This window comes from Spinacia oleracea, chromosome 6 (assembly GCF_020520425.1).
Source record: "Spinacia oleracea cultivar Varoflay chromosome 6, BTI_SOV_V1, whole genome shotgun sequence".
NCBI lineage: Eukaryota > Viridiplantae > Streptophyta > Magnoliopsida > Caryophyllales > Amaranthaceae > Spinacia > Spinacia oleracea.
The window spans coordinates 32,757,362-32,829,450 of record NC_079492.1 but is presented as its reverse complement, the minus strand read 5'-3'; positions in this window follow the sequence as shown (position 1 = coordinate 32,829,450).

Below are 72,089 nucleotides of genomic sequence, written 5' to 3'. Positions count from 1 at the left end.
AATGCTTTCACAGAATTAACAACAAATCCATATCCAAAATCCACATCAAATGTCACTGCACCCATGATTCAGTAAAAGTGATCACACTATAATAGGTAAAAGTAAAAGAAGGATTACCTTGTGTAAAAGGTGGGGTAACAGATTTATTTACACTGTATAGTCCTCCAGGTTTGCGAAGAAAGCACAGCTTGAGTGTGAAGAAGAAAACTTGTCCCAACTAATAGTTATTACCAATCCCTAAAACAGTAGTGGAAAGTTCTGCAGGATCTGCATCATATGACAGAATTTATTGTCAGTTGGGAGTGAAATCATAATATGACATATAAATGACACCTACCATGTATCCATATGTGAGGGCAAAAGAAATAGCATACTAGATTTTGTTATCCAATGACAATGTTGTTTGTTTGTAATGTTTATCCTAATAACAGTTTTTATTTGCCAAAAAAAGACCAATTTACCAAAATAATATGAAATCAAAGAACAACTAGAGTTCAAATCAAATTCCAAGGCGCACAGGCTGTCAGCTATGAATAGAAAGAACAAAGTCGAAAACTTCAACAATGCATCAGAAGTGAAGCCCGAACTTACACATGTATGTTTCAATTACGATTTGTAACCCATATTCCTTCCGTATGATCTGTACGCATATGATTAGTATTATTTGCATCCTCCTCTTCTGGCAATGGTTGAACAACCATTGGTAACGGAGGTGTGTCATCATACTCATCATACGCATCTTCATCTACAACATCATCAATACCCAAAATATGTCTTTTTCCTTGGGCAACAACACGCCATCTAGGATCAATATTGTCAACCACATAAAAAACTTGCTTAGCTAGTGATGCTAGAATGAATGGCTCGTCACTGTCACTTAGTCGATCAAAGTTCACCAAGGTTAAACCCGGGAAAATTTCATCTTGCTTCACACCATTGTGGTTGTTAGCCCACTGACACCGAAAAACAGGGATCACAAAATAGGTATAATCAAGCTCCCATATTTCTTCGATAACACCATAATATGATTGTGTTGAATCAACCGGCCTTTTATCCTTAGCGCTTGCATAGACCCTAGATGATGCAACAACTTTTACTCCACTATTTTGCACTACACTCTTTTCATCTTGCCTTCTAGTGTAGAATGTGAACCCATTGATATCATATCCTTCAAAAGATCGAACACATAGTCGAGGACCTCGAGATAACCACTTGATCGTATCAGAAACAGCATGGTCTTGTTTCTTGCCAACTTCCTTCTTAAACCATTCAACAAATGTGCGATTATGTTCCCGCATCAACGCTCTTTCCTTCAACTTAGGATTACAATGTTGCAATTCAAGCAGATGTTTTTCTAAATAAGGGTGAACCTCTGTAAGATGCTGCAACACACAAAGATGTGCCTTCTTCTTCCTCTCCGATGGAGGAGATATCACATTTTTACCAATTACTCCCTCCCCTGCGAGCCTACCAATATGTCGAGATTTTGGAAGTCCTATTGGTTCAAGGCTTGACAAAAACTCAGCTAGATATCCAGAAATCTCTTCTTTAAGGACTCCCCGAATGATACTACCCTCTGGATTAGCCGGATTCCTTGCTTTGTCCTTTAAAGTCTTAAAAAATCTCTCAAAAGGATACATCCATCTTAAGAACACCAGACCACATAACTTGACTTCGCGAACTAAATGGACAATCAAATGCACCATTATATCAAAGAAAGAAGGCGGAAAATACATTTCAAATCGACATAGAGTTTCAACAACATCATTTTGCAAAGCATCCAAAGTCTCCGGATCAATCACCTTAGCACATATGGAATTGAAAAACAAACAAAGTTTTGTTATAACATGTCTCACGTGTTTCGGCAATATCCCACGAAGTGCAATCGGCAAAAATACATTAATCAGTGCATGACAATCATGAGACTTCATACCAATCAACCTAAGGTCCGAGAGAGACACTAGGCGCTTAACATTCGACGAATATCCCGAGGGAACCTTAATGCCATGTAAGCACTCACAAAACTTCTTCTTCTCCTTTCTCGACATTGTGTAACACGCTGGAGGCAGAAAGGTCTTTGTACCATCCTTTTTTTAACAGGCCACAAATCTGGTCGAATATTCTTCTTTTTCATATCTTTCCGCACATTCTCATTGTCCTTGGTCTTTCCTGGTATGTTTAGCAAAGTCCCGATGATAGCATCGCACACATTTTTCTCAATGTGCATTACATCGAGACAATGCCTAACCGACAAATCTTTCCAGTAGGGAAGATCCCATAATGGAGACACTTTCTTCCATAAAACACCCTTTATAGACTTGGAGTTGAAGCACTTACCGTATTTGGTTTCAACATTTTTGATACGTTCATAAACTTGTGATCCTGTCAAAGGTGTACGAGCTACTCCTTCCTCGGTGAACCCATTGAATTCCTTCTTCTTCTTACGATAAGGATGATATCGACTAAGGTGCTTCCTGAAATCTGGGTAGATATTTTTCCTGAAATGATCCAACCGTGTGGGCTTCATGTCCTCTTCACATATAGGGCATGCTTGTTGTCCTTTGGTTTTGTACCTAGACAAGTTTCCATAGGCCGGAAAATCATTTTTGGTACAGAAAACCATTGCCCGCAATGTAAAGTTTGAGTTGGTGTAAGCATCGAACATTGGAACACCTTCATTCCACAACAATTTCAAATAATCTATGAGTGGAGCGAGATACACATCTATGTCATGTCCTGGCTGCTTAGGCCCTGAGATGAGGAGTGACAACATGATATACTTGCGTTTCATACACAACCATGGAGGAAGATTGTAAATTGCAAGAAGAACCGGCCAAGTTCTATGCTGACTACTTAGAGAGCCGTATGGATTCATCCCATCTGTACATAGAGCAAGTCTCAGATTTCTAACCTCCTTGCCAAATTCAGGATACTTCTTATCAATAGTTCTCCATTGAGGAGAATCAGCCGGATGTCTAAGGAATTCATCTTTCTTCCTCTCTTCCGCATGCCACCTCAGATACTTAGCATTCTTCTTTATGGAGAACAAGCGCTCAAACCTAGGTATGATCGGAAGATACCACAATACCTTGGCGGGCGGTCCCTTCTTAGCTGAATTGGCCCCTTTACGCTTGTAATGCGACATAGAACACGTTGGACACTTATCCAAATTTTCATACTCTTTTCTGTAAAGAATACAATCATTTGGGCAAGCATCTATCTTGACAGCCTCTAAGCCTAAGGGATTCGTCAATTTGTTGGCATAATAGGCAGAGGTGGGAATGTCATTGCCATCGGGAAACCAAAGACCTAGTCGTTTCAATAATTTCGTGAAACTTTCTTAGGTCCAACCACTCTCCGCTTTCAAGTTGGAAAGTGATGCCACACATTCTAACAATTTGAATTTTGTACACCCAGGGTACAAAGGCGTCTCAGCAGCCTTTAATACCTGCTCGAGTATGTGAGGTCGTTCATTCAAGTGATCTTTCACCGCATCCATCATTTCATTTATTTCATTATCTTCTTGCTCATCATCATCCATCTCATTGTTCTCAGAAATATCAGAATCACTCTCATCACTCTCTGCCAGAACATCAAATTCATTCACACTAGAACTTGGACGATCAAGTATTTTGTCACCATGCCAAAACCAGACATGGTAATCTTGCTTAAACCCACGACGAAATAAGTGATCCTCAATTTCATCAATATCAGCTAACCGCCTTACATTGTTACAATCATGGCAAGGACAATAGATCTTTGCGGCTTTCGTACTCCGTTGGTGTGCTAAAGCACATCTAAGGAACTCCTCAACCCCACTCAAGTATTCCATCGTAGTATGGTCACCGTACATCCAACGACGACTCATTTCTAATAACACAAGGTTTTACACAAAATTAGATAAATTAAGCCACAAATTCTTAATTTTGACACAAGAACAATACATCAGAAAAATGGTAAGACCTCATCTCAATTTTAAAAACAGACAAAACAGGAATATGTGTCAACATTAACATTTATTAGCTTCACATAAGATTTCATAGGAATAAACTAAAATCGATTTAAGTATAAACTAGCTTGGCATAAGATCTTTGTTCTCTAATGATGCAATCTTATCCAAAGATAAAATATCTGTAAAAACCATCCTCCAGAACTCAATCAATAGATCCCAGCGATGCTCATGTTTAGGTTTTAAATTAGTTACGAAACCCACATTCAGTGTAAATAAACCCATTTGCACATTAGTGTAATGAAAGAAATAAAATCGGCCAGAGTATAGTCCCAACAGGCAGCATACCCACGAAAAAAATCTGCTCAATAACTTCAACAGCATAGGACCAAAAATAAAAGGCAAACAGATTAAAATATACATCGAAAATGATAACCCCAAATTAAAGAAATTAAAAGGAACAAAATCATACAAGTTAACAAGATTTAGGATAAAAATGGTGGTAGGTGGAAATTGAAATTACCTCAATAACAGCAATATTGTAGGAATGACGAAGATCGCAAATGGAATCAGGAAACCCTTCCTCACAGAATGCTGCTTAATGGAAAGGCAATCTTGTTTATGAGACTCAAAATGTCGCAATCATTTCTGTCATACACCATCAACCAAAAAAACTGAATAAACACTAAACTCGATTACAATGACCCGATAAATAATTCAATCCTCTTTTACAGTTTACAATTGAAAGACCTAATTTTAGCAATAAATAATATTGACAGATCGATGAACAAGGGAAATCAAACTAACCTAGCTTGACAGATCGATTGTGTGAAACAGAGTCGCGCGGAGGTAGGAAAGACGACGGTCGGGGGCAACTCGCCTTCAGATGGTGGTGGTGGAGCCGCGCGGTGAGGAAGGTGGTGGTGGTGATGGTGGAGCCGCGCGGTGAGGATAGGTGCGGACTCGCAGAGACGATGTGAAGGGATTGTCGGTGAGGATAGAGAGATCTTAATTGTTTGGCGGTGTTTTAATTGTTTTAAAATTTAATGTGCCTATTGAGGCGGGCAATTAAAAGCCCCCTTCAACAGCTATTGTCTATTGAGGCGGGCATTTAAAAGCCCCCTTCAACAGATTCAGCCTATTGAGGCGGGCAATAAAAGCCCCCTTCAACAGCTTCTGTAGAAGCGAACACCACAAAAGCCCGCCCCAACCTGTTAGTAAAATATTTGACCCGCGTTGACTAAGGGGATATTGAGGCGCGCTTATGTATGCCCCCCTCAACAAGGGGGCTACAACAGGGGTTTTTTCCACTAGTGGTACATATATTTGTACGCTGCAACAAGTCTGGAATATTGCCAAATTTTACACCCTTGTTACAGCGTACACATATACATGTACGCTGCAACAAAGTACTTTTGGCGGGAAAATTTTAATTTTGTTTAGGGATACCCCTTCTTGGTTTGATCATCTACCTTTGAATATAATGAGACGTTAATATTAATTCTAGTAGCACAACTCCCAACTTGCTTCCCGTATTCACCAGACCATTGTCCATCGGGGACATTATATACATTATACTCAAGGAACATAGGCTTAGCTACTTTAACACCTTTTGACGGACCACGGCCTTTAATGGTCTTTGTAGTCGTACTAACACCTTGTGATTCGTCACCCGTTGTGGGAGTCTTGCCACCTTCTGATTCATGTCAAACAACAATTTGGTTTTCATTCATCGTACCTATGTTGTTCCTGCATCAAGTAAAACATACTGAAGGGTGGTTACAAAATGTGCAGTAGCCAACAACAAAAAATACAAAAAATGCAGCAGCAGATTAATGCACTAGCATACAGAAAGATAACAGATCAGTGCAGATATCACTGATCAATGCAGATCAGATCAGCACAGATCAGTGTGTAGACACCTACTTTTGTCCCCATTCCCGAAAGGGAAGGTTCGATGATGAAAACGTAAATCTCCACTTGACAACGCATCTCCTATAAAATAACGGATCTCAATTCCCCTTTTCATTTCACCTGAAACTTGCTATTTATAGAAACCTGCTATTTATGGAAACCTGCTAAAAATAGTAACTGCCGTAATGGGTAGTTGTTAAAAGTGGCAAGTCATAAAAGATAGAGACCTGTCAGAATTAGGTGTTGCACTCCAACATAAATCGTAAATGAGATAGAAATTGCGAGAGAATCCTATTCCTAATATGATTCGAAAATACGAGTCACGTATTAATTAAAATCCTAACGAGCCTAGAGTTCGTAACGGGCCTAGACGCATCCCGTCACAAGGTTAATACGCACTAAAAGACTCAATTAAATCTCAAATACTCCGGATTCTAGGAATCCGAATCTGACTAAGAAAAACAGCCCAGATTCTATTTTCAACGCCTGGCTCTAGGCGCCGAAATCTTCGGCGCCCAGGCCTGGGCGCTGAAAATACCTGGTACGTGTTTTTTCCTAATTCCTCGTGGATTAGAGTTCTGCAATTCTATCTTTCCACGAACTCTTTTCTATAAATAGGGCCTTAAGTTCGACGTGAAAAGAACACAACAACACACAATTATATTTCTGAGTATTGACTCTAAACCCCTAAGCCTAAGCCTCACGCTGCGAAACTGATCACGCGTTCTGTCGCAATCGATCCATAAATCGAACAGAACGTATCCTGTCCCATAATTTGAGATTCGTTAAATAACAGGAGAAATAGCAAAGTCAAAGTGGTTAGTTTTCTGAGAACCGTGACGCACCTGTCAAGGGTGCGTCGTAATGTGTCCCTTTTCTATGATTTAATTGCTTTCCTCGTCCTTTTATGAACTGTTAAACTAACTAAAATCTGATTGTTCGATCACGCTTAATAAATATGATATTTTTGGGAAATTGGATTATCATGCTAGGTCCCTTAAAACAATCTAAATCAGATAATCGCGCTCGATCTAGTACTATATGTTGCATATTGTTAAAATCAACTCAGATTAGTTTAATAGTTAACGCATGTCCCTTCAATTATTTATGCTGAGCTAGTAAGGATATCCTGCCTCTGGAGTTATCGAAGAGCGAGTACTCCTCTCGGTAGTTACAGTCCCCCGAACCCTCAATCTCTACCCTGCGGGTGTGCGTTGAGCGATCCCCACCACCAGGGATCACAAGGGAACCTACGGCCATCGTGGTCAAACATAATTGCACTCCCTTTATGTCACGATAACCGGGTTTTGTCAGTTTTTCTCATTGTCGTTAAAAACTAAATGGCGACTCCTATATTACTAGTCAATTGGGTGTAAACTCACAGGAAATCCAATTACACTTGATTTGACAAAAAGAAGCGTCACACCCACGAGGGACGAGGTCACGCATTAGCCTCGTGCTTTTTCTCACCCCCTCACAGTGGCGACTCCACTGGGGATAGTGAAGGAAATACTCGTTCATGTAGGTAATCAAAATAGCCGAAGGGTGAAACGATCCTACCCCGCGTTTATTTCCCCATCAAGTTGGGACGACCTGAAAATCAGCATATTAATGTGAACGGGCAGAACCGCATAACGAATCTCGGCTCCCTCGGGAGTTGGGACTAAGGATACCTTTTTTCGCCAATAGGGGGGTGCACACGCCGCGCATGTTCCCCACTCGGTACTTGTGCAGGTAGTACACCTATCCCGAACCCAATCGCTCGCCAATTAGGTCCCTCTCGCCTGCATGCCCCCTTGGCTTGCACTTGCGGGTTGGCCTCTTGAGCGAAATTCGTCTGTTGAAGACACTACCTCGACCGGGGCATGTGTTGGATTGATAGAAGAGGTACCAAGCCAGGCGCAAATAACTACCCATAGAAGCCTATCATAAACTACATGACATGTTATTATTGCCTCATGATGGAATGTTAGTTATATGTAGCGAAATATATGATTGTGTGTGACAAACTATCCTAGAAAAATCAACGACCTTAAAAACTGCCCAAACATTCATAAACCAATTTGCCAAAGAGTTATACCGAAATACGTGTTCCGCAAACCCGAACGATCGCCACAAAAATAAGCGACGCTCGGGATGGCCTGTAACGAATCCCACAAACGCTGCACAACGCGTAAAGGACGTTATTAGGCAAGCACGCAAATCGAAGTCGCATAAACAAAAGTAGACGCAAACAGAAAACGAGAACCAGCCAGGGACGCATTTTCAACGCCCCTGGCTGGGCGCCAGAATTTCTCACGCCCGAAGCTGGGCGTTGATGTTGCTGTTTGACCTTCTGGTCAGGCACAACAGCCTCGGTGCCCGCGCAAAAGGAAAATACGTAGCACAAAAACAAAAACCGTTCGTAAAAAGAATTGCTACGAGGGCGTAAGAAAAGCACTCGATTCTAAAAGCGACTCATAAAAAAGAATAACTCTTTGCGTCGTTGTTAGGCCTCCTACGACGACAATGTTCGTCACCAAAACCGAACATGCTAATAATTATGAATGTCACATGGGCAAGTGTTTCGAAAATCCAAAGAATGACCAAAAGAAAAACTAAAAAGTGTACCAACAAAAGAAAGAGTGAAAAACCAATAGAGAGAGTCGAAGTCTAGACTAAGTTATATTTGACACTTTGGGACCTAAACTTTAGTTGATCTTATGCATAGGACTGGTCCTGCCACTTGGTGCCGATCAGGAAATCAACGGTTAGTGCGCCTCGAAGATACATCGCCAACACCAGGTTTAGTGACTCCAAGCTCCGTCCGTCATCCCTCATTTCAAGGATCTCCGCTTCCCCAACCTCGATTCGCACCCTCAAACATGTCCATCGAAGAATTGCAAGAGCAGATGGCTCAAATGACCCGACTCATGGGCCAACTGAAAATGGAAAACGAAGCCTTAGCGGCTGCACAAGCCAAAAATGACTTCGATAACGAGAAGAGGATTGAAAAAATGGTCCTACAGCAAACCATGGGGAGCAAGTACTTATCCCTCGATCCCGAACCTTTTCCTGGCAAACTACCAGAAAAGTTTAGTTCATCTGACTTGCCAAAGTTTAAAGCCACGGACAATCCCCGTGATCATCTATTAAGCTTTGTGAATGCCATGTATTTACCTGCCTTTCCTTTGTCCTTGGAACCTGTGCCGCTCAAATGGTACTATCACCAGGACCCTAAGCTCTTCCCCACTTGGGAAGACTTTGTCAATGTCTTCATCAAGCAATACTCGTCGAACATGGATAGTCACCATGCGCGAGCTGGAAGTTCTCTTCCAAAAGAAAAATGAGGGTTTCACAACCTACTTTGCTAGATGGAGGGATCAGGCGGCCCAGCTAATCAATAGGCCTCCCGAAACAGAATTGGTCCAAAAATTCATTGACAACCTGGACCCGGCCTACAGACAGCACCTTAGGTACCTGGGACTTGACACTTTCAAAAGAGTTTATGATGTGGGAATAATGATCGAGGATGATCTCGCAAAAACAATACAAATTAAACTCACATACAAAAACAATACCCACAACAGGGGCAACACGTCCCAAGCCCAAGAAGTCCATGCCATAGAGTAGACTCCCGCCCGAAGAAGCCCTGGAAGATGGGTCCGAGACCGAAAGTTCGCCCCACTCGGGTCAACTTTGGTACAAGCCTTCGAAAGACTAACCAATCAAGGAAAATTAAGACCTATAGGCCCCACCCGTGACCCTCCTGTCAAGGGCAAATATTGGGTCGAAGGTACCTACTGCGAATTCCATCAAGGAAATGGGCATGACACTGAAAACTGCTGGAATCTAAAACATACGATCCAGGACATGATAGAGGATGAAGTGATACCTCTCCCTAACGTTGGCAAACCCAACAACAACAAGAGCCCACTCGGCTCTTGTCACATCTCTCTCGACCAACCAGAGAACTTCGACCCCACGGTGTATATTACACCTCAAGGTGCACCACTCGTTGTGGTCCCTATGGATCGAATCGAGAGGGAAGTGTGCGGTGTGTGGGGTGATGATGCTGAAGATATTTACCTATCTCAAGTGTCGGTGCAGGACCTCTTTACTGAAACTTGGCCCGGGTATGCTCTCATTGACACCACCCCTCAGGAGCCCGAGGTCGACAACCTCACCCGATCCGGAAGAATATACCAACCGGATATTCACCCACCTCCTATGGACGATATCCCAGTTAGGCAAACTCCTAAGAATGGATGGCACACCACCGTCGCGGAAGTCATTGAAAATCCTCTCTTGAAACAACTAAAAAGAACTAAAGCCGAAATTACCATCTGGGATCTAATGTGTACTTCAAGAACATCGCGAAAAGCTTATTCGCTCACTCGACCTCATCTCAGTACCTACAGATATCACACCTAGCTCATTGGTTAGCCATGTCACGAGAGATGCCGGAGAAAAGGCCATAGTTTTCACTGACAAAGACTTGCCCAAAGAGGGGGGTGCTCACAATAAAGCCCTTTATCTAGTGGTTGGATGCAAAGGACAAAACATCCCCCTAGCGCTCGTAGATAACGGTTCGGCGGTTAATGTTTGCCCATTACGAACCGCCCATTGCTTGGGGCTAGGAAACGATGACTTCCAAACCTCCACGCAAGGGGTACGAGCTTATGATAACTCCCGAAGGCCTGTGTTGGGAAAAATCAACCTTACCATACAAACCGGGCCGGTGGCACCCACCACAGAGTTTCAAATAATCGACATCAAGCCCACTTTCAACCTCCTCTTGGGGCGACCTTGGCTCCATGACTTAGGAGGTGTAGCTTCTACCTTGCACCAAATGGTTAAACTTAACCATAACGGGGTAATACTAGAAATCCGCGCCCCTCCTCTCGACGTCAGTTGTACTATGGTTGGAACGGCCGAAACTGCAGACGACCTTTACGGGTTTCAAATGGAAGAAACAATCCAGTTCATCGAAGATTATGATCCAGCATTCCTAGACCCGCACGCATCCCGAGTCATCCCTAGAATCCTGTTAGCTCAAGGTTATTTCCCTGGAACCCCATTGGGCATAAGGAAGAAGGAATGCACATTCCATCCTTTACCCAACAAATCTACTCCCTTTGGCTTAGGCTATGAACCAACGGAGGAAGATATTGCTGACCGCCTGTCTGGGCTACGCCTTAACAAGGCCAAACAAACCACCCTCCTTCTCCCATATCAAAGAACCCTTAACGGGATGTTCGTTCGGGAAGGCGAAGGACACCCATGCTGTGATTTTCCTGAACCCTTCGTTCAGGATGGCTTGCTAAAACCAGGATTTGAAATCTTCCACGACTGCCACACCTTGGATGAGGCACCCCACCTTATCAAGACTAAAACAACTGAAATATTGGACGACCAGGCTCTGTGGACATTGTTTAACGAATCGAGGCCTATGGAGGACGAGACTGTGACGACTACCCTAGCTTTACGTACAAGATGAAGGTTTCGATCCAACCCGGTTAATCGCTCCTGCATCAACACTAGAAGATATCGAGAACGGATGGGTGAAGACATATCAGTGGGTCAATGCAAAAGGAATAGAATTCAAGATGAGTACCGGTGAAGGACCAAAGTTTTACGAGACTAAACCCAAGGCTTGAGCCACATAGAGCACCGTAGTAAAAAGCGCCTAGTAGTTCTTTAGATTGGTAGAAAAATAATAAAGACTTTAGATGGTCCTAAGACCCCTTAGAATATAGGTCAAGTTTGTTTCAGTGTGTTTTCCTTACTTTCCAAATTAATAAAGGCGTAATATTTCTCCTAAAAATTTATTCTAACACTAAGCAAACACCAAATGTACTTGCAAAATACAAAAATAAAGAGGCGGCCCACTCTAGGCCCAACAAACGAGGCCCATTCGGTCTTAAAATAGTGCCATGGGAACCAGTTCCCGAAACCCACAAAATAAACCGCACCATCCCATTCATATCCCCAAAACCTAAAAAGTCAACCAGTGTCATCATAAAAAGTCTATCCATGCAACCCAAAGAAATCAAAGGAAATCAAAATCCAAAACAAATGCAAAAGTTGCTTAAAAAGGGAATTAATAAAATGTAACCCCATCAAATCCTTCAAAAACGACACGCACTTCAACCCACCTCAAAAGCCTACACAAAGATCTTCATATCTTCCACACCCTAACTCCATTTTCAAAGCCGTTTCGTGTCACGGATAGAAAAAATTAATCCGCACAAAAATGCATCTCGCGCTAACAGTCAAAAAAGCCTCCGAAATAGCCTCAAAATTGATTTTAAATACGAGCAAAAAATCAAAGCACTAAAACAAAAAAAAAGAGAGAAAAAAAAGGGAAATGCAAGAACACGTGAAGCAAAGCGTCAAAAAGGACCGCCCAAGTAATTTTCAGCGCCCAGGGCTGGGCGCCGAACTCTTTGACGCCCCAACCTGGGCGCTGAAACTCTCTGCCTGCCTAAAATTTTTTTAGAAGTGCTCGTCATTTTATCCGCACATAACGGAAAAATAACGAACACTTGGGGGGTACAGCACATATCCAAATAGGCTCACCAAAAAATATAGCCATACAAAACGTAGTCGAATTTCATTTTTTACGCGACTTACGGCAAACAAAAAAACGGCAAACAAAAAACGGCAGACGAAAATAATGATAATACTTCACTCATTTGACCGGTTAAGTAATATGCTACCACCTCAGGGCATATCTATTAAAATCTGGCATCCTAGAACTTATTCTAGCTAGAACTACGCGCGACCTGATTCTGACAAGATACGTAGGCAATCCTTACCAAGGATTCGGTCCAAACAAAAAAAACAAACATACATAAATTGTGCAAAAGGTGTTAGACATGTAAAAATATAAAAAAGGAGGAGAAACAAAAAATGAAAATGAAAAAATAAAATACGCCTTTATTGAAAAATAATAAGAAGGAAAACAAAGTGCTAAGAAATGAAAAAACAAACACAACTGAAATAAATAAAGGGCACCTACACCCTAGCAAGAACTACACTACTCTAGTTCTTCCGGATCATCAAATAAAGTCTTGTAGAGGGCAATGTTCGCAGGATCCACCCCCACAGTCTTCTGCGCTACCCCAATATCAATCTCCATAAGAACCGGCTCCTGGACACTAACTTCCAAAGATGCCAAGGCTTCAGAAACATTCTCAGTTATAGCCCGCTCAGCCTCAAGGGCACTGACAATGGTGGGAGAAGGATTATTATCATCAACTAGACTAGCCACTGTTTCTACAGGCGGCTGAGCCTTCCTAACCCATACATTGTTCCGGCGACGATCTCCGCGAGAGCTTGCATTTCTTTTAACAACAGCAGTCCCCTTCATGTTAGGCATCTTTTTAGGCCTGAAACTGGAACGGGGAGGAACTTCCTTTCGCTTTCGATCAGGACGAGCTTTCACAGTCTTAATACCATAGGTACGAGGTTTGGCAGAATCAGGACCCTCATACTTAACACGAATACGAGGTATCAAAAGCTCAGCCGGCTCCCCATTTCGAGCCTCGGTCCTCACAGCTTTATCATCGGAGCTCATCCACAACTTGTAGTTTTCAGAAAGACCCACAAATCCATTTGTAGCTACGGCCCAAGGCGGGAGACCATCATAATACTTAGCCCACGCTTGAACCCGTGCTTGTGAAAAGTCCGCTACTTTAGGTGGTACCGTATCAGAAAAGGGGATAGTCTACCTTAAACCGTATTGACGCATGGCTCGGTAAGGGAAAATATGAATGGGCCGAGATAGCCCCAACAAAGAAACATAAACCGATACATCAGAACCCCCCGTCATAGTAGTCAAACCCCACCATGGTACCACCCACTTAATAGAACAGATGCCATAAGTAAAAAAGGAGGCCCATTCGGCCTCGTCCTGGCCTTGGTGCAAATATTTTCGGTTACCCAAGGCTATAGGGCGATAATGTTTAGGATCGGCAGGAGCTTCCAAGAGCCTAAGCCGTTCCACGAGCCAAATCTGCAAAAAACGGGTACGATTAAAAAAATAATAATAAAAAGAAAACGGTTCCGGGGGCGCAGTTTCAACGCCCAGGACCAGGCGCCGAAAATTCCAGCGCCCAGCCCTGGGCGCTGAAACTCAGCCCCAAGGCAGGACGAATAAAAAATATATATGCAAAAAAATGTGTACGTGCGCAAAGAAAAAAAATCAATTACCTGCAGTAATAGGGGTCTTCCCTTAAAATATTCAGATTTGGCATCCTTCTTCAGCTCATCCGCACTCAGCAAAGTCTCGGCAACAACCAACAGCATAATAGAATAACAACTTTCCATCTGGCTAATCAAGGGGATCAACCTTATGTCACCGAACTCACCATTGTTATTCGACAGCAAATAATGATTCTACAAGCAAAATACAAGGGCTCGAATATTCAATTTCTGTTCGGTCATATTCTTACTAGGCCTAAAGTGGTGTTTCACAAGTTTTGCCAAATTAACCTCATCACCTACAACAACTTCAGCAAGCACGTTAGCATCTAGTCCTAGAAAGGCCCCTATGGTTGTTTTACTCTCTTCAATAATGCCAGGAGTGGCAGGGGTAGCATTAGTAGGATAACTAAGGATCGCAGCAAATTCATCTGGCAAAGGACATATTCCGTTGCTCCGAAAGACAAAAACATGATGATCGGAATCCCAAAAGCTTAGGGTTGCGTGCAAAAAATTATAGTCAATGTTAATTTGTTGTAAGCCAAAAAGTGCCTCTAAGTGGTATTCTTTCAACAAAGCCTTTTCTGTAGGATTAAGGGCCCGTAGCCAACGCCTAACAGCCCGTTGGAGTGAGAAAGTGGGAATCGACATGACGAAAGCAAGGAGGAATTAAAACACAGCAAAGAAAGAAGGAAATTGACAGTGATGGAAAATAGGGACGTATCTAGCCCCTAAATATAGCTGAACTCATCAAGTGACATCCTGATCCCATTCGGAAACGCGTTAAGAAATCCGAAAGTCAAAATTCGCAAGGAAAGGACTTTCAGCGCCCGAAGCTGGGCGCCGAAATATTTAACGCCCAGCCTTGGGCGCCGAAAATACAGCCCAAGGCCCATATTTCACATAACGCGGAACAGGAACAGAATTAAAACCGTGTTGCTAGACACGAGGCCCTATGTACAATTAAGATCAAGCCCAAAAGCACCTTTAAGCTCCCAAATAGCAAAAATGAATGGTAAAACTTGGTCGAAACTTAGAAACATATATGTACACTTTTCAAAACAAATATGAAATATCAAGGTCATTCTTCGAAGCACCAAAAAATGTTGTTAAGTCGTTGGTTTCTCAAATAAAAAATGTTTGTCTGTCAAAGGATTAATCGGGCCGAGCTAGACCGAATGATATTAAACCTTGTCGCCCGAAGACTGAAGTCGCACCCCATGACTTAGCCAAAGTAGCACATCACTATGAAAGGTCGCTCGCACATACGAGCTCGACCCCAAACATGATTAAAAGACGTTATGAAGTATGCGAAAAATGACCACCAAAGCCCGAGTGCTTGGGGGCTCGCGAAAAGTATACTCCAACAGAGAGTGCGCAATCAAAATCACATTCCCGGGCTGCGCTATACGCCATCCCATGTTTGGATGATCTCAAAAGAACAGGTTCGACCTCAGAAAAGGGTCGTCATTGACATTTGTACATGGTCCTCTGATCAAAGACCAAGTAGTGGCAAAAATCAAGCCATAAAGACTAGCTCAAAACCACGAAAGCAGACGGTCACAAGACAAAGGTCCGTCTGAACACGTTGTCAGCCCACGTTCAGGTTACAACTAAATTCGAGCATCCCTCGGAAGAATTCGCTCTTGCAAGAATGAATAAAATGAAATTCTCAAAAGAAATCACAAAGAAGAAAGGAAATAGGAACTTGCCCATCTTCAGTTGGCAAGATCGCGTCACAAACCATGCGAGTTCCCAAATCGAAAAAACGAATTCAGGGATGTCCACCCTTAGCGGACAGGGCTCGCCCACCTTCAGCGGGCGGGGTCTGCGTCACTAGCCGCGCAGGTCCTCAGTTTTCCAAAAATGAAATTTTCAAAATTCAAAAATGAAACAGGCTCGCCATCTTCATCCGGCGGGGTCTACGGCGCAAACCACGTAGGTCCTTATTTTCAAAAAATAAACACAAAACAAATTTCAAAATAGATTCGTCCACTTCTATCGGACGGGGTGTCCACCCTTAGCGGACAGGTTCGCCATCTTTAGCCGGCGGGGTCTACGTCACAAGCCGCGTAGGTCCTTATTTTCAAAATTCAAAAACAAGATTCGTCCACTTTTTCGGACGGGGCGTCCACCCTTAGCGGACAGGCTCGCCATCTTTAGCCGGCGGGGTTTACGTCACAAGCCGCGTAGGTCCTTAGTCGCTGCAGCGATAACTTTTTCTGGTTTTCCCTTTTCCAAAAATTAAAAGGATTGGTTTTCCGTTTTTTACAAAAAAGAGAGATGTGCTGGATTTTCCTTCGTTTTACGTCCCATAAAAACAAGGGGGTTTTCTCGTTTAAGTAGCCCTGAAAATGAGAATCTTTAAAAACATTTTTACCTCGTGGTTGCGCTTGGCCAGGCCCAATTACACTTTATAGCTTTGATTTCGAAAACATCTGTAGCTACTCCCAATGACAAAGTGAGGGAGTTTCTGGGCACCTTTCGATCCATCCAATGACAAACTGAGGAAGTTTCTATACTATCCGTTGACAAATCCCAATGACACGTGAGGGATATGTCGACACTTCAAGTGATGACCCTTAAGTCAAATGTTATCACTCGGGGGCTCGTGAGACCCTCGCAAAAGCAGGCCACCATGACTTGTGTGGCGCACTCCGTCTAATACTTTGACCATCGTTTTACTCCAAGACTCAGTCAAAGTAGGGGCTAACTGTAGAAACCTACTTTGTCCCCATTCCCGAAAGGGAAGGTTCGATGATGAAAACGTAAATCTCCACTTGACAACGCATCTCCTATAAAATAACGGATCTCAATTCCCCTTTTCATTTCACCCGAAACCTGCTATTTATAGAAACCTGCTATTTATGGAAACCTGCTAAAAATAGTAACTGCCGTAATGGGTAGTTGTTAAAAGTGGCAAGTCATAAAAGATAGAGACCTGTCAGAATTAGGTGTTGCACTCCAACATAAATCCTAAATGAGATAGAAATTGCGAGAGAATCCTATTCCTAATATGATTTGAAAATAAGAGTCACGTACTAATTAAAATCCTAACGAGCCTAGAGTTCGTAACGGGCCCAGACGCATCCCGTCATAAGGTTAATACGCACTAAAAGACTCAATTAAATCTCAAATACTCCGAATTCTAGGAATCCGAATCTGACTAAGAAAAACAGCCCAGATCCTATTTTCAACGCCTCCCTCTGGGCGCCGAAATCTTCGCCGCCCAGGCCTGGGCGCTGAAAATACCTGGTACGTGTTTTTTTCTAATTCCTCGTGGATTAGAGTTCTGCAATTCTATCTTTCCACGAACTCTTTTCTATAAATAGGGCCTTAAGTTCGACGTGAAAAGAACACAACAACACACAATTATATTTCTGAGTATTGGCTCTAAACCCCTAAGCCTAAGCCTCACGCTGCGAAACTGATCACGCGTTCTGTCGCAATCGATCCATAAATCGAACAGAACGTATCCTATCCCATAATTTGAGATTCGTTAAATAAAAGGAGAAATAGCAAAGTCAAAGTGGTTAGTTTTCTGAGAACTGTGACGCACCTCTCAAGGGTGCGTCGTAATGTGTCCCTTTTCTATGATTTAATTGCTTTCCTCGCCCTTTTATGAACTGTTAAACTAACTAAAATCTGATTGTTCGATCACGCTTAATAAATATGATATTTTTGGGAAATTGGATTATCATGCTAGGTCCCTTAAAACAATCTAAATCAGATAATCGCGCTCGATCTAGAACTATATGTTGCATATTGTTAAAATCAACTCAGATTAGTTTAATAGGTAACGCATGTCCCTTCAATTATTTATGCTGAGCTAGTAAGGATATCCTGCCTCTAGAGTTATCGAAGAGCGAGTACTCCTCTCGGTAGTTACAGTCCTCCGAACCCTCAATCTCTACCCTGCGGGTGTACGTTGAGCGATCCCCACCACCAGGGATCACAAGGGAACCTACGGCCGTCGTGGTCCAACATAATTGCACTCCCTTTATGTCACGATAACCGGGTTTTGTCAGTTTTTCTCATTGTCGTTAAAAACTGAATGGCGACTCCTATATTACTAGTCAATTGGGTGTAAACTCACAGGAAATCCAATTACACTTGATTTGACAAAAAGAAGCGTCACACCCACGAGGGACGAGGTCACGCATTAGCCTCGTGCTTTTTTGACCCCTTCACACAGTGCAGATAAGATCAACACAGGTCAGTGCAGATCAGATCAGCACAGATGACAATGTATGTGTTCGGCAAACTACATTATATCTCAACAAAGTATATCAGTGCAGATCAGATCAGCACAAATCAGATTAGCACAGATCAGTGCATATCAGATCATCACAGATCAGTGCAGATCAGATCAGCACATATCACAATGCCTCTCTCTCTTTCTAAAACAAAAACATAATTTTCTGGTTCATTTGTAATACAATGCAAAGCCTTTTGAATTTCGAAGAACATTAAGTAGAATCTTCTGAACTAAGTAAGTCTAGTTCACATAACAATGCACCGAAGTGGTGTTTTGCTACCTCGGCTTCAAGTGTGCATGAAGAAGCTTTCTGACATGCATATTAGAGGCATGGGAATTGGGAAGTCAGTTCCCTGTTTTCTATTTTCTATCTGACAATATATATGGTCGGCAAACTCCTGTATATCTCAACAAAGTACGGAAAAAAATCACTGCAAACATCAAGACAAGTGCACTAAATAGGAAATATGTTCTCTTATTTCTCATTAATGGTTAGGCCTTTATCGCATTCTTGAAACATGTGAACATTGAAACCCAAATTCGAACATTGAAACATGTGAACATGTGTTCCCATGTTGATGTTTGCACTAAACAGGAAGACAAGTGCACTAAACAGGAAACATGTGAACATATGTCTACATTTCGAACATTGAAACATGTGAACTAAACACAAATTTGATGTCCTCCCCAGTCGTCCCCCCACCCCACTAACTATTGAACTCACTGCAGCAGCAGCAGCAGCAGATCAGTGTAGCGGCAGCAACACAAATCAGTACACAGATCAACACAGATCAGTACTGTGATCAAATAATCAATGCAGCAGCAGCACATATCAGTGCAGCGGCAGCAACACAGATCAGTTTAAAGTTTACCAAATACGTGAAACAACCACTAATCTTTCTTCCTACATGTCTATTCAATCGAACCCAGTTTGCTTCAAGCGAAAAATGGAAAAAACAACTAAATAAAAGCTATGACAGGATTCTAAATGAGAAGAGCGAATGTTAAACAGACATGACAGGATTTAATTAAAATAAGCAAATTAAGCCTTCAAGTTTAAATATGATATGCCAACAAGTATTATCTTTCAAATGAACTAAAGAGGCATTTTCGCTCCCAACTATGAACTAAAGAACCTAAGGACTCATTTTAAACCTTTTAAATGATTAATACGATTAGTTTAAAGTTTCCAAGACTAATTCCAATATATTTATGCGCATTGGAGGCTCATTGTCCCGTTATATGTCATATTTAGGCTAATATTGAAGGAAATAATGCCCTTGGTCCAAGTATGCATTCAATGTTAAGTCTAATAAATGCGGTTCAGTATTAATTAACAAGTTAATAATTCAGTGAGATCAAGTGAGCTGAATGCCTAGCTATAGGCCGCTTCAGTTCAAGTGGAATTAATGATATTAATCCACAGCTTACTCTTGACTGAACCCGTAGGGTCACACAAATAGTACGTAAATGGATCAAGTATTTAATGGCATTAAATACTCCATCTATGGATATTCGGAATCGACGGATCTTGGTTTCAGTGGGAGCTGAGATCGTCACAGGCAAGAAATGAATACTCCGGAAACGATGATATTGCCGGAAACGGGAATATGGATCGTATCGGAAATATAAATATTATCCAAGTCGTAGATGTTGCCGGAAACGGAAACATGGTACGTATCGGAAAATATTATCGGAAATGGAAATATTGCCGGAATCGGAAATATTGCCGGAAAAGGAAATATTGTCAGAAACGGAAATATTATCGGAATCGGAAAATAATTCCGGAAACGGAAATATTAAATATTTGTTCGAAACGGAAATTAATTCCGGAATCGGAAATATTAAATATTGTTCGTATCGGAAATAAATTCCGGAATCGGGAATTTAATCGAAAGCGTATCGTACGAATTAGCATCGGACAAGGCTCGCTAGACGAAGGCCCAGCACGAAGCCAGGCCATCGCCCAGCAAGCCACACGCATCACCAACACACGCAAAAGCCTCGACCAGGCCCAGCGCAAGCCAGGCCCAACCGAAGCCATGGGCGCGCGCGGACAGTAGCATGGGCCGAGCGCTGTGCGCTCAGCGTGGGCCGCAATGCCTGCGCGGGTGTACGGTGCTCGTGCGATGCTCGTGTGCGAATCCTAAAGCTATCGGGATTCGATAAAAGATTAAATCCTAAACCTATTAGATAAAGTTTATTTAAATAGAGTCCTAGCAGGATTCTAATTAAATAAATTAGTATCCTAATAGGATTCCAATTCCTTTTCCATACCTCTATAAATAAGGGCCTAGGGTCATTATTTATACACAACTTTTCAAGTATTCAAAGCTAGGATTTTTAAGCAGAAAAATAAGCCATATCTCTTGCCCATTTAGCCGAAAATAAGTAGTACCTTAAGGGCGATTCTAGTTGGTCAATCTTAAGGCGGATCCGGACGTGCTGTGGACTATCTACGGAGGGACGACGCTTGGAATCCTAAAGACTTGTTTCGGTTCGGTTCGGGCGCAGCTAGGGAAGGCACGCAACAAAGTGTATGCATCTAAACTATGCTAAATGATTATGTGTAAATAATATGTTTTCCTGGCTTTATGGTTTTTCCGCATGATTTATGAATTGTCATATGTATCATAACCTAACAGTGGTATCACGAGCCTCTTATTATTTTCATAATCTAAATTGCATGAACATGGTTAAATATTACAAATTTGCAAGAATTAAAAGGGGTGATTAATTTTCGTAATTGTTAATTAATTGCAAATTGCGTTTATTTATTTATACGTACGCAGTTTTTCGGCAGTTTCTTCGTTACTCATCCAAATCGAGTGATTTTTGTGTCAATTCCGCATGTAAAAGGCATTCTAAAATTTTGACAAAAAAAGTATTTATAATTTAATTTAGAATTAATTTGATTTTCATAATTAGTTATAATTTAATTAGATACCTATGATTAAAAACCACCATAAAAATTGTAAATTTATGTTAAATTTTAAATTTTTATGACCTAGACTTGAATTCATGTTAATCGAAAATCAATTGAATAATAAATTTTCGATTTTTCGCCCTAAAATTATGAAATTAATATTATTTATTAATTTGTCATTAATTTTGAATATAAATTTTAAATTTTTATGCCATTCGCTCATATAACTTGCACGCACAAAGCAATGGACGCTACGTGTTACCCTTAAGGGGTGTTGTATAGTGCGGACATGTGACGACGAGCAAGGGAGCTCGTCGCCCATGCGGTACGAACGCAATGAGCAAGGCCATGGTGCACGAGGACAAGGCAGCAGCCCTGCCTTGTGTCGTGGGCTGTGTGCAATGGGCGGATGGGCGAGGGCGAGAGCAAGGCACGAGCAGTCGCGTGTGGGCAGCAAGCGAGCTGCACCACAGCGCGCACTGCCTCGCGCAAGCGAGCGGAGCCTCGCGCGCAGCGAGCGGGAAGCTCGCGTGCCACGAGTGCTACGCCCAGCATCGATCGCTCGCGCGCAGCGAGGGCAAGCTCGCGTGCCACGAGTGCTACGCCCAGCATCGATCTCTCGCGCGCAGCGAGCGCTATTGTGCGTGCGACAAGCGCTGCGCCCAGCGATGGCGTGCAGCGTGCTTGTTGTGCGTGCGACGAGCGCTGCGCCCAGCGATGGCGTGCGAGTGCTTGTTGCGACATGCGACGAGCGCTGCGCCCAGCGATGGCAAGCAGCTCGCTATTGCGACGTGCGACGAGCGCTGCGCCCAGCGATGGACTGCGGCAACATGCTCGTGCGACGAGCGCTGCGCCCAGCGATGCCGTGCGATGGTGAGCAGCAGCGATGCGAGGCAGCGCATGGGCTGCGCGCACATGGGCAGCGATGGTTGTGTGCGTGTGGCCCATGGGCGTGCGTTGCGTGGGATTGTTGCGTTGCGATTAGATCATTTTGAAATTTTAATTTGAAATTTTCAGTTTACGTAATTTTAATTAATTTTAAAATTAATAATTTAAATTATTTTCTTGGATTTTAATTTTGAATATTGTAATTATAATAAATTTTATTTATTCTAATTATTTTACTAAAATTAAAATCATGAATTAATTTAAATACGACTGAAATTAAATTAAACTTTGTGGATTCAATTATAAATTTATATGAGCTTTAAATTTTAATTAAATTTGTATGTTTCCGGTTAGACTAGAAATACATTTTTATGTTTAAAATTAGTAAAGCATATGAATTTATTGGTTTAAGTGGGAGCCCCTTTTAGTCATAAACTCTTGATTAGGTCTACAAAACCTTAAGGTTAAAACAACTTGATTAGAATTAATAAGGATTGAATAATTTGTAGATTATTGGTGCCCTTGATTAATTGATGCAAATGTTTATGTGATGCATAATGTGTTTAACTAACCAGCTATGTGGGCCATTCATGATAATGAATGGGTGAATGGTATATATTGTATATGTACTGTTTTGCAGGTTATGAAGTGACTAGTATGGCCCAAATAGGATAGAAAATATGGTCTGCGTACCATTAATTTGAATGTAATTGGTCTAAAGGACCAAAGTTGTTTTTCAATTCAAATATGGTCTGCGTACCATCAAATAGTTGTAATTAGTTTTAATTATAGCTTATTCTATTTGAAGAAAATGGTGCCTCCCACGGAAATTTTCAAGACGGACTTTGAAGTTAAAGCTTCAAGATGAAGTCGGGCTATACTAGATCACATTTATCTTATGCATGTTTTAAGTTATTTATTGCTTTTAAATATGTCTTAAAATGCATGAGATCAAAAGCTTTATTATGTTGCATGATTAAGGATTTTAGTTCACTTAAAATCTAACCAACATAGTAAGAGCCTTAAGTTCCAAACTTAAAAATTGAGTTAAAAGGTGCCATGCCAAAATATACACTTGCTTGGATATCCTTTACATCAATCTAGTAATAGTTTTCGCTCAGCGAGGTGTTACTTATTGGTCCTAAAGGGGCAAGGTACACAAATAATTGTTAGTACATGTTAGTTTTGGTGAAACTCAACGATATAAGTAAGGAGTCCTTTTATGTCGTGGCAAAATCGATAGGTTTACCTAATAAGTTCTTAGACGTACCTATCAACCAAGAATAGTTTCTAGACTATTAGCAAAAGGCTTTTGCTTACCTAAGATGTTTTAGGATTAAGTCGACAAACTGTGCTTAGTTCTTCAATGATTTTAGGATCTTGGAATCATTTTATTCACACCTGCCGGAACACATAACTTGAATAAAATGCTTAATGAACATTGAATTATGCATGAATGCTAGAATTTAAGTTTATTAAGAGAAACTGTGAATGGTTATTTATTTGTTTATTCTTTTCAATTGTAGTTTTAAATATGGCAAACAACAATCAAAACATCATCATAGGTTCTGAGCTTATGGTCAAGCTGAACCTGGCAAATTTTCTTGAATGGGAAGCTAAGCTAGTTGAAATAGTCAAACTCAATGGACTTGAGTATGTACTGTCACATCCCATGCCAAGCTACTATGCCAGAGACATGACCCCTGAGAGATTTTACGCCTGGGATGCGGATCTCAAAAAGGTTATGAGTCTCATGCTGAACAATATCCCTGATGATTGGGCTAGAAGGTTTGTAGCCTATGAACCTTTTACGCTCATCAAGAATCTGAGGGATATCTGTCGTGGAAGCACGGAGGACAGGGACCTGAACGTCCATGAGTTGATTGAATCAATGTCTGGTCTAAAGGTTAGTTCTCCCAACAGGTGTTATAGGATGGAAGTCCAAGAAACACATGTTCAGCTCCTTCGCACTAAACAGAGCGTAGGCGTCCCACTGAGGTTCCATGTGGATCTTATGCGTTCATACTTTGATCGCCTAAGTCTACTAGGAACACCAATAAGCGAAAGGATGGCAGTCTCTATCTTGCTTAATTCACTACACAGTGGGTTTGGTCGCTTCAAGCAACTATACCTAAGTGAACCAAGAGAAGAAACAGTTGCAGAATTTGTTCACCTTGTCAGAAAGGCTGAAATAATACTGGACTGTGAAGCCAAAGATTTACTCAAGGCTAGAAGGAGACCGTTCAAGAAAAGTGGAAAGTCCAAGGGCGATGCTAAATCAAAGCAGGACAAGTCCACATCAAGCTGTCTTTATTGTGATGGAATAGGCCATTACAAAAGAGAATGTCCAAATCTAAAGGAAGATCAGAAGAACGAAACAGTCGTTCCATCTTCAGGTATTTTCGTTATAGACTGTATACTTGCTAATTCAACTTCTTAGGTATTAGATACAGGTTGTGGCTCACACTTATGTTCCAATCCACAGGGACTAAGAAGAAGTAGAAAGTTAAGCAAGGGTGAAGTCGACCTACGAGTAGGAAATGGAGCACGGATTGCTGCATTAGCTGTAGGAACTTATTATTTGTCGTTGCCCTCCGGGCTAGTTTTGGAACTGGAAGAGTGTTTCCATGTTCCAAGTCTTACTAAAAACATTATTTCAGTTTCTTGCTTATATGCTAAGGGATTTTCCTTTTTAATAAAAAACAATAGTTGTTCGTTTTATTTTAAAGAGATGTTTTATGGATCTGCTAGATTAGTCAATGGACTTTATTTATTAGATCACGACAAACAAGTATATAACATAAATACCAAAAAGGCCAAAAAGGATGATTCAGATCTCACCTATCTGTGGCATTGTCGATTAGGCCATATAAACTTGAAACGCTTAGAAAGACTTCAAAAGGAAGGAATTCTAGAACCATTTGACTTAGAGGATTATGGTAAATGCGAATCATGTGTACTTGGCAAAATGACAAAGCAACCTTTCTCTAAAGTTGGAGAAAGAGCAAATGAACTATTGGGTTTAATCCATACAGATGTATGTGGACCAATGAGTACAAATGCTAGAGGTGGTTTCAGCTACTTTATCACTTTCACTGATGACTTCAGTAGATATGGTTATGTCTACGTAATGAAGCATAAGTCTGAATCCTTTGACAAATTCAAGGAATTTCAGAGTGAAGTAGAGAATCAATTAGGCAAGAAGATTAAGGCACTGCGGTCTGATAGAGGCGGTGAATATCTGAGCTATGAATTTGATGACCATCTGAAAGAATGTGGAATTCTATCTGAATTGACTCCTCCTGGAACACCACAATGGAACGGTGTGTCGGAACGGAGGAACAGAATCTTGCTAGACATGGTCAGGTCAATGATGGGTCAGGCCAAACTTCCATTAGAATTTTGGGGACATGCACTAAATACAGCTGCACTCACTATAAATAGAGCTCCGTCTAAAGCTGTCGAAAAGACTCCATACGAATTATGGTTTGGAAAGCTTCCAAATGTGTCTTTTCTTAAGATTTGGGGATGTGAAGTATACGTCAAACGATTAATTTCAGACAAACTTCATCCAAAATCTGACAAATGTATCCTTGTGGGCTATCCAAAGGAAACAAAGGGGTATTACTTCTACAATACATCTGAGAACAAGGTGTTTGTTGCTCGAGATGGTGTCTTTTTGGAGAAAGATCACATTTCCAAAATGACAAGTGGGAGAAAAGTAGACCTCGAAGAAATTCGAGTCGAACAACAAACTCTAGAGAATGCTCAAGATGACATTCAGGATGAAACTCAGAGATCTTTAGAAGAATCTGGTGAGAATCATGGTCAATCTAGAAATGTTACCCCGCGTAGATCGCAAAGATATAGATCTCAACCGGAAAGGTACTTAGGTATTTTGACGAACGAGAGCTATGACGTTCTATTACTTGAAAGTGATGAACCTGCGACTTACAAACAAGCTATGACGAGCCCTAGCTCCAAGCAATGGCAAGAAGCCATGCAATCTGAATTAGACTCCATGTCTGAAAACCAAGTATGGGATTTGGTCGATTTGCCAGATGGCTACCAAGCCATTGGAAGCAAATGGGTTTTCAAACTGAAAAAGGACAAGGATGGGAAACTTGAAGTTTTCAAAGCTAGATTGGTTGCAAAAGCTTACAGGCAAGTCCACGGTGTGGATTACGATGAAACCTTTTTCACCTGTTGCAATGCTAAAGTCTATTCGGATAATGTTAGCAATCGCTGCATATTATGATTACGAAATATGGCAGATGGATGTCAAAACTGCTTTCTTAAACGGTGTTTTAACAGAAACTGTGTTTATGACACAGCCTGAAGGTTTTGAGGATCCAAAGAATGCTAAAAAGGTATGCAAGCTAAAGAAGTCATTCTACGGATTGAAGCAGGAATCCAGGAGCTGGAATATACGTTTTGATGAAGCAGTCAGTGACTTTGGTTTCATCAAGAACGCAGACGAATCTTGTGTATACAAGAAGGTCAGTGGGAGCAAAATAACTTTCCTAGTATTATATGTCGATGACATATTACTTATCGGAAATGACATTCCTATGTTGAACTCTGTCAAGATTTGTCTTGGGAAATGTTTTTCGATGAAAGATCTAGGAGAAGCACAGTACATATTGGGCATCAAGATTTACAGAGATAGATCAAAAAAGATGATTGGACTTAGTCAAAGCACTTATATCAATAAGGTGCTTGATAGGTTCAAGATGGCAGACTCCAAGCGAGGCTACCTACCCATGTCTCATGGAATAACTCTAAGCAAGACTCAGTGCCCAAAAACACTTGATGAGCGTAGACGAATGAATGGGATTCCATATGCATCATTGATTGGTTCAATAATGTATGCTATGATATGTACACGCCCGGATGTTGCGTACGCACTCAGTGCTACGAGCAGATACCAGTCAGACCCAGGAAAGGCACATTGGACTGCTGCCAAGAATATTCTAAAGTACCTGAAAAGGCACAAAGATGACTTCCTGGTCTATGGTGGAGATGATGAATTAATTGTTAAAGGCTATACGGACGCAAGTTTCCAAACCGACAAAGATGATTTCAGATCACAGTCTGGGTTTGTCTTCTGCCTCAACGGGGGTGCAGTAAGCTGGAAAAGTGCTAAGCAAAGCACCATTGCGGATTCTACAACTGAAGCGGAGTACATTGCTGCACATGAAGCAGCAAAGGAAGCTATATGGCTAAGGAAGTTCATAAGTGAACTTGGTGTAGTCCCCTCCATTAAAGGACCAATAGCCCTGTATTGTGATAATAACGGAGCTATTGCACAGGCAAAGGAGCCTAGACACCACCAGAGAGTCAAGCATGTACTTCGTAGATTTCACCTTCTACGAGAGTTCGTTGAAAGAAAAGAAGTCGAGATAAACAAGATTGGAACTGATGACAACATATCAGATCCATTGACTAAACCTCTGCCGCAGGCGAAGCACAACTTGCACACTGCAGCTATGGGAATCAAGCATATTGGAGAATGGCTTTGATATCCCTGTTTAATGTTTTAAAGTTTTAGAGTTTAAATCTTTGTAAAACATTATTGGTTAATCATTCACAATAAATGAAAAGAATTCATTTTTCCATTTAATTAGTGGTTTATTAAATGATGAGTACCTTCAATTTAACGATATATTCAAGATAGACTGTCAGGACCAGTCCTGTGACTAAGAAATGTCTATCAAGTGAACTTGAATGTCAAAGGTTGAAAATGGTCCCTAGTCGGAGTTTTCTATAAAATTGGACGCATAGAAAACGTTAGACGATTAGAATGCAAGATGACTAGTAGTTCTGTTTCTTGAACTATGTGGACATGGCAATGTCATAATCATTTGCATAGATACTTACTTTGGGAAGACTAGTATCGGACAAGACCTATGAAACTTTACTGTAAGAGATGAGAATCTGTCATAAGTAAATTTCATTAAAATTATTAGACACTAAATCCTCAATACCCGAGTGATTTGAGATTACTTGTTTGAGAACTGGTTGCTTTGACGTTGACCAACCGTCGCACCGTAAAAGGAGGCTATAAAGGCAACGCTCAGGTAATCACCTATCAAACGAAGTCTAATCTCAAGATCGCAACATTGGGATTGTCCTCCCATAAATCGGGATGAGATGCTTAAAAGTTGTACAAGGCCACTCGGAGAGCTAGAAACTGTGAAATGCATGGTCGTGCTCGGATGAATCATAGGCTATGATTATCTGTTTATTTGATCAGTTGAACTCTGAAACCGAGGAACACCTCTGGACATAATAAGGATGACAACTCTTACCTTATGTTCAAGAGCAAGCATCGAGCGACAAAGGAATTAGGAAACGCACACTTGTCCCTAAGGACAAGTGGGAGACTGAAGGAAATAATGCCCTTGGTCCAAGTATGCCTTCAATGTTAAGTCTAATAAATGCGGTTCAGTATTAATTAACAAGTTAATAATTCAGTGAGATCAAGTGAGCTGAATGCCTAGGTAGAGGTCGCTTCAGTTCGAGTGGAATTAATGATATTAATCCACAGCTTACTCTTGACTGAACCCGTAGGGTCACACAAATAGTACGTAAACGGATCAAGTATTTAATGGCATTAAATACTCCATCTATGGATATTCGGAATCGACGGATCTTGGTTTCAGTGGGAGCTGAGATCGTCACAGGCAAGAAATGAATACTCCGGAAACGATGATATTGCCGGAAACGGAAATATGGATCGTATCGGAAATATAAATATTATCCAAGTCGTAGATGTTGCCGGAAACGGAAACATGGTACGTATCGGAAAATATTATCGGAAATATTGCCGGAAATGGAAATATTGTCAGAAACGGAAGTATTATCGGAATCGGAAAATAATTCCGGAAACGGAAATATTAAATATTTGTTCGAAACGGAAATTAATTCCGGAATCGGAAATATTAAATATTGTTCGTATCGGAAATAAATTCCGGAATCGGGAATTTAATCGAAAGCGTATCGTACGAATTAGCATCGGACGAGGCTCGCTAGACGAAGGCCCAGCACGAAGCCAGGCCATCGCCCAGCAAGCCACACGCATCACCAACACACGCCAAAGCCTCGACCAGGCCCAGCGCAAGCCAGGCCCAACCGAAGCCATGGGCGCGCGCGGACAGTAGCATGGGCCGAGCGCTGTGCGCTCAGCGTGGGCCGCAAGGCCTGCGCGGGTGTACGGTGCTCGTGCGATGCTCGTGTGCGAATCCTAAAGCTATCGGGATTCGATAAAAGATTAAATCCTAAACCTATTAGATAAAGTTTATTTAAATAGAGTCCTAGCAGGATTCTAATTAAATAAATTAGTAACCTAATAGGATTCCAATTCCTTTTCCATACCTCTATAAATAAGGGCCTAGGGTCATTATTTATACACAACTTTTCAAGTATTCAAAGCTAGGATTTTTAAGTAGAAAAATCAGCCATATCTCTTGCCCATTTAGCCGAAAATAAGTAGTACCTTAAGGGCGATTCTAGTTGGTCAATCTTAAGGCGGATCCGGACGTGCTGTGGACTATCTACGGAGGGACGACACTTGGAGTCCTAAAGACTTGTTCTTGTTCGGTTCGGGCGCAGCTAGGGAAGGCACGCAACAAAGTCTATGCATATAAACTATGCTAAATGATTATGTGTAAATAATATGTTTCCTGGCTTTATGGTTTTTCTGCATGATTTATGAATTGTCATATGTATCATAACCTAACAAATATGACACTTTCGCTCCCAACTTTGAACTAACAAACCCAAGCACTCATTTTAATCCTTTTAAATGATTAATATGATTAATTTTAACTTTCCTAGACTCAATCCAATCAATTTATTCCATTTGAGACTTTTTTGGTCGTTATGGTTCACGTTTATGCTAAAAGGAGACATTTTCGCTCCCAACTTTGAACTAACGAACCTAAGAACTCATTTCAAACTAGTTACATGGTCCATATGATTGGTTTTAACTTTCCTAGACTCAATCCAATCAATTTATGCACATTTGAGACTTGTTTGGTCGTTATGGTTCATATTTATGCTAATTTATTCAACTAAGGTCAATTTAGGTCAATTTATTCAACTAAGGTCAATTTAAGCCCGCTCGTTTTGATTTAGGTCATTCTAGCTCAAGATTAGGAGACATGTTAATTAGCGCAACACTAGGAGAAAACGCACAACTCACCAAAAGTAAATACTTGCGCTATTTTCCGATTCGAAGAGCTTCTGAAAAGACACAAATCACAAAAAGCTTCTGAAAATTTATGACTCGGAGATCTCAAGTCATCTGCACAGAAAGTTAGAAAAGTTCAGTCAGGAACAAAAATAAGATGTGGAAGTACAGTAAGAATTAAAAGAAAGTTAGAAAAGTATAGTCATGAACACAATGGAAGTATAAAATAAGAATTAAAGATGTGGAAGTACAAACTACACCTTCCTAAATGCTAGAAAAGATACATTTAATCTGATATTCAGTTAGCTAGAATTACCTATTCCCAGAAGCCAACTCATCTTATTCATTTACGGTTTGTAACCCATATTCCTTCCATATGATCTGTACGCATATGATTAGTATTATTTGAATCTTCCTCCTCCGGTAACGGTTGAACAGCCGTTGATAACAGGGGTGTATCATCGTACTTGTCATACTCATCTTCATCCACAACATCATGAATACCCAGAATATTTCTCTTGCCTTGGGTAACTGCATGCCATCTAGGATCAACATTGTCTACCACATAGAAAATTTGCTTAGCTTGTGATGCTAGAATGAATGTCTCGTCACTATCACTTAATCGATCAAAGTTAACCAATGTTAAACCCGGAAAAATTTCATCTTGTTTCACCCCATTATGGTTGTTGGCCCACTTGCACCGGAATACAGGGATCGTAAATTTGTTGTAATCAAGCTCCCATATTTCTTCGATAACATCATTATATGATTGTGTCTCATCAACCGGTCTTCTATCCTTGGAGCTTGCATAGACCCTACATGATGCAACTTGCTTCACTCCACTATTCTGCACCACACTCTTTTCATCTTGTCTTCTAGTGTAGAATGTGAACCCATTGATATCGTACCCTTCATAAGACAGAACACATAGTCGAGGACCTCGAGCTAACCACTGGACCATTTCAGAAACATCATGATTTTTTTTCATTTCCTCGGCTACTTCCTTCTTAAACCAATCAACAAATGTGCGATTATGTTCTTGCATCAACGCTCTTTCCTTCAACTTAGGATTTTTTTGTTGCAATTCTAGCAAATGCTTATCTATGTAAGGATTGACCTCGGTAAGATGCTGCAACACACAAAGATGTGCCTTATTCTTCCTTTTAGATGGAGGCGAGATCACATTTTTACCAATTACCCCATGCCCTTCAAGCCTCCCTGCATGACGAGATTTTGGAAGACCTATTTGCTCAAGCCTTGATAAGAATTCAGCTACATATTGAGATATCTCTTCCTCAAGGACTCCCCGAATGATATACTACCCTCCGGCCTTGCACGATTCTTTGTTTTGTCCTTTAAATGCCCAAAAAATCTCTCAAAAGGATACATCCATCTTAAGAACACCGGACCACATAACTTGATTTCTCGAATTAAATGGACAATTAAGTGCACCATAATATCAAAGAAAGATGGTGGAAAGTACATTTCAAATCGACACAAAGTTTCAACAATATCATTGTGCAAAGAATCTAATTCTCCGGATCAATCAGTGGGAGCTTAGTGTTTGTTATTCAACAAACTAAGGCCCAAGTATAGATATATGTTTCATTGTGATTTATTCAAATGAGACACAAGGATATTGTTTCTACCACAAATTTTTGAGAACATAATGTTTGTTTGCTCGAAATAATGTCCTTTTGGAGATTCGTTTCCAAAATGACAAGTGGGAGAAAATAGACCTCGAAAGTTTTCGAGGCGAACAACAAACATAAATGGACATTCCGGAGGCTTTTCGAAGTGCTTCAGAAAACCCGAACTTATTCTTTAAGGACTTTAGAAGTGGCTTTAAAGAATAGACATCTCTTAGAAGACTTTACAAGTGCTTCAAGGAGAACAGAATATTCAAAGGACTTTCAAGTGGCTATTGATATTCTATTTGTTTGATGTTCTATACCCAAAGTAGGCATAGAGTTCAAGTCACTAGAACTATGATATTCTTCTATTGGATAGTGAAGAAACATGGAGTTCAGGTCACTAAAGCTATGCGATTCTTCTATTAGATAGTGAAGAAACCTACAACTTGCAGTCAAACTATTATCACATAGATTAATAAGTTTGTGACCTGTAAGAAAGCTATGACGAAACCCAGATTCCCTAAAATGGTTAGAGGCCATATATAGACTCAAATGTTTTAAATGGTTAAAGGCCATAAAACATAACCAATGTTTTGATGACAAAATTGAAATTTTGTTGATTTGCAAGAATAGTTTCACACCTATTGGTTGCAAGTTTGTTTTAAGGATAAAAACCATCAAACATGGAATTGTGTTCACACACAAAGCTAGATTAGTTGCTAAAGGTTACAAGCAAATTCATGGCATGGATTGTGTTGAAACCTCATGCATAATCGTAATGCTCAAGTCTATAACTCAAGCAATGATTGCATATTGGTACATATGACAATTGGATGACAAAACTTATTCCTCAATCAAATGTTGGAAGAAAACTATGTACATGGCATGTCATATGATTTGTGGATCCAAATAAATGCTTGAAAAGGAATGCTAACTTATCAAATCTAAGTACAGATTTAAGCAAGCAATTGGGAATTGGAACTGTATTTTAGTGAAGCTAATAAGCATTTTAGTTTCATAAAATATACATGATTCTTATAGATATATGAGAAGTTTAGTGGGAGTACGTAAAACTTATTTGGTCCTATGTGTATCACACATATCTCTCTATTGTGAAATAACATTCAAATGCTAATGACTTAGGTTTGAAATTATTCATCAATGATGGACCAAGGCGAAACTTAGTACATACTGGGTATTAAGATCTATTTACAAAGATCTTATGATATTGTTTAGTAATGGCATTTACTAAATCAAACACGAAAGACTCCATTGGAGATATTCGATCCATATGAATAAATCTAAGTAATGAATGTTTGAACTATGTATAAGCATTTACTAAGTTAAACATCAAAGAATCTAATGAGATTCTTCACCTATATTATATGTCAAAGAATTTAGTTGGATTCAGTATCTACTGTAACTGAATGAGCTAAAGTTACATGAATAGAATTCAATTGGGAATTATTCTGCAAAAGAATTTATCATGTATATAATATAATATGAGGATCGCCAAAAACGTATCGTATGACTTTAGGCATGACGAACATATACCAATCTCTATTGATCTAAGTGAAGATCAACTAGATTGAGATCAAGAACACTTATGGTACTTGAAAAGGTACATAGGAATAGTTCTTGATTCAAGGAAATAAAGATATGCTAAATATTGATGCTACACGCATAAACACTGGCAAAGGATCAAGCAGGACCCTTTGGAGTTAACCATTGACAAGGACGAGCTAAAGAGCATCGTGTTTTGAAATGGCAACATGGATTGAAGACCATGAGTTGTTGCGTGGGAAATTAAAATAATAATTTCTATGTTCTAAGATATAGTTGGAGAGTCTTCCACATATCTGTGAACTGCTTGGATAAGTAGATCCAAACAAAGCATCACTAGCAACCTATACAGTTGAAGTAAAAGTAATTATTGCCTAAGAAGCAATAAAATAGAGTTGTTTATATGAGTTCTTCATTGAACTTGGGAAGATCACATGTCTGTTGACTTAATGGTTCTTCATTGCAAAATGCGTAGAACCACTAATGTAGCAAGAAAGACTAGATCACAAAATAAACCTACTCAAAAGTTCTTATCATCATATCTCGAAGAACATTCGATGAAAAGGATGTTAAGATTGGCAAAGCGTGATAACTAAACCTATGCAACAAGTGAGAAGCAACACTCACGTTGTAGCACTGGAAATCAAGCATAGCTTTGAATTCCATGAACTGTTTTAAAGATGGGTTTGAGGCCCATGGTTGTAAAACAATGGGGTTGAACATTTATCATATATGAAATGTATTTTCATATTCCATTTAATCTTGGTTTAGTATTAAATGATGAGTCCCTTCAATTTGACGATATATTCAAGATAGACTCTCAGGACCAGTCCTGTGACTAAGAAATGTCTATCAAGTGAACTTGAATGTCAAAGGTTGAAAATGGTCCCTAGTCGGTGCTTTCTATAAAATTGGACGCATAGAAAACGTTAGACGATTAGAATGCAAGATGACTAGTAGTTCTGTTTCTTGAACTATGTGGACATTGCAATGTCATAATCATTTGCATAGATACTTACTTTGGGAAGACTAGTATCGGACAAGACCTATGAAACTTTACTGTAAGAGATGAAAGTCTGTCATAAGTAAATTTCATTAAAATTATTAGACACTAAATCCTCAATACCTGAGTGATTTGAGATTACTTGTTTGAGAACTGGTTGCTTTGACGTTGACCAACCGTCGCACCGTAAAAGGAGGCTATAAAGGCAACGCTCAGGTAATCACCTATCAAACGAAGTCTAATCTCAAGATCGCAAGATTGGGATTGTCCTCCCATAAATCGGGATGAGATGCTTAAAAGTTGTACAAGGCCACTCGGAGAGCTAGAAACTGTGAAATGCATGGCCGTGCTCGGATGAATCATAGGCTATGATTATCTGTTTATTTGATCAGTTGAACTCTGAAACCGAGGAACACCTCCGGACATAATAAGGATGACAACTCTTACCTTATGTTCAAGAGCAAGCATCGAGCGACAAAGGAATTAGGAAATGCACACTTGTCCCTAAGGACAAGTGGGAGACTGAAGGAAATAATGCCCTTGGTCCAAGTATGCATTCAATGTTAAGTCTAATAAATGCGGTTCAGTATTAATTAACAACTTAATAATTTAGTGAGATCAAGTGAGCTGAATGCCTAGCTAGAGGCCGCTTCAGTTCAAGTGGAATTAATGATATTAATCCACAGCTTACTCGTGACTGAACCCGTAGGGTCACACAAATAGTACGTAAACAGATCAAATATTTAATGGCATTAAATGCTCCAACTATGGATATTCGGAATCGACGGATCTTGGTTTCAGTGGGAGCTGAGATCGTCACAGGCAAGAAATGAATACTCCGGAAACGATGATATTGCCGGAAACGGAAATATGGATCGTATCGGAAATATAAATATTATCCAAGTCGTAGATGTTGCCGGAAACGGAAACATGGTACGTATCGGAAAATATTATCGGAAATGGAAATATTGCCGGAATCGGAAATATTGCCGGAAACGGAAATATTGTCAGAATCGGAAATAATATCGGAATCGGAAAATAATTCCGGAAACGGAAATATTAAATATTTGCTGGAAACGGAAATTAATTCCGGAATCGGAAATATTAAATATTGTTCGTATCGGAAATGAATTCCGGAATCGAGAATTTAATCGGAAGCGCATCGTACGAATTAGCATCGGACGAGGCCTGCCAGACGAAGGCCCAGCACGAAGCCGGGCCATCACCCAGCAAGCCAAGCGCAACAACCACACGCCAAGCATACGACCAGGCTCAGCGCAAAAGCCAGGCCCAGCCGAAGCTTGCGCGCGCGCGGGGCTGCGATGAGTGGGCTGGCTCTGTGCGTGGGCCGCAAGGCCTGCGTGCGGTGCTAGCGTATTACTCGAAGTGTGTTACTCGAATCCTAAGGCTACCGGGATTCGTCATATGATTAAATCTAATCCTAAAAGATTTAGTTTATTTAATTAGAGTCCTAGTAGGATTATAATTAAATAAATTAGTATCCTAATAGGATTCCAAATCCTTTTCCATAACTCTATAAATAGGTCCCTAGGGTCACATATTTACAACGAGTTTTCAAGTATTCAAAGTGAGTTTTTGAGAGAAAAATTCAGTCACACATTTGCCTAAAAGTGCCGAAAATAATAGTACCTTAAGGGCGATTCTAGTTGGTCAATCTTAAGGCGGATCCGGACATGCTGTGGACTATCTACGGAGGGACGACGCTTGGAGTCCTAAAGACTTGTTCTTGTTCGGTTCGGGCGCAGCTAGGGAAGGCACGCAACAAAGAGTATGCATCTAAACTATGCTAAATGATTATGTGTAAATAATATGTATTCCTGGCTTAATGGTTGTTTCCGCATGATTTATGAATTGTCATATGTATCATAACCTAACACTTGGTTGCTTAGGCCCCGAGATGAGGAGTGATAACATGATATGCTTCCGCTTCATACACAGCCATGGAGGAAGATTATAAATTGCTAGAAGAACCGGCTATGTGCTATGTTGACTGCTTAGAGTTCCATATGGATTCACACCATCTGCACATAAAGCAAGCCTTAGATTTCTAACTTCCTTACCAAATTCACGATATTTCTTATCAATATTTCTCCATTGAAAAGAATCTGCAGGATGTCGAAGGAGTCCATCTTTCTTCCTCACTTCCGCATGCCTCCTTAAGTTTTTAGCTTGTTTCTTCAATGAAAACATACGCTCAAACCTAGGTATGATTGGAAGATACCACAAAGACTTAGCAGGCGGGCCCCTCTTAGCTGAATTTGCCCCTTTACGTTTGTAACGAGATGCGCCGCATGTTGGACACTCATCCAAATGTTCATGCTCTATTCTGTAAAGCATACAATCATTTGGGCAAGCATCTATCTTGTCGACCTCTAAGCCTAAGGGACACATCAATTTCCTGGCATAATAGGTAGAGGTGGGGATATCATTCCCTTCCGGCAAAAATTCACCTACCCACTCCAATAATGTGTCAAAGTGTTCATCTCTCCAACCACCTTTACATTTGAGGTTGTAAAGTATTGACACACATTCCAACTTGCTGAATTTTGTACAACCGGGATACAAAGGAGTTTCAGTAGCCTTTGATGCTTGTTCGAACATCTGAGGTCGTTTGTCCAAGTGATCTTTCAGCCCATCCATCATCTCATTTATTTCATCATCTTCTTCCTCATCATCATCTGTCTCATTATTCTCAAAAGCATCATCATCACTCCCATTACTCTGAACATCAAATTCATGGACACTAGAACTTGGACGATCAGGTATTGTTTCACCATGCCAAAACCAAACATGGTAATCTTGCTTAAACCCAAGGCAAAATAAATGATCCTCAATTTCATCAATGTCACCTAACCGCTTGATATTGTTACAATCACGGCAGGGACAATAGATTTTTTCGGCTTTTGTACTCCGTTGGTGTGCTAAAGCACATCTAATGAACTCTGCGACCCCACTCAAGTATTCTGCCGTAGTATGGTCACCATACATCCAACGATGACTCATTTCTAATAACAACAACAAAAGGTTCCACACATAAGCACATATATTAAGAAGTCCCACAAATCATTAAGAAGTTCCGCAAATCGTTGATTACATCATTTAAGCTTATCAATGCTTCACTGAAGTGATATTAGAAGTCCAAAAACAATCCAAAAAATAAGTAAAACGGAATGGATACTTAAGAATAGAATACTAATGTACACGATTTATTATTACACTTACAGTACTTATCCAAATTTTATTTATCGTAAAAATGATATGCACTTACTGTACTATTGATTTCAACTTTCAAAAGAGGAAAAGAGAAACTTTATGAAGATAATTAGATATATCAATACCTTATGCAATTGTTGAAATTCAGACAAGCACGATGATAGATTATGCAAGCAGTACAATCATTGCCCCTCTTTTCAACCATATGCGTATCTACTCATCTTCACAAATTAACTGCAAATTAAAGAATTAATTGAACAACAGCCCAAAAAAATCAAAAAAATAAAAATAAAAATAAAAATTAAACAAACCCTAATCTGAAAACGAAAATCAAGAGAGGAAGCTAGAAAGATAATTACTTGTTGTGGCATGGAGAGTAACGGCCGAGCAACCACCGGAACCAAGACTGACGGGGGGACGCTGAACCCCCGGCCGACCAAGATTATCGACTTTTCAGGGACTGAGTAGGCGCTCGAGAACAGAATGCGATGGGGGAGATTAGGCGAGAACATAGACCCATCGGTGAAGACAGCGACGCACGGCCGAGCAACGCCTGAGATCGACGGCGACGCAGGGCTGAGTTCGACGGCGGCTGAGTTCGACGGCTGAGTTCGAAGGCCAGATGCTTGGAGAGAAGGAGTTGAGCGCGGTTTCAAAATTTTGAGATATTTGTTCAAGGGAAAAATTAAAAGCTATTGACGAAATAATGTTATTGCAGCAAAATATTTTGAAACGCGGACTTGTTGAAGGTACAAAGCATGTACGCTGCGACAAAGTATGGATGTTGTTGCGGGCTATTATTTTGTACGCTGCAACAATAACTTTCGTTGCGAACAATTAAAATGTACGCTGCGATAGCCCTTGACCCGCGTTGACCGACTGGTTTTGAAGCGTATTAATACATGTACGCTGCAACAAGGGGGTTGCAACAGGGGTTTTTTCTACTAGTGAATACTTATAACCCTTTCCTCATTTCCTCCCTCACTTATCTACCAATGCGAGACAAAGTTAATATAACATTTCCTTCTTTCCCCCCTCCCTTACTTACCCATGTGGGACAAAATGAATATTCTTATTTCCTTCTTTCCTCCCTCATTTATGTGTACCAACGTTGGAGTAACTGTAGAAGACATTTTGACTGAATAGTGTAATCTAGATGGACGATTTAGATTTATTTTTATTTTTTTCCTTAATAATTTATTCCTCCATTTTAGGAAGAAAAAAAAGTACATTTTTATTAAGGAATAAAAGAACATAAAATGATGAATAAAAATGATAAAATAAAATATTTATATTTTTATAAAAGATTATATTATGTAAATATAATTTGAGCTTCTCGAGCTTTTCGAGTCGAGTATCAAGTTGCTCAACTCGACTTGTTGAATTTTGAGTCGATCTCGAGCTCGGATCGAGCTGATTCGAGTCGAGTTTTGACCGATCTTTGACCGAGTTGGGTTCGAGTAGCTCGCGAGTTCAGTGAGCTCATAAGCACCCCTAATATCTTCAAAGTGGAAATTTGAAAACATAAATATAATGACAGACTATTTTGAGGCAAATATTCAAAATTTATGAAATAAATTGAAAAGTAAATCGAATCAATCTATCAAATATAGCAAACGTCATTTTTAATTCCGCGTTTGATGTATATTTAATCAATTTAATAAAAAAAAGTAGGTACTTTAGTCAAATGGTTAAACCATACAATATATAACTTACGCTACATTATTAGAATATGACAATTTATCTTAGGCATCTACCAACATTTCAATTTTCTAACATCATTAAAAAAAATATTTCTCATATAGATGTAGATATATCTTTGATTTATTAACTTCATAACTACTCTCTATTTGTGTTATTACCATTATAATGTACAGAGGAAATGTTTTAATCAAATGCACTATGTTATTTACTTCCTAATTTATCGAAATCTCGTGCATTAGCACGGGCCTATACTAGTGTTTATTATAATATGATTAACTTTAATTATGATTAAACCCAATTTATAAACTTTCAAATCATAAAAACTAAAGACGTAAAACTGGTAGTGGTACAGAGCTAGACCTAATAACTGGTTAAATAACTGGACATGCCTTAAATAATAGTAATTACCCAAATTCTTTAATGAGACTGTCCTCACCATCAACTTGATGGTGAGACCAGTTCACACATAAGAATTTGGGCCAGCTGAATGAGGCCCGTTAACGGGAAGTTAACGGAGCCCAAATATCGCAATTTTTAACATTTTGGCGGAAGTTAACTGCTAAGTAACTGCTTCGGTTCTCTATATTAATCCTCCTTCTGGTTCAATTTCAGAAACCGCTCTTTCATCTTCCCCTTTTGTTCTCTCTTTTCGCCATTTTTTCTTCGACATTTTCTCTCTTCTCTTAATCATTTCTGTTCGAGTGTCGATCTCATTATTCTCGTTCAATTGCTTTTACTTCTTTGTTCAATTTTCATTATCATCATCTCTAATCATGGTGAGAATTGTGTTTGATGATGACGGTAATGGTACTGAAGTTCCTGTTGTTGATAATCAAACAAGTTCTATTGTGACTCCTGCACTTAATGACGCCAAAAACTCTGGTATTACTTCAATTTCTACTTCAATTTCTGGAAATTCGACTTTATTTTATTTCAATTTTATGTTTTTAATTTGCAGTAACCCTAACTTCGTTACTTAGTAACATAGGTTCCTTTTGATTATTTGTGTCTAGATTGTGTTACGAATATGATAGTAATCATTTTATATATAATTTCTATTCATTTTGACGTTTTTTTTTCTGTTACCTGTATTTATTTGACATGTTACTTTTCGTCGTTGTTCGAATTACTTTCTTTTTATATAACATTTTTGTTGTGTTTTGTAGGTGATGATCCACTTGATGATACTCAAGTTAAAGGTGTGGATCCAAAGCTTAAAGGTAACTCGAAAATGAATCTTATATGTGATTGTCGTTTAATTTTTGTGTTACTTGATATATATATTATAAGTTACTTTGGTCTATTTGAGATGTTACTTCTCGTATATGCTAGATGTTATCTTTTTTTTAATAATGTGTTACTTCATATTCATATTACAAGTTACATTTTCTGTATTGTAGATGTTACTTTGTTTTATTCTTTATGTTACTTTTGTTTATTGAATTTGTTACTTCATGTTAACTTTTTTATGAAATTGTTATTTTATATGCATGTTAGAAGTTACTTTAGCTCTATTGAACATGTTACTTTGTATACATAATAGAAGTTACTTCTGTTTGCAAATGTGATAATTCATATGCATTTTTTGCTTTGGTTCCTTTATTTATTTGACATGTTACTTTTCTTCGTCGTTCTAATTACTTTCTTTTTATATAACATTTTTGTTGTGTTTTGTAGATGATGATCCAGTTGTTGATACTCGAGTTAAAGATGTGGATCCAAAGCTTAAAGGTAATTCTAAAATGAATCTTATATGTTATTGTTGTTTAATTTTTATGTTACTTGATATATATATTATAAGTTACTTTTGCTCTATTTGAGATGTTACTTTGTTTTATTGAAATTGTTACTTTATATGCATGTTAGAAGTTACCTTACCTCTATTGAAGATGTTACTTTGTGTACATAATAGAAGTTACTTTGTGATGTTTGATATGTATTTTAATCACTTTTTCTGTATTGAAGATGTTACTTCTTATATGTGATGTTTGATATGCTACATGTTACCTCTGTTGTATTGATAATGTTACTTGATATGCCTGTTAGAAGTTATATTATCTGAATTGATGATGTTACCTTATATGCACTATACTTGTTATCTAGCATTATTGATGATGTTACTTTTATACAGTTATCTTATATTTAAATTCACATTATATTTGTTGTATTTAAGATGATACTTCTCATTCATGCTACATGTTAATTGGTCTTATGACTGTGTTACTTAACATTCATTTCCATGTTAGTTGTTTTTGTGTTTTCAATGGTTACTTGTAAGGATTATATTAGTTACCTTTAGTGTAATGAAGATGTTACTTGTTATTATTCTTGCAGAAATTTCTCGAAAGGAGGCTAATAGGAAAGCCCAAGAGAACATTGCAAATGTTGTATCAGATATTCTGATGGGTTTACACAAGTCCAAAGGAGATGGCAAACCCAAATCTGCCGCTGTTGCTGATGATCTTGAGATTGATAAGGTTAATAATGATGTTCCTGAGGCTAATAATGAGAATAATGATGTTCCCGAGGATAATAATGCGAATAATGATGATGGAAAGTGTCCCCGTCCTCGCCCTCTTTTGAAGTCCCTTCCAAAACAAATTCGTTCGAAGAAGGTAACCCGGGCAAATAAAAGTCCTCAGTCTGCAAATCCTGAGGAATCCAAGAAGAGACCTAGAAGTAAAAACCTTGTGAAGGAAGAGGGCACATCTGATTCACCATCTAAGGGAAGGAAGCAGTTGAGATCTTCAACTCGAGTTTCTGTTGATCCTAATTCTGCGCTGATTATTCAACCGCAAAATGTTGTTGATTTAGTTTGGAAGAAAAAGGGGTCTAAGAGTATTCAAGTAGTGAAGGGAGAAAATTCTAAAGATTTAGCTGTTATCGATAAGGAAGTTCCAATTAAGAAACCGTAAGTTTATGTACATTAAATTTTTCAAGAAGCAGTTCCAATCTTTTTATGGTGTTACTTTTTCTGCTTTTTAATAGTACTGTTCCTGCATATTTAATAAATATTGTGTTACTTTTCATAATAATGATATTCATCTTTTTAAGTTTATGTTTTTCTTTTTAAATATTGCAGGCAAGATATTGTTTTGCGTTGTAGGCCACGAGGGCTTGTTAGTTTGTTCAAAACAATGTCTGATGCTAAGAAGGCTGCTGTCAAAGAACTTGGGTTTGGTGGGTTAATGGAAATCAAAATGACTGAGATGCCACGGAATATGGTACGTTGGTTATGCAAGAGATTTGTATGCAATGCTAGGTTATTGCGTATATCTGCTGGGAAGGAATTTCAAGTGACTGAAGAAGATGTCCATGACATGTTTTTGTTAAAGAAGACAGTCATATTAAAGAAACTTGGAGAAATTACTTTGCTGTTGATAAGGAAATCACATTGGCAATGTTGGAAAGGCAACTTACAACTTTGCCAAATGCTGGTAAGACTTGTTTATTTATTTATTTATACTTCTTTAAATGTGTTACTTTTATTTACATCAATTGTTACTTTATATTTGTGTGCCATATTACTTTTTCCTGTTTTGGAGATGTTACTTTATATATATATTTTTAGTTACTTTTGTTGTATTGGAGATGTTACTTCTGATATATGTTCTTTATCTCTTTTAAAGAATGTGTTACATCATATGCAAAATACATGTTACTTTATATTAACAATACATGTTACCTTATCTGTATTGATGATGTTACCTTACATGTAAAATACATGTTACCTTATTTGTATTGATGATGTTACTTTATGCATGTTAGAATATACATAAAGCATTATTGACGATGTTACTTTATATGTACAATAAATGTTACTTTATAAATGTTACCTTTTTATATTGAAGATGTTATTTCAGATGCATGTTACATGTTACTTTTAATTATTTCTAGTGTTACTTTTCATGTTAGTTTCTGTTACTAATATTTTAACATATGTTTATTGTTGTCTCTAGGGTTACTATCATGATATTTTCTTGTCTGTAGTTTAATGTATTCACTGATATTTTTTTTTTTTTGAAATCAGATGAATTGTTCAAAAGACTCTTCGTTGTATTTGCAATGGCTTCTTTCTTAGCCCCTAATCCAAGCACAAATGTGAAGTTTGCTATATGCAAGCTTGTTGAAAATGTTCAGGAGATTTCCCAATATAATCGGTGTGGGTATGTGCTAGATTGTCTGGCAAATTCTCTGGCTAACTATGATGATACTTGGTCATATGTTGGTGGATGTATACTGTTACTTCAGGTAATGTATTTTCATAGGCTGGAGTTTAGAGGTGAATCGCAGCCTACATCTCTACCTCTAGTTAAGCATTGGTCTGATGAGAGAGTTCGTGAGAGGCTAGAACTTGAAGGGGGATCATATGGACTTGGGCTTTTGGAAAAGAAGGTGTATCCGATTACTAAAAAGCAAGTTCTGTTACAAGAGAGAGATGTTGTTGAAGATATGGTTGATGTTGCTGATGTTAGGGCTGTTGAAGATGATTGTGAAGATGATGTTGAAGTCAACATTCCAATTCCTCAACAAAAAATCAACATTCCTATTCCTTCATTCAAACCGGTTGATGATAGTTCTGAACGTCGTGTTGTTTTTTATTTACCTCCTCATATCATGACAGATGATGAAATAACTGATCTGGCTAAGGATGTAAGTTTGTTATATATTACTTTTTGAACTTTTATTTAACTGAGTTTAGTTGTTACTTGTTGTTGTTGTATATATATGTTGTTACCTTTTTCCTTTTTACTAGTTACCTTATTTATAGGTTGGTGTTACTTTGAAAGTTTTCATATCAGTTTGATAACCATGTAGATTTGATGAAATTATTTATAGGTTGGTGTTACTTCATATTTATTTAATTTTCTTTATATGTATTTTACTAGTTATCTTATCATTAAATAATTTTATTCCTAACATGTGTTCATTTATTTTCTTTTTTACTTTCATCTTTTAGGCTGTACAAGAACGATATATGTTGATGAAGAGAGATATGAAGTTGTTTTCATATCAGTTTGATAACCATGTAGATTTGATGAAATTTTCATCAAAAGAAATGAAATCTGATGATGTGGGAGAAAAACAGGAGTCTGGTTAGTAATTATATGTTACATAATATGTTTTATTTGGAGTATTTTCTTTATTCTGAAATTCTTAATAGTTAACTTATATCTAAGTGATGATGTTAGAAGTTACCTTAGCTGTAATGATTCTGTTACTTTATATTTATTATACATGTTACCTTAGCTGTATTGATGATACAACTTTTATGCATTATATATGTTACCTTAGCAGTATTGATGGTATTACTTCTATGCATTATACATGTTACCATTTTTTAAAAATGTCATATTTCATATACATATATAAGTTACCTTTTCTTTAATCAAAAAAATATTTCTCATTTATGATAGATGTTACCTCTTTTTCAAGTTACATGATTCTGTTGTTTATTGAAAGTGTTACTTCATATATATATTAGAAGTTTCTTTTGCTGTGTTGGGGATGTTACTTCTTATATATGCTACATGTTACCTTTTATTAAGGAATGTGTTACTTAATATGTATATTACAAGTTACCTGTTCTGTATTCGAGATATTAATTTCCTTTATTGTACATGTTACTTTTTAATATAGATTGTGTTACTTCTTATACATGTTAGTAGTTATTTAATTAATATTACTTAATATGAATATTTTTGTAGGACATGATAAATCTCCAGAACTTTCCCAATCAGATATTTTCTTTTCTGATCCTGTTGTTCAAGCTTCTGTTGATAAGGCTATTGCACAGTTCTATAGAATGAAGGAGCTTACAGAAGCCATGCCTTCATTTGAAATATTTGCTAATTCCCAATTGGATGAAATTGAATTGGATGATAACATAGAGATTGGGGATCTTTTGAAATCAGAAGGTAATTGTTGTTATTATTTATTTTTCATGTTAAATTTGTATTATTATATATGTTTAATATGTTACTATTTTGATATGTCTTTGATTACTTTTCTTATTTCCTTTATTTAGGTGTCAAGGATGTTTGTTCTGAGGAGTAAGATACCTTAGTTGGAAATGTAACAATGTCTCAAATTTTTGAAACTGATTTGGATTTGGATATTACAACCTTGAATCCTGGACCTACTACAATGGAGTTTACTGCTGAACCTATTGTTCAAAGGGTTAATATTGCTGATGCACCTGTTCAGAAAGAACATTTTCAACGGAAGGTTATTACTTCTAAATTGTTACCTTTGTTTTATTTTAATGTTACTTCATATGGATATCAGTTGTTACCTTAATTATATTTTAATTTTACTTCATATGGATTTTACTTGTTACCTTTGTTTAATTTTAATGTTACTTCATATGGATTTTACTTGTTACTTTTATTTTATCTTAATTTTACTTCATATGGATTTTACTTGTTACTTTTGTTATATTTTTAGTGTTACTTCATATGGATTTTACTTGTTACCTTTGTTATATTTTTAATGTTACTTCATATGGATTTTACTTGTTACCTTTGTTTTATTTTAATGTTACTTCATATGGATATCACTTGTTACATTTGTTTTATTTTAATGTTACTTCATATGGATATCACTTGTTACCTTTGATACATTTTAGTGTTACTTGTTAAACGTTTTATTTGTATCTTTATGTTATATTATACCTTGTTTATTAAGTACTTACAACATATACATCTATTCTTTGCTGCATTAATTTGTTATATCGAAACTTATTGATATGTATTGTATCACTTGTTTAGGAGGTTGTTACTGCTGAATCTCCCGAGAAAAATATCAGTGATGAATTTCTTGAGAATATTGTTAGTGCTGAAATTCCTGAGCAGATTGTTGATGAAGGTGCTGAGAAGTTTGTTACTTTTAAAGTTCCTTCAGTGGGAGAGAAATTTGTTAATGCTGCAGCACCTGCTGAAAAGAATGTTGAGGAGAACGTTGAAGTGCTTGACAAAATAGTTTCAGTTCAATGTACATCAGAAACATCAAGGAATATTCTGAAAAAGTTGCAGAGAGATATTGAAGTTACCGATGATGTTGCTGAAGTAATCCCTATTAGCTCCCAACCTTCTCCTGTGGTTATGGCTAAGCCAGCTTTCTCTACTCCTGTTCCTGTGTCTATTTTAAAGCCAACTGGTGTTACTGGAAAGGTGATCGACAAGGTTGCAACTAAGAAAAAGGGAAGAGAAAAGATGAATTTCTTTGTTTGTGGTCATTCACTAGAAGAATCTGAGAAACTAATGAAATTAAAGTTTTCAACAAATGCCCTATCGCTCAACGACAGGGGTGAGCATTTGAATGACATGAACATTGAAGATTTAAACCTGGGATGCAACATTGATTGTGGAAATAATTACTGTGATGTAAAACCGGCTCCAAATTTATACGCAGCAACAAAAAACTAACAAGTGGAATGCAGAAACTATGGCTCGAGGTTACTGATTTTGCGATGGTGGATCTGTGTTCAAAATATGACCATTCGTAAGTTTTAATTTATACTATATTTTTATATTTATTTCATGTTATTTATGTTATTCATGATGTTACTTTTTTGTATTTCTGGTTAGTTTCTGTTGTTTTACTCTAGATTTACTTCATATATATTTTATATGTTATTTTTTCTGTATTTGAGATGTTACTTGATTTTCATTTTAGGAGTTACCTTATCTGTATTGATGTTGTTACTTGATATGCATGATAAATTACCTTAGCTGTATTAATGATGTTACTTGATATGAACTGTAATGTTACTTTACCTGTGTTGATGATGTTACTTGATATGCATGATAAATTACTTTAGCTGTATTGATGATGTTACTTGATATGAACTGTAATGTTACTTTACCTGTGTTGATGATGTTACTTCATATTCTTTCTACATGTTACTGATGATGTTACTTTATATGTTTGTTACTTCATATGAACTATACAAGTTGGAATAATAAACTATACTTTAGTTCTGTTGATGATGTTACTTCATATGTTTTATATAATGTTACTTTTTCTTTGTTGATGATGTTACTTCATATGCACTATACATGTTACTTATAATGTTACTTCATATGTTTGTTACTTTATATGCACTATAGAAGTTAGAATAATAAATTGTTGCTAATGGAGTTACTTTTTTTTGTATTTCTGATTACTTCAGTTACACAATTAAAATTACTTTTTTTGTATTTCTGGTTATTTCACTTATATTGTATAATGTTTTTCAATATATCTAACGTCTTGTTACATTTTTGAAACAGTGAAATTCTTGTTTGGTATACTCCTGAATACTTTGTGAATAGAGAAGATATGCTGACATTGCTACCCAATAAAATGATAGCCAATCGTATTTTAGACTGTTACTTTATGCTGTTAAATAATTCTGAATACCTTGTTCTAGAAGGTATTGAAGGTGATCCTAGATTCTTCTTTGGTTTGTCTTACATGGTAATCTTTCTGCCTCATAAAAGTTTATATATCAATCTTGTGTTTTTAGTTACTAATTTATTTTATTTTTATGTAGGAAGTTGTAGTTAAACTTGTAAAAAACAAAGTAGAAGAGACTGATGAATTAATAAAAGAAATTTTTGATTCTTGGGATTTGTGGATATCAGCACAACATCATGCCCCAAATATCAAAGATTGTGGTTTAGTAAGTTTCTATTTCAAATCTGGTTTTAATTTTTGTTTTATTTTTGGATGTTTATTTACTGATGTTATGTCTGTTTTTTTTTCAGGTGTTTGTTCCAATTCTCTATGATCTTCATTTTTCATGTGTGGCAATTAATTTTCAAGGCCTTACAATTGACTTACTTAGATAACCGAGTTTATCCATCCTTTGATGAAAACAATGAATTCTTCGAAATAGTGTGTTACTTGGTTAGTTTCTCTTGTTTTACTGTAGATTTTCATATATATTTTATATGTTACTTTTTCTGTACAGAAAATGTTACTTGATTTTCATTTTAGAAGTTACCATATCTGTATTGATGATGTTACTTGATATGCATGATAAGTTACCTTAACTGTATTGATGATGTTACTTGATACTCATCTTAGACGTTACCTTAGCTGTATTGATGATGTTAGGCTATATGCACTGTAATGTTACTTTAGCTCTGTTGATGATGTTACTTCATATGCACTATACATGTTACGATGATGTTACTTCATAGTTTGTTACTTCATATGCATTATACAAGTTAGAATAATAAATTGTTACTATGTTTGTTATGTGGCTGTTACCTTTCAACTATTCACAGGTTACTTGATTTTCATTTTAGAAGTTACCATATCTGTATTGATGATGTTACTTGATATGCATGATAAGTTACCTTAACTGTATTGATGATGTTACTTGATACTCATCTTAGACGTTACCTTAGCTGTATTGATGATGTTAGGTTACATGCACTGTAATGTTACTTTAGCTCTGTTGATGATGTTACTTCATATGCACTATACATGTTACTGATGATGTTAGTTCATAGTTTGTTACTTCATATGCATTATACAAGTTAGAATAATAAACTGTTACTATGTTTGTTATGTGGCTGTTACCTTTCAACTATTCACATGTTACTGTTTGTTGTTTTATGTGTTACTTGTTTAATACTCATTTATTGATTCCTATTCTATTTTCAGAGAAAATATATGGGAATGTATTTGAATTCAAAGGGACATTCTGAAGGATCAAAGTTGATTGATTTTGAAATCAGAGTTATTCATTTTCCTTGGACTACTAAAGTGTACACCCATGATTGTGGTGTCTTTACTATGATTCATTGTTGCAAGTATCAAGGAGAGCCATTTGAATTTAACAATTTATTAACGGTAACTGTTATATTTTATGTTATAATATATTCATATTTTATGTTTATGTTTTATGTTGGTTACTTGTTTACTAACATAGATGTTTTTTTCTATTCTGTAGCAAACAAAACGAAGGCTTTGTCGTGCTGAAATTGCAGTTGCGCTTATGCTGAGCGATTTAAATGCTAAGAGGACAGAATTTTTGGAAGAGCTTAAGAAATTTAATTCTCAAAGGGCACAAGTTCTTTCTCTTGTTTTATTGGATGAGAAGATAATTGCCGCAAAGGAGAAGAAGATTGCAGAAGAAAACAAGAAGCTTTTAGCAGCTGAGAGGGTTGAAAAACGGAAGAAAAAGCTTGCCAATGATGGTGTTGAATCACAAACTTCTGATGTCTCCAATGATTTCAATGAGGAAGAATCTTCAAATGCAGAAACTTCTGAACCTAATGACAATGTTGTTACTGACAATGAAAGTACCATGTAGTTCCGATTTTAGATAGGTGTTTTTAACCAAACAATTAGTTGTGTGTTTAGTTTTTAAAAGGAACAATTAGTTGTTGATTTAGATTTCAAAGTTTAAACAATTGTGTGATTAGTATTAAGCAAACAATCAGTTGTGTGTTGTGTGAAATATAATTTCTTTTCTGTGTTACCATTTATATGATTTAGTGTTACTATTACTATAAGTAAAATTACTTTTTATTGTGATTACTGTTACCATTATAATTAAAGGCATCTAATTTAATGACAGATATTAAATTAATATTTGAAAGTTGAATAAAACCTGCTACTTATAAGGTTAAGACCTGGTAGTTAAAGGTTAAGAACAGGTGCATTTCCTGTTACTTATAAGGTTAAGAGCAGGTACTTTACCTGTTACTTATAATCGCTGTTACTTCATTTACTTAGGGATGTTACCTTTTATTCTTAGTCATGTTACTCTGTTTGTTTTACAAATCTTTACTGCTGAATCTCCTCGATACTTGCAGGTGCTTTTCCTGTTACTTATAAGTTTAAGACCGGGTACTTATAAGGTTAAGACCAAATATTTTTAAAATGACGAGGTACTTATAAATATTTTTTTTCCAGTTACTTATAATCACTGTTACTTCATTTTCTTTGGGCTGTTACCTTTTATTCTTAGTCATGTTACTCTGTTTGGTTTACAAATTTTTACTGCCAAATGTCCTTGATACTTGCAGGTGCTTTTCCTGTTACTTATAAGTTTAAGACCAGGTACTTATAAGATTGAAGACCAAATGTTTTTAAAATGTTATTAGAATATTTGCTGTTACCTTATTTGCTTTGGGATGTTACTCTGTTTGGTTGACAATTTTTTATTAACATGTAATAATTTTTCTTAATTGATGTTACTTTTTTACTTAGTGATGTTACTTTTAAACTTAAGGCCACGTGTCAGTTAATATACTTTTTCTTTTTTACAGTTATTTGTTACGTGGCAATTTTTTTCCTTTTTAATGTTGTTTTATTTATCTTCCTGACATAATGCAAATCATTTCTTCTTCTTTTTCTTCTTTTTCGTTTTTCTTCTTCTTCTGTTTTTTCATTTTACAGTTGAAATTTTTCGCACTAAATATATAATCTCTGCACACTTTGTTCGTCGACAATGGGAGTAAAGCATGTTACTGATGGTCCTTATAAGAAAAAGAAGCAATGTGCGTTCAATGAAGGTTAGTTTATTGTGTTTTCTTACCCTAATTTTTTTGCGAAATTGTTTATCTGATGACATTGCGAATTGTTTACATTTCGAAATTTTTTATCTGATTTCATTGTGAATTGTTCACTTATTTGATTCTGATTTAAATATTGTTACCATTTTACATAATTGAATACATTTGAAGTTTTGATTTATCTTACAATTTGGTCCTTTTTTTAATTCACAAAAATTTGAAAAATTCAATTCTTGTTAATCTGTAAAATCTGTTACTTATTAATGTAATTGATTTCACTTTACAGACAACAATGAAAATTTAGAAAGCAAAACACCAGATGTTATAAATATTGAAGATGATGATGAAGATGAAGGCTATAATTCTAAGTAAGTATTTTTTAATATTTTTTAGAGTTACTTTTATATGTTAGTCACTGTTACGTTTATTTTTTATGGTGTGTATTCTACATGTTACCTTTTCTGTATTGTAGTTGTTGCTTTTAATTATTAAATGAGTTACTTTATATGCATGTTAGAAGTGAAGTAAGCTATATTGATGAAGTTATATACATGTCATATTTGTTTTATTGATGTTACCTTATATGCACTATATATGTTTCCTAAATGCATTATAATATTACTGTGTATACATTAAAGATGTTACCTTGTTTTATTGTACATGTTATTTCAGATGCATGCTAAATGTTACCTTTTGCTTTTTTCTGTTTTGAAAAAGTTAGTAAACATTATATTAGTAATCTGATACTTGTTACTTTTCTAGTTTATTGTTGTTACTTTCTATTTTTGTAGTTGTTACTTTCTAGTTTTTATTGTTGTTACTTTAGTGTGATTTGAGAATTACTTTCTATTTTATATTAATGTTACTTTTACTTTTATTTTTATTTTTTTCTAGTGTAACATCTAACATCCAAGGAACTAATGATTCTACAAGAGGTAGACCAAAATTAAATTCAAATGCAAAAAAGGACTTGAAAATTCAATCAAGATCAAAAAAGCCAAAGGTTATTCTCCTAGAAGAAGGACAACATTTTGCTAAGTAAGTGATTAAAATATAAGTTGCAGTTTTTTGTTAATTGTTTTGTTACTTTTTAGTTTTGAAGTAGTTACCTTTGTTTTATAATTGCAGTTCTGCTGATATTGTTGCTCGATGTACACCCCATGGTTTGACACATTTGATTACCCTTCTGAATGATAATCAGAAGCGTGCTGTTACTAAAATAGGTTTTGGGGATATTTTTCATATCAAGTTGACAAAGCTGCCTAGAGATACGCTTCGCTGGTTTTGTCTTAGATTTCATTTGGATGTAATGAATGGGCCAACATTTCGTATAAATGGGGAAAACGAGTTTCAACTTCAAGATTTAGATGTGCATGATGTGTTTGGGATTCCTATAGGGAATAAATCTGTTCCTGTTGTGGGAAGACACGTGGATAATGTTTTGAGAGATAAATGGAGGAATATGTTTGGGGTGAAGAAAGGTGATATTGCTGTTACTCAAGTTTATAAGCTATTTACTCATAGTCTTCTTAATGATCATAAAATGGAGGAGTTAAGAAGGAAGGTTTTGGAAGGAAAGGATGATTTTAAAAGGATTTTTGTGATGTATGTGATGGCTATATTTTTTGCTCCAACAACCAATCGAACAATAGATCTTAAACTTGTTCGTGCAATGGAGAATGTTAACTTGTTTAAGGAATACAATTGGTGTGAATATGTGCTTTTGAGCCTTGTTTCAAGTTTGAAGAATTTCAAAAACACTCAAAATTATGTTTCTGGTTGTGTTCTGTTACTTCAAATTCTGTATTTCCAGATGATGACTTTGGATGGGGATAGAACACCGATAGGGTTACCTCTCATTCAACATTGGACTGATGAAAGGTTTTATGAAAGAATTAGAAAGCAAGATGATCTTTATGAGAAAGGTTATTTGAATAAGTCTACGTATCCTATCACCCAAAGATAGGTTGCAATTGTTATTCTAAGGACCAAAAGGTAATTTTCTCTTCCATAGTTACTGTAATGCTTTGTATGTGATACTTATTATATTTATTAAATGTTACTTGTGTTGTTTTTATAATTGTTATGGTTACTAATTACATTTTTCTTTATCTTTATTTTTTCACGCTTAAATCAATTTTCCATCGACAAAAATCAAGTTGTACAAGCTTGTAATTAATAGTACCAGGTGAAGATGTAAATTATGAATTTAGTATTTTAGTATTATGTTTTTAAATTTGATCAAGTATATTTGGTATTTGGAATTTAAGTGTATTGTATGATGAATTTAGTATTATGTTTTTTAAATTTGATTAAGTTTCATCCATGTTACCTGTAAGAGTAATGCCAGGTACTTTAAACTGTTAAGGCTGTTACCTTATAGGAATGTTAAATTGTAGGATGGTACCTTATAGTTTTAAGGCTATTACTTTTCAAGTGATAAGGCTGTTACTTTTCCCTTGTTGAGGCTGTTACTTTCTTTTGTTAAGGCTGTTACCTTTTAGGAATGTTGAATTGTAGGATCTTTATAGTTTTAAGGCTATTACTTTTCAAGTCATAAGGTTGTTACTTTTTCCTTGTTAAGGCTGTTACTTTTTCTTTTTAACGCTGTTACTTTGCCCTTGTTGAGGCTGTTACTTTTCCCTTGTCTAGGCTGTTACTTTTCCCTTGTTAAGGCTGTTACTTTGAAGTGATTAGTCTGTTACTTAAACAGTTTCAGGAGGGTTACTTAACCTATAGAAATGTTACTTTGAATATAAATTTTTTTGTAAAAAACATATCCATAATTAAACCAAAAACTGTTACTTTGATGATTACATAATGTTAAATTAAATTCTCACAAACTTTCAAACAAGTTCTTTTAAATAAAATAAATGAAATAATGTTTAAAATAAAGGTGCCGGTGTTGTAAAAGCTGGAGTTGTAGTACCATACTCTGTTGAATTACTCTTTGATCCCTTTCCTCTTTTCTTTTTCAAAGCATTATCAAAATTCCCTTTTGCTCTCTTATTTCTTCCCTTTGTATTAACTCTATCTGGATCAAGTACTTCAACAGTAGGAACTCTGTCTGTAATATTAGCATCTGTAGTTACTTCCATGACATCATTTTCATTTCTGAATGTATCTACCTCCTTAGAATCTCTTTCAAAACCTTGCTCTAATATCTTCCTAGTTCCTTGTTGCCCTTGACTTCTTACTATCAAGTCATAGTACTTCCGTGCCATATTATGACGCCTTTGCTTGTTTTGTCCATCGTTTTGTTATATACCAATCAGGAATCCTTGGAATTGAGTGCAGATGTAACACACGTATACAGTGGTAACATAACCATCCAGCTTCCTCAAAATTTTTGCATGTACAAGCTATTCTTTGTGCAGCAGCGTCAAATGTTACTTTTTGCTTTGATTCTGTATCATTCTCTTTGTACACTTCATAATACAGCTTGTAACCATCCATAGCCACAATGTTTGAAAATGAACCAATTGCTTCACCATATTCAAATTCAAAATCCTTAAATAGAGTCAGAGTGTATACCTCAGAAGCATGTTTGAGTAATCCTGTCATTGGAAACACTGATGTAGGTGTTCAATTTGTGCAATTAAATTCACATTGCTTCTCTGTTTGTCTCCAACGGTGTACAGTTTCTTGAAAAATCTTGAAAAAATCAGTCAAACTTGTGTTTTTGTTTGCCTTAAAATAAACTGCATTGTTAGTACTCTCACTTCTTTGAGAAGATAATATCTCAGCAGAGAAGAAGTCTTTGCTCAAACCAGTACACCACTTGTCTTTTATTTTCTATAATCGTTGAAACCACTTATTGTTACTTAATTTGTATGTAGTTATCATGTTTTTCCAGAATCTTTCAAACTCTTCTTCACTGACACATCCACTTAGACAGTGGTTGAAAGCATCCTTGAAAGACGTATCCCGCTTTAATGCACCAAAACGTGACACATCATTTTGTATTAGATGCCACAGGCATAATCTGTGTCTTGTTTGAGGAAGTACCTGAAAATATGATAAAATAAATTTATTATTATTCTGTAATACTGAAGTTTATTATGAAGTTACTTTAAATCAGATTTAGATGTTACTTTCAAAGTCTTGTTAATGTTACCTTTTATATTGTTATTGATGTTACCTAATTTATTATAGACATGAGCCGACTAAATCAATTAAGTTCTCGCGTTTTTTGTTTTAAGGAAAATCATTTAAATTAATGTCATTTAATATTCAATACTTGAACTTTTATCTTTTCTTTACACCCAAATTGAAAATAAAATACGGAGCAAGTCTTTTGAAAAAATCAATTTATAATTTCTAATCCATCAATAAATTAAAATAATAATAATAACAATGAAAAAGGAAATAGATCGACAATAAAAAGGAAGAAAATCAAAATAAATCAACAATGGAAGGAAACTAAAGGCAATATGAGTTTTTAGCATATATATTTTTCTTTTTTGAAAGTAGCATATAAAAATTTCAAATTAATTTATAAGTAGGAAACAAATAAACAATTTATATAGGAAGTACTCCATAATAGACTAAAATAGGAAATTACATCAATTCCATTAAAATAAACAATACTCACAAATTTATAACGGAATGAAATATGATTATAAAGGAAAATTTACAATATTAATTTCCTTATGAAAAGTAGATAATATTCCCTTTATTCTTTTATGTTAATCCCTCTTTCTTCTTTGTATATTCTACGATCCATTAATTTGATCATCAACATCTTCAAATGCACATTATAAAAATTTGTTTGGGCTCCCAATTGATACTCAATTGGGCCACTAAGTCCAAAGCCCAATGGCTCTAAACAACAGCATCAAACCTACCAATGGCTATTCAGCCATCCATTAAGGCCCAAGGCCCAATAGCAATAAATGACCTATGGGCATTTATTATGCAAACACTATAAATAGGCCGCCAAGGCTCACACCTCAAGGTACGTCCAATTTATCGCCTTAAGATTACTCTTCTAGAGAACCTCTCTCTAGAATCCGAGCATCGTTCTTACTTAGGCATCGGAGGGGCTTTCCTCGGAAACACCCCCGAGGCTAGTGACTTTGCACTTGTGCAGGTGAATTCGGACTCGACTCATTCAAAGCAAGCAAGATCTTCAACACATACAAAAGGGCCTTCCTTCGAAGCCCATTGTTTCCATCTTTACAACAACGGAACAATTTGGCGCCGTCTGTGGGGAAGAACACTTTAAAGCCTTTGAAAAACATTAACCACCTCTTTCTGCAAAATGGTTAATGATGTTGTCAACAACAATGATGACGATATGATAGTGCGGTCAGATTCGGAATCTGACGAAGAGGAGCACCCTCAATCAGTGGCGAGGTCACAGCCAAGCAGAGCTACGACCGCCACAAACGCAGGACCTCCGATTCCAACTAGGGAAGAACTCACTGCGGCCATGACCATCATGCAAAACTTCCTCTTCAATGAGAAGCAGCAAGGATTGGCAAAAGACCGCAGAGAGGAGAGGAGGACCAGGCGAAGGCTGAACGAGCCGCCCAGTGTAGAGGTGTCCAGACCCGAACGAGAGCTCCCTCCCTTGACAGGAACGTACCTGACGTCGAGATGGATGGAAAGCACGTGGGACACCCAAAAAAGGGCACAACAACAACCAGATTGGTTTGCAAGACCAACGCCTACTCCAACAGCTCTCCAAAGCGAATCGACTACTCGTAACACTCGGATCCGAAGCTCGGTGCTCAGCAGGTTGAGGCCTTCGGTCCACTCAAGGTTAAGACCTTCGATCCATACGAGACTCGGGGTAGGCGAATCAAGCAGATTTGGCGAACGACCCGAGGTCAGTAGCCGAGAAAGAAGAAGAAACAGGAGGTATGATCGACCCCCTAGCCCCCATCGTATGCCCGAACGTTCTAATCACAGAACCTCGGCGAACGAAGGCATCAGGGCTAGACTCGGGAAAAGAATCATGACTCCCACGTCATCCCCTTTCTCGGACGAGCTGATCATGGAAGAAATCCCGAAGGTGAGGCTGCCAGCACACCTGACATATAGCGGAATCACAGATCCGAGGGATCATGTCATCTCCTACGAACAACAAATGTTCTTGAGCCCCTACTCCGAAGCATGTTGGTGTAAATATTTCCCAACCACGCTAACCGGAGTGGCGGGAGAGTCGTTTAGATTGCTGCCGAAGGGATCGATCAAAAGCTGGAAGAAGCTGAAGAAGAGATTCTGCACGCAGTTCGTGAGCAACAATCGCCCCGAGCGAACCACAGCAGAACTAACCTCAATCCAACAAGAAAGAGACGAAAGTCTAAGAGAATTCATGGCCAGATTCATGAAGGAATCAACAAACATACCAAACTTGCAGCCAGACGTGGCCATTTTCGCTTTGAAGCACGCGCTCCAGGAACGGAAATTCCGTGACAAGCTCTCAATGAAAAACCCCTCCAAAATAGCCGACGTGCTCCAAATGGCTGATGCATTCATCAGAACCGAAGAGTTCAACAAAGCTGCTGCAAGGTTGAAAGGATCGTCGGATCCGAGTGACACAAAAAATGTCCAGAGCAAGCCCGAGGGAAGCTCAAGGAAAGAGAAGGAGAAAGTAGGAGTTAGAGAAATGAGCCCGAAGAAAGACGGGAGAAGGGGTGAACTTCAACCCAAATACGCTAACTACACTCCACTAACTCTGCCCCGAAAGGAAATCTTTAGCCTCAACAGACATGATGAAAAGTGGAAACTACCTGGGAAGCTCAAGTCCAACCCTGCTCGGAGAAACAAGAACAAATGGTGCGAGTTTCATGATGACTTCGGTCACCACACCGAAGAATGCAACTCGCTGAAAGACAACATTGAGGACCTCGTTCGCCGAGGTTATCTGAAGCAATACTTGTTAGACCGAAGGGAGGAAAAAGAAAAGGCCGCAAGTGGCAAACAACACGAGCAACCCCAGAAAAGGGTCTACGAAGCAACAGGGCACAAGAAGAATGACATCCTAGTGGTGTTCGGGGGACAGAAGTCTGGCCAGGCCAGCAAGAAACACCTAAGAGCTCTCACCCATCGAGTCAACTTCAGCGCAATGGGAGACAACCAACCACACCCCCCGAACATGACCTTCACTGCCGATGATTGCTTCGGAGTCCAGTACAAACATGACGATCCTTTAGTCATTTCCATGGACCTCAATAACCACAACGTACACCGAGTGTTGGTCGACGGAGGAAGTGCCATCAACATCATCTTCAGAAACTGCTTCGAGCAACTGATCCTCGAGGAGTCAGAGGAAGCATTGACGAAAGTCAGTTACCCCCTGATCGGATTCCACGGATCCGCAGCTATCCCTCGAGGAAAGATCACCCTACCAGTCACAGTGGGCGAAGGCCAAGCAGCAAAAACCCTTCGGGACGAATTTTTGGTGATGGACTGCGACTCCGTATACAACGTAATCATGGGAAGAACCATGATTCACAAGATGCAGGCAGTCCCCTCCACGTACCATCAGCTGATGATATACGTCTCGGACGCAGGATTCGCCGAACGAATTAGAATTGATCAAGAGGTTGCAAGAAGAACCTGCCACACCGCTGTCCGAAAGCCCAAATTAGGAGACGGTTTCGAGGCTGAGAAGGATGCTCCAGGAGAGGAGAACGAGGAAAAAAGGAGAAAAGCAGGTACGAGCAGCTTATCTCCCGCAGAGGTCGATGCCCGCCCCGAAACCCTATCTCCCGAGCCAGATCAAGAAATGGAGGATATCCTCCTGGAAGAGGGTTCATACAAGAGCGTCCGAATAGGCAATGGCCTAAGCTCGGGGCTCCGAATCGATTTGATCCAACTGCTCAGGGATCACAAAGACATTTTTGCATGGTCAGCAGCAGATATGCCAGGGATAAATCCGAAGTTGATTTGTCACAAGCTGGACGTCAACGCTGAAGCTCGGCCAATCAAACAAAAGAAGAGGAATTACTCCTCGGAGAAGAACAAAGCCATCGCCGAAGAGGTGAAAAAGTTGCAGGAAGCTGGATTCATCGAGCCATGCATGTACCCGAAATGGTTGGCCAACGTGGTGATGGTCAAGAAAGCAAACGGCTCTTGGCGAATGTGCGTGGATTTCACAGATCTGAACCGAGCCTGCCCCAAAGACTGCTATCCCCTGCCGAGGATAGACCAATTGGTCGACTCTACCAGCGGCCATGCACTGCTCAGCTTCATGGATGCCTTTTCGGGTTACCATCAAGTGTTCATGCACCCCGACGACAGGGCGAAGACAGCATTCATCACGAGTGCAGGAGTATTCAACTACAAAATGATGCCCTTCGGCTTGAAAAATGCCGGCGCTACCTACCAGAGGCTAGTTGATCACGTCTTCGCCGACCAGAAAGGGAGGAACGTCGAAGTCTATGTGGATGACTCCATCGTAAAAAGCATCAAGGAGGAAGACCATGTCAAGGACTTGGCCGAGACCTTCGGAAATATGAGGAAATACAACATGAAGCTGAACCCAAAAAAATGTGTCTTCGGGGTGAAGTCAGGAAAGTTCCTCGGATTCATGGTGAGCGAAAGGGGAATCGATGCGAACCCGGACAAAGTCCAAGCAGCGTTAGATCTACCCGAGCCGAGGACCAAAAGAGACGTGCAGAGGCTAACCGGCAGGTTAGCCGCACTAACAAGGTTCATATCAAAAGCCTCGGACAAGGGAGCCCCTTTCTTCAAAGCACTAAAACCAAAGAGCCTCCCCGGGGGAGAAGCAGAACCAATCAAGAAAAAGGGGGTCCCAAGGAAGGTGGACCCCGAGCTGATATGGGAGCAAGAGAAAAAAGAGGCTTTTCAACAACTCAGAGCCCACCTAGCCCAACTGCCGACACTGGCCAGACCAAAGGAAGGGGAAACCCTATATCTATACGTCGCAGTCAGCCCCGGAACCGTCAGCGTAGTGCTTCTTCGGGAAGAAGAGAAGAAGCAACAACCAATCTACTTCACCAGCCGAACACTCACAGGGGCCGAAACTCGGTACCCGCTCATCGAGAAAGTTGCATATGCAGTGGTGGTAGCTGCACGAAAACTGAGGCCATACTTCGACTCCCATCAGATCACAGTACTGACCGACCAACCACTCGAGAAAGTACTCGACAAAATAGAGAGGTCAGGAAGATTGGCTGCCTGGGCCTTCGAGCTATCAGAGTTCAGCATCAAATATCAGCCGAGGACAGCCATCAAGGCACAGGCGTTGGCAGACTTCTTGGCCGAGTGCTCATACCAAGAAATGCTGGATGATACGAAAAGCACTTGGGAGGTCTTCACTGACGGATCTTCCACAGTAAACGGCTCAGGAGCAGGAGTTGTATTAATCCCCCCAACAAGGAAAAGCATAGAGTATGCATTGAAGTTCGGATTCAAAGCAACTAACAACGAGGCCGAATATGAGGTCGCAATCGCAGGGATAGAGCTTTGCTTATCCCTGGAGGCCGAGCATGTTTGCCTCAAAACTGATTCCCAGCTTGTAGCCAACCAGATCCGAGGGGAGTATGAGGCCAAGTGGCCCAGCATGACAGCTTACTTAGCGAAAATTAAATCCTTAACGTCAAAGTTAAGATCCTTTGAAGTCATTCTCATCCCCCAAGGACAAAACACGCAAGCAGACGCACTGTCAAAACTCGCAAGCTCAACACTCATCGACCTAAACAGGTCGGTCCACGTGGAAGTTCACCAAGAGAGAAGCATTGACTTGCCACCACCCACAGTATGCAGTTTACGTACCGAACCCAGCTGGATGGACGCAGTAATTGCATACAAAGAAAGGGGAGAACTTCCCGAAGATAAGCTACAGGCGAGAAAGCTGAAAAGATTCAACAAGTGGTTCATCATCGACGCCGAAGGAGAGCTCATGAGGAAATCATTCTCCGCTCCATTGCTAAAATGTGTGGGTCCAACAGACGCTGACTATATCCTAAGGGAAATCCACCTCAGAATATGCGGAAACCACATCGGAGGCAGGACATTGGCACACAAAGCCCTTCGGGCCGGATACTGGTGGCCCACTATGGTTTCCGAAGCAAAGCAGATGGCAAGGAGATGCAAGAAATGCCAAAAGTTTGCACCAGCTATCCATCAACCAGCTCAAACCTTACAATCAACACTATATCCCTTACCATTCGCACAGTGGGGGTTAAACATCATTGGTCCCTTCCCCTCAGCTACGAACCAGAAAAAGTGGTTGATTGTAGGAGTCGACTATTTTAGCAAATGGATCGAAGCCGAAGCTGTCTCCTCCATCACCGAACCTCAGGTCCGCAAGTTAATATGGCAGAACATCATCACAAGGTTCGGCATACCAAGACTGATGGTCTTCGACCACGGTAAACAGTTCGACAACACCCTGCTACAAAAGTGGTGCAAATAGTTCGGCATACACCTAGCTTACTCGGCAGTTTGCCACCCACAAAGCAACGGGCAAGCCGAAGCTGCAAACAAACTCATCCTCAACGCACTCAAGAAAAGAGTCGAGGATGACAAAAACAAGTGGTTGGAAGAGCTACCCGGAACGTTATGGTCCCTTCGGACCACCGAGAAAGAAGCTACTGGGCAAACACCGTTCCACCTTGTATATGGATCCGAGGCTGTCATCCCTGTGGAAATCGGAACAGAAAGCTTGAGGATACAGGCATACAACAGGTATGATGGACTCCAAGGAGAAAGCAACAACCAACTTCTGTCTGAAGCTCTCGACCTACTAGATGAAGCTCGGAACGACGCGAGGACACTCAACGCAGCTTATTTGCAGAGGGTCAACAAGCATTACAATCGAAGAGTCAACGCCAGACCCCTAAAAGTCGGTGATCTAGTACTCAGAAAATCCGCCTCGGTTCAGAAAGGACGGATCCATGGCAAACTCTCAGCCACCTGGGAAGGACCATACATCATCCATTCCGAAAAAAGGCCAGGCACGTTTATGCTGAAACAGTTAGATGGAACAATCTTGAAGAACCATTGGAATACCGATGTTCTCAAGAAATATTTTGTATGATCTCTGTCTGTAAACCAAGTAAGTTGTTTAATGAGAAGAGGAAAGCCATTTGGCACCATGTGTTTCATTAAACCTATCTCTATATTTCAAATTCATTGTCCTTTTATATACACATGCAGCCTCGGATCTGATCAATCCGAGACTAAAAACAGGTTGACTTTGCCCATTCCTTGATAAAATACAAGAAATGACCAAATCATACACTTCGGGGAATCGTCCAAAATCCTCGGATTCGCGATACCTCGATAAACCTTGTTAGCAACAAACAGTCGCTCGAATCAAGTTATAAAACTTCGGCTCAGATCCACGGATCGCCAAAGTCATAACTTAAGAGGCAGACTAGCGATCTCTTGCCCAGGTTTCTGAACCACAAGAGATCGGAAGAACAATTCAGACCTCTGAGCAGATCTACGGATTTGAAGAGTCTGGAAATTAAAGAGTCTCTTAGCAGATCTACGGATTTGAAGAACTCGCAAAATTAAAGAGTCTCTTAGCAGATCTACGGATTTGAAGAACTCGCAAAATTAAAGAGTCTCTTAGCAGATCTATGGATTTGAAGAACTCGCAAAGTTAAAGAGTCTCTTAGCGGGATCTACGGATTTGCAGAACTCGCAAAATTGAAGAGTCTCTTAGTAGATCTACAGATCAAAGGATGCCTCAGCAAATCCACAAAGAAAAGCTCGAGAGTTACAAGTTCAAAGGCAAACTTAAAACTTCGGAAAGCGCAAAAAAAAAAAAAAAATTGAAAAGAAGCAGCCAAGTAACGAACATTCATTTTTTATTCAATATTCGGGGGAAGTACAAATACATCAAACCAACTCGGGACACACCCGAGGACCCTCAAAAATTGAAAACAAAATGAAACAGTTAAAATCGGCATCCATCAACAGATAATACCGGCCTACCGAAGTACTAAAAAGCAAAAAGAAACAAGTACAACGCAGCGCCGAGGCAAAAGGGGGAAAGGCAAGCACACATTCGGAAGTCCTCAACTGGAACCGACCGACTCTGAAGAAGACGACTGCCCAAATCCCTAACTCTTGGGAGTCTCAGGAACAGCCCCTAGGGGAGCATCATTCGAAGAACCCCCAGCAGTAGTGTAACCTTCGGAATTCGCCTTCTGGGCTCGAGACACTGCAAGAGCAGCTTGACGTTCAGCTTCAGCTTCGTCCCGGTCAGCCTGGCATTCCACCAAGTGATCCTGGGCCCGCATCCAGAGAGGAACTTTCTCATTCCAAGGGAAATGAGGCATGTGCTTCGCAAACATGCGCCGAGCACCCAGGATACCATTCCAATACTGCTCTCTACACTGATCAGCAGTATAGAGGTCAGCTCGCTCTTGCTCCAACTTCCGAATGGTTTCATCCTTCTCTCGGATCGTCAGCTTAAGAACAGGCACCATGTCAGCTTGGTTCTGAATCATCTCCCGATTCTTGACAAACTGCTGAAGCCTCGCCTCCGCATCCTTACTCTCCTTATCAGCCGCCTCAAATTTAGACGTCATCTCCTTGAGAAGTCTGTCTTTTTCTTCAAGTTCGCTCGCAAACTTGGCGGCCATATCCTTCTTCTCCTTGTCGAAGGAAGCTATTTTTTCAGCATCCTCTTCGACTCGGAAGGTGAGCTTGCCAACTTCGGTCCCGATCTGCTCAGCAGTAGCTCTAGCCTCGCGACTGTACTTAAGGTACAGCTGCTTGACTTCCACAAGCTCGGAGAAGAGCTGCCCAGCCTTCTGGTCCAAGATAGGAATATCACGAGCATAAGCCTCCTGATATCTCCTCAATTGTCTCTCCTCAACCGAGCTGCACTCGGAAGCGAACGAGGACCAGAAGACAGCCTGGGAGCGAAGGAAAGATGAGAAAGAGTAGGAAAAACATAAGACAAAGACACAAATCAAAGAGAAATCCAACACTTACCTCATTCAGGTAGTACTGGGCCATCATAGCCGAATTCCTCTCTTCAGCTCCAGGAACCCTCCACTGCGGATTGGCCCGAAGTAGATTCTCCCGAGCAGCTTCGGGACCCACTAAAGATCCCACATGAGCCAGGGGGTTCTCTCCCAAAACCGGAGCCCTAGCAAACCGAGCCATCGCCTCCCTTACTTCCTCGGGGATCCGTTTCAGCGGAACATCCGAGCAAGGGTCAGCATGGATCAACCTGTCCAGGGCCGAAGTCGAAGTAGAGCCCAAAGTTGAGTGGCGCCTCTTCCTCGTCAGACCCTGTTCGGGCTGCTCCTCCTCAGCAGAGGGAACATCCTTCTCAGCCTCGGGAACCTGAACATCGGGGCCTGTGAGATCAACCATCTCCTTATCTGGACTTCTCTCTCTTTCGAGAGGAACGTCAGCAGATTCCTTCTTCTCCTCGGCCACGATAGGGACATCCGAGCCAGGAACACAGTCGTTTTCGATCGCCTCCATCACCTTGGTGATATCCTGGATCTCAATCCCTAAAGCAATAGACGGCTGCAGCGGAGAAGGGATGGTATCTTCCTCAGCCAACGGTTGATCCACGGGCGGCGGTTCCGCAACCACCACACTCTTTAACTTCTGCCCTGGCAAGGGCATGAAGTGAAGAAGGTTCTTAGGAGGAGGCATGTCTTCCGAAACCGTTTCCTACAAAACAAGCGTTCAGATCAGCCTCGGAAAAGAAAAGACGGACTACAAAAAAGCTCCTAAGTCAGAGCAAATACCTTCTCCGAGGACTGAGAAACCTTCGCCTTCTTCAGATGCGCAGAAGACTTCAGAAGAGTGCTACCCTTCCTTTTTCTTTGATCCTAAGAAAAGAAGACAAAGGATCAATAAATTCAGAAGAAGACAAAAGAGAAGATAAAGAAAAAAGGCGAAGTACCCGGTTCCTAGATAAAGAGATATCAATCCGAGCCGGGGATGAAACCGAAGGAACGGCGCGCGGCACAGCGTCAGTCCCAGGACCCTAGAAAGATGGTCCAGGACCAAGACGTTAGCCGACGGCCAACCAAAGAGAAAGAAAAGACAAACAAAAACCGAGCCGATAGAAACACTCACCGGATCCGAAGTTGTCCTCAAAACAGGACGACCTTCACTGGAACAGCTTCGGGAGAGGAGGCAGAATCCCACGGATCAGCTCGAACTTCGGATATCCGAGCAACACCCGAAGGAGACAACACGTAATCCTTCAGGCGAGGATTACGAGGATTCTCTTTCCCGAACTTGTAATCAGGAGCCGAGTCGTGAATAGTTTGCAGATCCAAAGAAATGCCCAAAATCTTAGGATCAAGACAGCTAAAGCCGTACTCTGCAAAAACAAATTACAAAACGAATCAGTAAAACGAAGGAAAAAAGAGGAGGACAAACTCACTGAAACACGGTCCCAGCCGAAAGACACCTACCCCTGTCAAAAATCAAGCTGAGACCGGCGACAGCAAGAATGTCCTCCCGCAAGATGTAGTTAAGGTTTGGGAGCCAGCTAGACGTCAGTTTATAATTATCCTCCCGAGCCAAGAACCACTGGAGGAGATCCACGTAGTGTTGATGGTTCCGATCCGGAGCAGCCACCCCCACCATGTCAGGATCAGGAGTCACGAACAACTTTGGAGGGCGATAAAAATTGGGGTGCTTCGGATCCTTCGGCACGCGAACAAGCAACCACTCCGTCTTCCATTTATGGTCGGAGCTAAGGTAAGGGTATGCCGTAATGTAGTTCGGCTCCCCTCTCCTTCGGGACTTTTTATTGATGATGGTCCACCAACCATACCCATCACCCTTGGAAGCATGGTTGAAAGACAGATCGTGGAGATCCCAAAAAACGGAGACAGAGCAGGGAAAATTAACAAAGTCGCACACCCATCTAAATCCGATGATGTGCCTCATAGACTTGGGTGTAAGTTGGGCCAAATTGATGTTGTACGACACCAGGAGCTCGGAAATGAACGGATCCAAGGGAAAGCGGAGACCGTTCTCCAAGTGATGAGTGTACACAGAGATGAACCCCCTCGGCGGATGAGTCACTCGAGAACGCTCCTGATCGGGAAGTTCACACTAGTACCCCAAGGCATGCTGGATTCCGTATAGCTCCTCGGCCTTCCGATGGTAGTTCCCCAGCTTCGCCTCCACTAACCAGTCACCACTAACCGATTTCTCCAACGGACCATCGATCTTGGTGGTCTCATGCAAGATCGGAGCATACTTACCCTTCGGATCAGCTTCAGTCCAATGAACTGAAAACTCAGGGTAAGGACGGCGGACACCCGAAGAACCAGCTTTCTTACCAGAAGTAGCGCGTTCAGACACGCCAGACCCGCCAACAGCGCCATCTTTGGAGGCGTCCCAACCAGTCGAACGTTTCTCCACCGGCTTCTCCGAAGGCCAACCCCTCGAAGTTTTCTGTACCATTCCCGAAGGCACATCCTCCCTCTCACTAGAGGAGCCAAGACGAACTTACTTTTGCCCTTATTCTTTGCCATGGTCGCGAATTCTCGGTCTAGGGTTTAGATTGAGAAGTAGAGGAAAGAACGAAAAAGTAAGGAGAATTCAGAAACAAGTTACCTTTTTCCGAAGCGGAATTCGCCGACAAAACGAACGACACAAGTTGCTGAAGTCTAAAGCTGGCTGAATTTCGTAGATCTGAAGAAACTCGAAAACTGCGATCGCCGGAAAAAGAGAGGAAGTTTGTTTAAAAGAGAGAGAAAGTAAAGTTTGAAGGAAGCTTGGCGCCCAGTATTTATAGAAAAGGGAAGTGCATCAACTTCTTTTCAACCCACGATCTCCACGACACAATGCAAATCCCAACACTTGTCATCAATGCAAATCGCCTTTTTCAAAAAAGAGAGGGAACTTTTGGACATCTGACAACTGGAAACCCACCCATTTAATTCTAAATGGACCGGGTCTGGGGGGCATGTTGTTTGGGCTCCCAATTGATACTCAATTGGGCCACTAAGTCCAAAGCCCAATGGCTCTAAACAACAGCATCAAACCTACCAATGGCTATTCAGCCATCCATTAAGGCCCAAGGCCCAATAGCAATAAATGACCTATGGGCATTTATTATGCAAACACTATAAATAGGCCGCCAAGGCTCACACCTCAAGGTACGTCCAATTTATCGCCTTAAGACTACTCTTCTAGAGAACCTCTCTCTAGAATCCGAGCATCGTTCTTACTTAGGCATCGGAGGGGCTTTCCTCGGAAACACCCCCGAGGCTAGTGACTTTGCTCTTGTGCAGGTGAATTCGGACTCGACTCATTCAAAGCAAGCAAGATCTTCAACACATACAAAAGGGCCTTCATTCGAAGCCCATTATTTCCATCTTTACAACACCGGAACAAAATTGATGATTTAAAACTGCACATCGTGATGAATATAACAAAATTCCACGTTAATATGTACTTTCTCATATTTATTAAAGATTCTTCATGATTCAAATTAGTTTCTTCTCAAACTACATATTCTAACTGGAACAAACAAAAAAGACTGAAGGCACTAACAATATTTCTCCTATCTATATTAATATATTAAAAGGCGTTGTAAAAAAACATCTATGTTCCACGTAGTACTCTATCTTTTACGCCACATCATCCACTCACCAAATGTTATGTCATTTCATGGACAACCAAAAATCAATAGAATGAGGTTCGAACACCAAACCTCAAGTGTGGAGGATAGCTCTCATTATCATATTAACCAACCATCAATTGTGGTTTATCTCTTTACATAAATCTATAACAATATATTAAAAGGCGTTGTGAAAAACGTCTATGTGCCACGTAGTACTCTCCCTTTACGGGCCACATCATCCACTCACCAATCATCCACTCACCAAGTGTTGTGTCATTTCATGGACAACCAAAAATAAATAGAATAAGGTTCAAACAACAGACCTCAAGTGTGGAGGATTGCTCTCATTACCATCTTAACCAACAATTAATCGTGGTTTATGTCTTCATATTAATTTATAAATAAATGTTAACATGAAATCCAAAACAACTAAATTTGATGTGACTTTTTATTTTGTATGGACTGTTTTGGAAAAATAACAATAATTAATGCATTAGAACAACCATGAAGAAATATGATGTCATAAGTCTCACAAACATCAACTATATAAACGACCTGCATAGCTGCATATGTATCTAATTTGGTGTTTATTAATTTGAAACACTTAGTTCCACTAGAAAATAAATTATACAAATTGTATGATGATCTAATTGAAAAATTACTTGGCATGATAAACGACTTAGTGTGTCTGTGTAGTTGACGAACTTAATGGGTGTTTTCACTTTATGGAATATATGTATTTTGGTCAAATTAAAACTATTCAATGTAATAATAGGAGCATCGCCGGGCCACAACTAGTTACGTTTGTTAAAATTCGAATTTGTGAGGGCACAATCTAGTAGAGTAATTATTTAGATGTTAAGAGTCTATGTGTTAGAATCCAACCTTCCTTTACTTGTATTTCTCTTTTCTATTGCTTTCTAGGATCTTTCTAATAGTTTTCTAGGCTAGAGATAGAATTATTATGATACTGTAATTCAAGTGTTGACTGACAAGTTTTAGCTAATTCAAAATAAACCTCTATGAGGGGTATGAACCAATACCTCTCATCAGAAGTTGTCTTTGCTTAATCACTTGCGTTGTTGTTAGCCTTTATAGATATTGTGTTGTCGCATGTTTTTAAGCTTTCCAAGACCCATCAAAGTCCCTTGCAAAACAGATACACACTCTTCATCGGTCCCGCTTGTGCCTGCTGTGCGCACACAAGCGCCTCGATCGACCCTCGACCCTCTCTCTTGTCGCCAATAGGCAAGAGTGACCATTCTAAAGCAAAATCCCGCTCGTGTCCCGAGCCTTGAGATTCACTTTCCGCACAAGGCTTGCTCCCTTGCCGCGCCATTGGCAAGAGCGCGCCACATAATACGGTGTCAAAACACTCGGACCGTGACTGTAACGCCCCGACCTCTAATTCACTTGATTAAGCATACTTAGCAGCGGAAACACCCTAATTTCAACTCATTTTATTTAATAATTAGGGAGAATAGAATATAGTAAAACGTTTAATAAATCATCGTTTCAGAAGCATCATTTTGAAAACATCATTTCAGTAATATCATTTTAGGAATATCATTTCAGGAACATTAATTCAGGAACATCATTTCAGGAAAATCATTTCATTAATCTTTTTCCTTTTAACAGTATTATTCTGGTCGTTAGGACTTTACAGGAAAACATGGTAGGATCTCCTACGAACAGGGGAAGCCAGTGCTTCATAACAAGGGGAGTCAGTGCTCCATAACAGGGGAAGCTAGTGCTTCTTATCAGGGGGGAACCTTGGTTCCATATCAGGGGAAGCCAGTGCTTCTTAATTATCAGGGGGAGCCTGGCTTCCATATCAGGAGAACTTGACCAGTTCTTACACTTTCATTTATCATGTTTACATTTCTTTTAGTAGAACATTAATCTGGAAAATCTCATTCATTCAGGGTATTTCAGTAAATAAAAAAATCTCGTTATTTCATAAAATCTTTCTTTCATGAATAATAATTCATTAAATCAATACTTTTCATACAGCTGCATTATCATAAAATAATTCAATGAAATCATACTTGTAATCCCGCAAATCATAAAACATCATTATAAAACATCAATCGTTCATAACATCATTCGTACATAAATACATTTTGAAGGGATTGCGCGTACTAGCAATAACTGTTACCTCAATTCCACTATTTGCTAAGCCTTTCTTTGGTTCGTTCTTTCTGAGCTCCGAGTCCGAATTCTTTCAAAATATTAAATTATTGAATTAGTTATTAAAACGATAAAAATTGTAAACCGATATTTTTCAACTAATAAATTTATAGAAATATATTTTCATAACTTAATGAAAATATTGATAGATCAAATTTTAGTCCAACATATATTTGAAATTCATCGTTTAAATTTATATTATCAAAAAAATAAATAACCATTGATTTTTATGAAATATTAACATAAATGTTTGAATAGGAAAATAGGGCTTACTTTATGATATTGGGCCAGCTAAAATTGGGTTTGTAAAGAAAATCAAGGCTTTAAAAAAAATGTGATTGGCTTTCTCTCTCTCTTTTTTTTTGGTTTTCAGGGATGGGGTACGAACAGGGAAAAGGGGAGGAGGGCAAGAAGAATCAGGACACGAATAGGAGGGAGGAGAGGAGGTGGCGGCCGGGATTGGTGGTTCGGCGCAGCGCCGGGGGTGCGATGTTGATGGTGGTGGTTGTGCGGCGGTGGTACAGGAGAGGGAAGGAGGAGGGAGGTTGCGTGAACAGGAGAAAAGCAGGGGAAGGGTGGTGAGTTGGGCGGTTCTGGGCGTCGGCGGCAACAGCTCGCCGGGGATTGTGGGTCGGAGGTGGGTTCACACGGTAGCGAGGGTGGTTGGGAGCGGTGTTGCGACGTTGGTGGTGCCGCAAGGGAAGAAAAGAGGAGGGAACAGGGGAGTGGGTGGTTGCGGGAAGGGGAGAGAAAATAGGGGGTGTTGGGTCTGGTGTTGCGCCGGAGATGGTGGTGAGGGTGGCTGGGGATGGGGGCGCAGCACGGTGGTGCAGTGAAGGGGAGAAAGGGGGCGGCAGTGGTGGTGGTTATTGGTGGTTTGACAGTGGTGATGATTTTTAGTTTTGATAACTGATTTGGTTGGAAAAAATGGTGACAATTTGTGGCTTGTTTAGTGTTAAGTGGAGTGAACAATAAGCTGAAATCCTTGGAAAACAAGGCATGAATGTAGATTGAATTGTGGGTGAAGAGGAATGAAGGAATTCCTTCATTCTTGTTCTTGTTTGTACGTGAAGGGCAAGGGAGTGGAAAGAAAGATGCCAATTTGTCCCTTAGGGGCATTTTGGTCATTTCACATAGTTAAGCAAGATTTCTGAAATTTCATGGCTATATTTAGGAAATTAGTTGGAATAGAAATGTTCAATTAAAGCTAAGTTTCGAAATAATGCTTTATAAAAAAATCGTTAACGAAAAATAAATTTAGTTTTCGAATATAATAAGAACGTTTCGAAATTATTTAAAATCCGAAATAATTAAGATTTAAAAGGTAACTTAACCTCGTAAAAATGAAATTATAACATCTGAAAATAAATAAATCGTGTAGCAATTTCAAAGTTCAAACGTAATGAAACTTAGTTAGTTAAAATAAAGTTCGAAATTTAGGATTTAAAACGATTTTAAACTATATAAAAAAAATTACGCATAATTAATCTATTTTAAAAAATTTGGGGTATTACAGTGACACTATGCATATGGAGTAAAAGTTCATCCTGGAGATCTCATGTACTTGAGATGACAAAAAGCATATATACAAATGTACTCCGTACAATAAAAACCATTTATTTTAGCTACTCCTATGTATATATGCTCGACTTATTTTTCATAAAATATATGTCCGGATAAGTATGAGGTAGAAATATAAGTTCAGACAAGTTAAATAGCATATAAGTTCAAATAATTCAAGCCAAATAAGTTTTTTAATATTAAACTGAGTTTCTTTCCAAGCATTTCACACAAATCTTCTTCTCTCTCATAATTCAATCCCCTTTATTTCTCATATTTACTTTACTAGTTGTTGGACAGTGCGCTAGCGAGCACACTCCCCCAAAGAATAAAAAAGTTATCTTGTAAAAATGCCAAGTAAAATACAAGCAGCTACAAATTTATGAGAAATGTGGTAAATGATACGGAGTAAAAATGTTACACTAAATTTGGATTAAATAATAGATAATATGAAACCATAAACAGATATATAAAGTATGATTGAAATTCACTATACTTGCTTGAGATTGGTTACGTTGCGTTTGCTGCACTTGTTCAATTTTACAATAGAAAACATAGCTAAATCACCAAATTATGGCGTATTGTTACCACAACAAATCACTACCCTAATCAACTATGAAGTACATAATTTGAAACAAATTATCCTTGAAAAGTGGATCAAATAACAAAATACTTCGAAGTAGAGAAAAACATCGCGTCCTTCTCTTCTAGATTCTCGAGAACGATATCTTTAGAAAAAAAAAACAATAAACATAATCACAAATTCTTATGTACAGGTGGAGTACAATAAATATGTACACCTGATCAAAAGTTTAATAAA